Source organism: Manis pentadactyla, chromosome 10 (assembly GCF_030020395.1).
Source record: "Manis pentadactyla isolate mManPen7 chromosome 10, mManPen7.hap1, whole genome shotgun sequence".
Taxonomy (NCBI): domain Eukaryota; kingdom Metazoa; phylum Chordata; class Mammalia; order Pholidota; family Manidae; genus Manis; species Manis pentadactyla.
Genome location: NC_080028.1, coordinates 63563065 through 63635153, shown reverse-complemented (window position 1 = coordinate 63635153; position 72089 = coordinate 63563065). Strand labels below are relative to the sequence as shown.

The following is a 72089-nucleotide window of genomic DNA, read 5'->3' as shown; positions in this document are numbered from 1 at the left end:
GTCATTTAAGTTGATGGTATCTGTTAAATCTTTCAAAGAAAAATGCTTAAAGTGAAGTGTAGCTTTGTATAATGTAACTATTTAAGCAAGTGCCTTAAAACTTTTAACAGCTTCCCAAAATCAAATTCAAAAGATGCTTTTTACCTCTAGTTCACTCTGGTATTTTCCAGAGAGCCCCTGGAACATGTCAGAGGAATTTCTTCTCATTGAGGAAAACATTTGGCTAATTTGGCTTATTTACCTGCTTAATTACCTAGAAGGCACTGTCACAGGGAATGATGCTAAACTTTGTTACTGAATGTTTTGTGTTACAGAAATAGCCAAATTTCCTTATGACAACTGTCTTACAGTAAGCTCTCATCAGATCTTTAACCATTGTCACTTGTAAGTCTTTTGTCATCTATACTCACTGTTTTATTACTCCTAAACTAGTAAAAAACTAGATTTCAGCAGAACAGGTATTAGTTACATAAGATTAAGTAAACTAAGGAAGATAATTTTATGACTTTTTGTTTCAAATGTTGATAGTGTTTTAAGCTTTTTCTCTTAAGCTGACAAGTTTTGTAAATGACTGCCTTTGTAAGCAGAATTGAAACTTTATCTTTCTACCTGATCCCTCCAGAATTTAAAAACTCTCAGTGACTATTTTTATATTTCATGGCAGTATGTTTATTTGCACAAGTTCAATAAGATTCTGCTTTCCTTGTAAGAGGACCAATTAAAAAACACTGGTTATATTACCAAGGCTTTGACTGGAACGTCATACCTGAGAGACACGTGTGTAAACTCAGATATGAACAGACAGCTTTAAGGAACTAAGATTGACTTTATAAAGCCAACAAAGCCCCTTGGAAGAACTGGCCTGGTACCTTGCTTACAGAGTTCCCAGCAGCCTTACCAGGTGAGTAAGGAAGGTCACTTCCTGGCAACTGCAGGAACCTCAGGAATGTCCTGGGAACCTCAAGAAGAGAGGAATTCACCCAAATCTACAGGTACAGGCACAACCTGATGGCAAGTCTGGCTTAGCTTTCTGGCCTCAAGAAGCCCTTAAAAGTTCAATCTGAAATTCCTTACAAAAAGTTCCAGAAAAGCACATTTTAAAGACCCCATGTAATCAATTACTCTTCTTGCTGCACTTATGCAAATAATCAAGCCAATTGTTAATTATTTTCTTAATCTGGCTACTTCTAATAAAAATGAGGGTGATTTTAGAGAAAAGTATTGTTTCAGTAGTGCAGTCTTATCTATACTAAATCCTAATACTAGTCATTGAGATGTAAACTCGATCCAGAATTCTAGTTTCCCCATGATACCTGGCTATGATTCTCAATTAGACTCTTCATATTTCTAGTTCTCATATTCAGCCATGCATTCTTAATCTCATCAAGTTTGTCCTTCCAGAATGGAAAATCCAACTCTAGATGTTGCTACTTAACCGAATAACAATTTGTTCTATCTTGCCTAGAAGCCACAAAACTACAAATAGTAATAGAAATGAAACCCAGAATAGAAGCGCCAACCTTCCAAGGCCCTCTCAACTGACCAGTAATGGAGACCTAGCTGCACCCTTTACTGTGCCCTCTCTCAGCATGAAGCAGCCAGAGCGGTCATTGCCCCCTTTCCCTAGCAGCAGCTAGGGTCTCCATCTGTAGAGGGGGAATGAGACAGGGACCATAGGCTTAAAATAAGGTGAGAGCCTCTGAAAAAAGCAAGGCAGGATATTTGCAGTCAGAGCAATATAAAACTACATGCTAGGAACCCCCCCCACTAAAACTATGTTGAACATTAAGCTCTAGAATCATTCTTCAGTGAGATCAGTAAATGTACCCCAGATAAAAAAGAGTAGCATGTTTTATTATGCTAATCATTTGTAACCATGTATAAGATTCTTTTTACCATACTAAAAGGCACAGGCCTATGTGCTGTCTTTCCTCCTTCAGATCTGATGACGTAATTTTGCAAACTGAGCAACTAACTGCAGATCCAGCTGTAGACGGCATAGTAGAAGACAAGATTCTTTAGCAAATAGACAATATCTCAGCCCACCTTGGGAGCTGAGCAGGCAGCCTTTTGATATACCCAGACCAAAACGCCGGTATCCCACAGAAAAAGAGGATGATTCCTTATGTTAATTTTTAATATTCAGAGAACACTTAACAAGTCCTTCCCCAAGGCTTTAGAGATAGTCCCCACCTTTTTGGACAGGCTCTAGCACTAGACCCCAAACCTCTCACTCTCTCGAGCTCCACCCTTCTTCAGTATGTAGATGATCTCCTGTGTAGTCCCTCCCTACAAACCTCTCAACAGGATACTATTGTCCTTTTAAACTTTCTCTCAGAACACAGCTATTGGGTTTCACCCTCCAAAGTTCAGCTGTTTGCTGCTCAGGTCACATACTTGGGAGTTCAGCTCTCCCCGCGTTACGAAGCCATTACCATAGACAGGAAAAAACTTCTCCAAACCATGCCCCTTCCAAACAAAGACAGCATCTCTAACTCCCAAATGGCAAGGACCATACACAGTAATCCTTTCCATGCCAACTGCAGTTAAACTCCAGGGTCTTCCCCACTAGATCCCACCATAAGCCTTTTGTCTCCCATTATTCTCCTCCCACAGATTCCTACTCCACCCTGATGGGACCTCTTACTCTCCGAATTTCACGCTGCTTATCTCCGCTTCCACTCATCACTGAAGAAGTTTCTGCCAGCACAGAGTCCTAAGACCTCCCTTACAACCGCCCTGCATCATGCTTCAGGATTATTAACCCCAGTCTCAACACTTACTCTCTCACTAGACCTATCTTCCCAGCCCTTTCTTCTCTTTCAGACTGTCCAAAAGATTGCACCATCAAGGATTCCATTTGTGAGAAACACACTCACTGGTCCAAATTCAATAAGTGGACACGGAGACAAAGAGAACAGTGGAGTGAGGCTTTAATGATGGTCTTGCAAGATCGGGTGTCTGGTGGACAGGCAGACCTGGGGAGTTCGGCACCAATAATTTATCTCCTAGTGCGCAAGTCCCTCCCCTGGTTCCTCATTGGCTGAGTACTACAGGGTTCACAGTCTTCCCCGGATATTGCCAAAGCCCGTTATATCTTTCCTTTACATTTGTCTTATTCTTATTGGTAGGTTTAAAAAACTCAAACAGGTATAGCCAGGCCCTTATCAATTCCCCCACCCCCACTCTCAGCCCGAGCAGCTTCCACCACGTGGCCTTTTAATACCTTACTGTTAAAAATGTTTAAACATCCTAGTGGGAATAAATCACATTTAGGTTTTATACTCTTTCCTAACAGCTCCCCCCTCTTTTTATTTAAGAATTTCTGATTTTATTCCCAGTAATGTATTTTAATTTACGCTTGGTCCTTTCTCAACTTTCTCTAATAGCTTTCTACTCTCTTCCTTCTAGTTCAAATTTTCTTCTAATAAGATTATTTTAGGTGTAGGTCATAGGTATTTGCTTGTTTATGGCTGCCTTTATAAGCTTTTGAGTCAAGCCTCTCACACAAGGGATGATACAGCATCCTACAGCAGTTAAAAGTCTGGCAACTATAAGAAGGGATAAAACAGAGGCAACTAGACCTTTCTATTTTCCAAACCATCTTTCCAACCAGTCTATAAAAGGGTCCCTGGTGCCGGTTTTCAGCTAATTCATTAGCTAAAGTGGTGCCTTGTAACGATCTACAACTTCTATGAAAAAAATTTTTTCATTGGGTGTGGAGAGAAATGCTAGGGTAAATGGAATGGCCAATTGGACTAATGCACAAGTCCTAGTCCAGGTGGGTGGCAACAAGTAGCACAAGCTTCCCTTTCCACAGTACCACCAAACATCCACTCGGGGGATGTGTAATTTTGAGAAGTTGCCCTCTTTAGAGACATTTAGGACATGGGTACAAGTCAGTATGTTCTCCACAGGAGTTGTGAATCCTTCCCCTTGCCTAGAGAGGCATGAGGAGTGATTCATCTTCTCTATGGAAAAAGAGGGGATTGCCCTTGGGTCTGACTTCTTTAGTGCATGAAAGAGTAAAGACAAGCCCTTGCAAGTCTCATTTCCCCAAGCATCCTTGTCCTGGTACAGGGCCAACATGCAGTTCATCTCAGTGGGGTCTGTGTCCCAGCCAGAGGGATCGGGACTACCTGCACCTGTGGCCGTCCAGCAGTCATATGTAACAATCACTTTTATTCAAAGCGAATACTGAAATTTTAACCCACTCTACCCAGGCATTGCTGTCTCCATAACCTAACTCTATTTTAAGAGTCTGTTTTAGATCTTTTATCTCTGTTACAGTAACTAGTCTAGGGTCATTATGGGGAAGCTCTGGATTGTTATTTCTCTCAGGATTGGGGGTGGCCACTATGGGTGAAGTCTTGCCTTCGATTAAATTAAGACTAAACCTTCCCACGGGATCTACCCCAATGACACCTGCACCGAGTCCGTAAACATGAGGGGCAATTACAGGGTCTGAGTCTAAGTCTTGAGGTTAATGTATACTTAATAAAAGGGGGTTACACTGTCTGTCCTGGCAATTGTCAGGAGGAATTCCTTTAGCTAAGTGGAGCTTTCTTTTTAAAGATTTTTCTGCTACATGAGGGGCCATCCACCCTTGAAACTGGGTAGTCCACCAAACACTGCTCCACCTTGGACATGAGGGCCTACTTGCCTTTTTATTCTATTAATATTTGTCCATTCAGGACAGAGGTACTTATTATCTCATTTAGGTCACCACAAGAGAGAACCTGACAAGCATCAAACCTAATGATTTGGGGGCTTGATGTTTTAGAAATATTGATTACCAGTTTGACAGGATAACCAGGAGTTCCTTCCCATCTTAGGGATCTCTGCGACTTGCCTGTGAAATACAGAGTTAGGATAAAAGTTAACATTTTAGGTTCTTTTTAGTTTCAGCCTTAAGGGTTGGTTAGCCACCTGGGACACTTGCCAATTCTGTTTTGTCTTCAGATCCTCCAGTCAGTTTCTTTGGTGTAATGAGGCTGACACTTTTCAGCCGTCCTCACTGCAGTCTCCGTGATCAGGAGCACTTGGTAGGGGCGTTCCCAGCTGGCTGGAGTCCATCTTCTTTCCAGGATTTTACTAACACCAGGTCTCTAGGCTGGAAGCAGTGAGTGAAGAACTCAGGTGGGGGAGTCTGGGTGAGGAGTCCTTTCAGCTTGAGAGAAGATAGTAGACATGGCCAGCACATATTCTCTTAAAAATTGATCTCTTGTTTTCATAGTGGGCAAGTCTGTTGCCCTTCCCAGATATGGTAGCTCATATAATAATCATTATTCCCTGTAGTACTTTTGAAGTAAAATGACTCCCGTTATCTGAATCAACATTTTCTATTAACTCAAACCTAGGAATAACTTGCCCTAAAAGTACTTTTATCACTGATCCTGCCCTTGCAGTTGTTAATGAGTGGGCCTTCACTCATCCAGTGAGATGGTCAACAATCACTACTAAATATTTAAGCTTTCCCACTTTCAGCATCTCAGTAAAGTCAATCTGAATACTTTGGAATGGTCTTATTCCTGGGAGTCTCTTTCCAGATACTGGTTTTCTCATACACTTCTTAGTAGTTCTTTGGTACATTGTGCAGCTCCTACAAACCTGTTTAGCAGTGGTGTAAATGCTAATACACCCATAAACCTTTAGCAAAGCATCACACATCACCTCAGGACCCCAATGGCTCCCCCTGTGTAACATGTTCATCAAGTCATAATAGGCCGGCCGATCATTTCTCTCCCATCTGGTAAAGTCCACCACCCTTTCTCATCTCAAGATGCCCCCACCTCCTGTAGCTTAACCTCCTTCTTGGAAAATTTTGGGATCAATGAGATTTTAGGGATATTTGGGATAAGGTTCAAAAATCTAATTTCATCCTCAGATGCAGCCTCTTTAGCAGCTACGTCAGCAATCCTGTTACCCGTAGCTTCATAAGAACTTCCTTTCTGGTGACCATTCACATGTTATAGAAATCTCAACTGGAAGTACAAGATTTTCCAGGACCTCTTTAATTAATTTCCCATGAATCAATTCTTGTCCTTTACTATTTATAAGACCTCTTTCTAAATTTTTCCAAAGGTATGGACTACTCCGAAGGCATGTCTGTGTAAATGGTGCCTTCCTTATCTGAAAGTAGTTTTAAGGCCTGATTAAGAGCAAACAACTCACAGGTTTGAGCTGACCAATGATTGGGTAATCTCCCCTTTTTGCAGATGGATAACTGGTCTCCATCAATGATGGCATAGCCATTATGTTGTTTGCCCTTTATCATCCAGGAGGACCCATCTATAAACAGTTTCATGCCCCCACCTAGAGGAGTTTTCCTTAAATCAGGCCTGACTCTAGTCTGATACTCTATGAGGTCCATGCAACTATGGCTCAATTCTGATTGACCTTCAGCCTTCCCTGTCCATAGGATGCTGGTCGGATTGAGACAGGTGTCTGTGGTTAAGATCAGGTCATCTTTTTCAAGTAAACTTGCTTCATATTTTAAAATTTGAGAATCTATTAGCCAGTGCCCAGCCCACTGACGAAGTAAGCATGACCTGAACTTGGTGAGGAGTACTGACTGTGAGGGTTCCTTCAAGTTAATTTCCTGCTTTCTTCCACCAATAAGGTCATGGCTGCGATGGCCTGAACACATTCACTCCATCCTCAAGAGACAGGGTCCAATAGTTTAGACATAAAGGCTACTGGTTGTTTCTTTCCTCCCCAGGCTTGGGTCAAAACCCCTACAGGGAACCTTGTTCAACAGTAACAAACCAGTGAAATGGCTTCTCTAAAGATGGGAGTGCCAGAACTTGGGTGGTGACTAAAGATTGCTTTCAATTCCTCTAGAATTTGCAGTCCTGCTGGGTCCATTGGAGAGGGTCTGGCTCTCCCTCTAACAATTTGAAATACAAGCTTCTAGCCTATCTTCTAACACTTTTTGAGCTTCTCTCAGTAATTCTTCTCTAGGTTTTTCATTCCATCCATCTAAATTCTGTAATTTCTCAGATATATCTGGCCAATTTTCAGTTACAAAATTGACTTTTAAAAGATCCTGTCCTACCTGAGCTTCTGGGTCAAGTTCTGAATAGTTTCTCATCTGGTCCGAGTCTCTATGAAAATGCAGTTAGGGTTTCTTCCTTTTCCCATCGGACTTCAAACACCTTAGAAACATTTTGAGATCTTGGGGCCGATTCCCTAATTCCCTTTATAATTAGCCCTCGAAGATCCTGCATTTTAATTCTATCCCCTAGATTATTATTATCCCATCTAGGATCTACATTTGGGAACTTTTGTTCCACTGACTGGACATCCTTAACCCGGTACAGGTGTCGTCCCCCCAGTACCATAACCTTCACTCCAGTAGGCTATCTGGGGGGAATTCCAAGGGAGCTCATATGGGTTCCCTTTCTCTGCTTCCCTAGGCCTAGAATTTGTATTTCCCATTCTTCAAGAGGTCCCTGTGTCTGAGATCCCTGGGTGTTTTTGTTCCCAAATGGACACAGCAGCTCTCCTGATCACCCCCCTCTCACCACCAAGGAATGGGATATTCATGATGGACATCAGTTCAACTTAAGTATATATATTAGGTCCCAGGAATTGATCTAGTGGGTCCACTTGGCCAAGGGGATCTTCTAGCAATGCTTAAAATCTCTCACCTCTGTACCCATGAGGGGAGCATTAACAAATTTCCCCTTGTCCTAGTGGGACCTCTCTCAATGGAAACATCTTGGGATTCCTGATGGACTCCCCAGAAGGCAAGGGGAAACTCTAAGTCCTTCTTACATTAAGTCCAGGGAGAGGACATCCTGGGGCAAAATACCTCTAAAAACTGAAACAAAGGGAGAAATAAAGTTTTAAAATCTATTTACTACTCACAAGCTGCAGTCTGGGGCCATTTCTCTTTCAGGCTCTAGCATCAGCCAAAAACTGGCCCTCCCCCTCACCTCTCAGGTATAGATAAGCCCTCCATTGCCCAGGTAATTACCCATTGATATGGAGATGAACTTCTCTCCACCCCTGAGGAAAGATGCAAATGGCCTGAAGTCATACATCTTTCCACCTCTGAATGCCTGTTGACATGAGATATGAGTGGGGTAGAAAGAGAAAAAGGCCAGGAAAGTCCACTAAAAAGACCCAGAGTTAATTAATTAAAGCTCAAAAAGACAGGAGTAACTAGGCCTGGAATGTCTGAATATTCCTCAGATAAAGGAGAGGGTACCTCAGCATAGCCTGTCTTTATTATGTTAATCATACAGGCCCAGCCTCTTCTTTTCTTTTTTTAAACTTTACCTATATGCTATTTTTTTTTCTTTCTGACCCCAAATAGTCTGCAACCCAGGAAATCAATTTAGCATGCAGGTGCAGCCATAAACAACATAGCAAAAGGCAGGAAGTATTTCATCCCAAAGATTGCATTTTAATACCCAGGAGGTCAAGAAGCAAGATTCTCAACTTACTCATTAGCAAACAGACAGTAACTGTGCCCCCCTTGGAAGAAGGGCAGCCAGTCCTGATATGCTCCCAAACCAGGAAGCTGCCATCCTGGGAGGGGACTAAAAGCAATAAATTTCTTGTGTTAAGCTAATTTTGCAGAATTACCCAGAGGACTGATAAGAAATATAATGTCTCATCAAAGATACTTGAGACTACCTAACAAGTCTACACCTCCAGGTGCCGGCCACACTCCTAAAGAATCCTTAAAAAGGGAACCCCCAACCCCTGGGGCGCTCCTCTCTCCGAGGCCACCAGCACCCTGAAAGTGCACAACCTTTTAACTTAAAGCTTTCTCTCTCCAAATTCCCAGGGTGCCCCTCCCTCCTGAGGAGGACTCACTTTCCCTCTCCAGGAGTAACTCCAAACAAAACTCTCACTCCGCCTCCCCGCCTCTCAACTCTCCGCTGCAGCTGTGGCGGGGAAAGGGACCGAGGAAAACACACAACGCTCTTCCAACACCAGGGCCTGTCCTGGGCAGTCTCTTGTAGTTCCTCCTCCCTAGCTTTCCCTTCCCTGGTGTTGAGGGGAAATAGGGGAAGCACCCTTGGTAACCAACAGATTCCCCATCAAAAAATAACTCAAACCTGGCAAAGCCAGTTTTCATCTGATCTAACTTTAATCCAGACAAAACAGCAAAACTTGATCTTCTGTTTGTCCTTAACCCGGTACAGGAGGCATCCCCCCAGTACCATAACCTTTACCCCAGCAGGCTATCTGGGGGGAATTCCAAGGGAGCTCATATGGTTCCCTTTCTCTGCTTCCCTAGGCCTAGAATTTGTATTTCCCATCCTTCAAGAGGTCCCTGTGTCTGAGATCCCTGTATACTCAACCCCCCATAATGGAAGTTTCTTGCACACATCCCGAGATTACATGTCTCAGCCACACACACTCGACCTCTGAAAAATGCCCAACCACCAAGGCAGTACTTATAGCCCAATTTTCCCACTTTGGCTCGTGCACGAGGTTGCCTGGTTGCCACGGTGCCTGTGTTTTCTCCCCCTGCGTCAGTCATGCTGTCTCCGCACAACAGTCTCGGGTCTCCCCATGGCTTCCGTGCGAAGGTGAGATTCCCTGACACAGCGGGCTGCCCAAAGCCAGGCGGGACACGTCTTCCCACTCCGTTTGGGCCCCCATGGTCGCACAGGCAAGAGGATCCTGGACAAGCCCCCAAATTGTGAGAAACACACTCATTGGTCCAAATTCAATAAGTGGACACGGAGACAAAGAGAACAGCAGAGCGAGGCTTTAATGATGGTCTTGCAAGATCGGGTGTCTGGTGGGCAGACACATCTGGGGAGTTCGGCACCAATAATTTATCTCCTAGTGCGCGAGTCCCTCCCCTGATTCCTCATTGGCTGAGTACTACAGGGTTCACAGTCTTCCCCGGATATTGCCAAAGCCCGTTATATCTTTCCTTACATTTGTCTTATTCTTATTGGTAGGTTTAAAAAACTCAAACAGGTATAGCCAGGCCCTTATCAATTCCCCCACCCCCACTCTCAGCCCGAGCAGCTTCCACCAGGTGGCCTTTTAATACCTTACTGTTCAAATGTTTAAACATCCTAGAGGGAATAAATCATTTAGGTTTTATACTCTTTCCTAACACCTTTTCCCTACAGGTTGCTTTTCTGCCTACACATAGGTCCCCATCAATGCTATAATTCAGCCACCCTATGTAAACATAGCAATCAGCCCAAATGCAAAAAATTTCTAAGCAAAGCTTTAACCAGCTTATATTACAGGATTACCAACCCCTCTCCAAAGATGATGATGCTTATTGAACCTGGAAAATGCCATCGCCATTGCAGACCAAGGGCTTAATGAAGACCGCCCCCCATCAATACAAAAATGAACTTCATCGCCCCTAATCAGCAGGAAGCAGTTACTGAAGACTAACCTTCACCCCTTCTCAAATCCTCTACTACTTATAAAACAGAAAAGGGAGGAATGTAAAAATATAGTTGAAAGGGCAAGCTCCCAGATCCTATTTCAGCCAATCGGAGCTTAGTCCCTCTCCAGTCAGCAAGAAGTACATCCACCACCCCTAGACCCTGCCAACTGACCAAAGCAAAGACTCATCACCCCCCCCAACTACCCCCAGGCCCAGCCAATAAGCCAGAGCCATGGCCATCACCCCCCCCAAACCACCCTGGAAACCCATATTTTTGTTCTGGGGAAAACGCGCTCTCTTTCTCTGGCATCTTGCCACTGCGTTGGTGTAGATGAGAGATTGAGCTCGAGCTAGCTCGAATAAAGGCTCTTTGCTTTTGCGTCGGTGTTGGCTCCTTGGTGGTCTTCTGGGATTCGTGACTTTGAGCACAAGAATAGTAATTTATCCTCCATTTGCCCCATGGTCCCAAGCACATAAGCCGGTGAGAATTATGCCTAAATTTGCCTGGGCTTACCCCGCCTTATCTCCAAACATCCTGACCCTCCCCCAAAGCAACAGGCTGAGCAGATCCGCCACAGTAAAAGGCACCACGCTGCTGCCCTCTCTCTCTTTGTCTCTGTCTCTCTGTCCCCCTGCTCTCCCTTCTCTCTCTCTCTCTCTCTCTCTCTCTCTCCCCACCCCCATCGGTGGCAGCCACTCCCTCTTTCAGATAATAAAGTCTCTTGCTTGGGCCCGTGTCTCCTGAGTCATTCTGGTTAAGAAGGGTCGCGGCGAGATACCCTTTCAAAGACTTTTTCAAATGGTAAATTAAAAATTATATTCACTGTTTTGTAAATATTGTAATTTTATAGAGTGTACATATTTGGTAATTTATATTACCAAGCACAGGACATTTTTTTGTTTCATCTAAGGCTTTCACATTGTTACAGAATTGCTAGTAGTAGTCTCATAATTCTTTCAATGTTTGCTGAATACATTGCATGTCATCTTTCTCATGCCTAATTGTGTCTTAGTTTTGCTCTTTCACTTAATCAGACCGTTGAATTTATCTATTTGTTTTCAAAGAACCAATTTATGTATATGTGTATTTTCTCTTATTTTTGTTTTGTTGGATTCTCCCAGAGGAGGACGCCGCCCCAAATCACTCACGGAAGGCGTCTCTTGATGCAACAAGCAAGAGGAATTTATTCAGAGGCCAGCTAGCTGGGGTCCATGCATTAGCCCGACGCAGCGGGTCTCAGCGAGGACCCTGAACTCACAAAGCCAGAAGTTTTTATAGCATTTTCAAAGGGGCAGTATTTTCTACAGTCACAATACAGTTTTGTTTTTTTTTTTTCATAGACACATAAATTTTCGGCTGACGCCTCATCCTGGGGGTCTGATTAGATAAAATCACTTTCGGAATGTTTAGGGTGGTTCTAGCAAGATAAGCTTAACTGATTGAGGTTGGCTAACTAAAGGTCACTACAATTAACACCGGCTGACTAACTTGTTTTTCAAAGTTCTAGTAATTTTTCTCCTTCTAGGTTAGAAAATGGTGTTTGAGCCTTTAAGATGGCTGTGCTTATGCTAACTTTTGATTCTTCAGGTTCTACAGTTTCATTGATTTAAGCATTTAAGTTTTTTTTAATGCTAGTGGTGCAGTATACTGTTAATTTTATAATTTCTTAAGATGAAGACTTAGTTCCTTTATTTTCATTTTTCCTTATTTAATAATAAACTTTTTTAAGGTAAACATTTTCTTCTAGATTCAGCTTTGAAATGCCCCATAGGTTTTGGAGTTAAGTATTCTATTCATCGCTTCGTAAACAGTTCGTAACTTATCTTTGTTTTGCTCTTTGATCCAAAGGCTGTCTAGAAATGTATTTCTTAATTTCTGTGAAATTACTGCTTTTTTCACCTTTATGTGTATTTCCTCAATTTTTATTGGATTGTGCTTAGAGATAGTAGCTGGTAATTGAAAGGGCATCTCGTCGCGACCCTCCTTACCCAGAACGACTCAAGGGACACGGGCCCATGCAAGAGATTTTATTATCTGAAAGAGAAAGTGGCTGTCCCCAGAGGGAGGAGGGAGACAGAGAGAGAGAGAGAGAGGGAGGGAGGGAAGGAGGGAGGGAGGGAGAGGGAGAGAGAGCAGGGGGACAGAGAAACAGAGACAAAGAGAGAGAAGGCAGCAGGGTGGTGCAGAGAGTTGTGCCTTTTTTTGTGGCATATCCGCTCAGCCTGTTACCTTGGGGGAGGTTCGGGATGTTTAGAGATAAGGTGGGGTAAGCCAAGGCAAGCCCAGGCATAATTCTCACCAGTTTATGTGCTTGGGACCATGGGGTAAATGGAGGATAAATTACTATATTCTTACATTCTTCCCTTTTCTGTTTTATAAGTGATAGGGGATTTGGGAAGGGATGAAGGTTAGTCTTCAGTAACTGCTTCCTGCTGATTAGGGGTGATGAAGTTTATTTTTGTATTGATGGGGGTTGTCCTCAGATGAGCCCTTGGTCTGCAGTGGCAATGGCGTGTCCCAGGTTCAATAAAGATCATCGTCTTTGGAGAAGGATTGGTAATCTTGTAATATAAGCTGGTTAGAAATTTTTTGCATTTGGGCTGTTTGCTATGTTTACATAGGGTGGCTGAATTATAGCATTCTTTGGGGACATATGTGTAGGCAGAAAAGCAACCTGTAGGGCAAAGGGAATCTTTGATGGTGCAATCTTTTGGATAGTTTGAAACAGAAGAAAGGGCTGGTGTTGGGAAGATAGGTCTGGTGAGAGAATAGGTGTTGAGACCGGGGTTAACAATCCTGAGGCATGACGCGTGGCGGTTGTAAGGGAGGTCTTAGGACTCCGTGCTGGCAGAAACTTCTTCAGTGATGAGTGGAAGTGGAGATGAGTGCAGTGAAATGCGGAGAGTAAGAGGTCTGTCCCATCAGGGTGGAGGAGTAGGAACCTGTGGGAAATTTGGTGGGAGGGGAATAAGGGGGGAGAAACAGCTTAAGGTAGAAGTTGTGTATCCAATGGGGAAGACCTTGAAGTTTAACTGCAGTTGACATGGAAAGAATTACTGTGTATGGTCTTTGCCATTTGGTAGTTAGGGATGGTGTTGCTTGGTGTTTGGAATGGGCATGGTTTGGAGAAGTTTTTTCTTGTTTATGGTAATGGCTTTGTAGCCTGGGGACTGCTGAACTCCCAGGTATGTGACTTGAGCGGCAGACAGCAAATTTTGGAGGGTGAGACTGGATAGCCATGTTCTGAGAGAAAGTTTAAAAGGAGAATAGTATCCTGTTGAGAGGTTTGTAGGGAGGGACTGCACAGGAGATCATCTACATATTGAAGAAGGGTGGAGCTCAAGAGAGTAAGGGATTTGGGGTCTTGTGCTAGAGCCTATCCAAAAAGGTGGGGACTATCCCTAAAACCTTGGGGAAGGACTTAAGTGTTCTCTGAATGTTAAAAATTAACTTAATGTAAGGAATTTTCTGCCTTGATTTCTCTGGGATACCAGCGTCTTGGTCTGGGAGCATATCAAAAGGCTGCCTGAAAGAATCCTGCCTTTTACTACTGCTGTCTACAGCTGGGTATGCATGCTAAATTAGTTGCTCAGTTTGCAAAATTACCTCATCAGATCTGAAGGAGGAAAGAGAGCACATAGGCCTGGGCCTTTTAGTATGCTAATGTAAATCTTTTACTCGATTCCAAGTGATTAGCATAATAAAACGTGCTACTCTTTTTTATCTGGGGAACATTTACTGATCTCACTGAAGAATGATTCTAGAGCTTAATGTTCAACATAGTTTTAGTGGGGGGGGTTCCTAGCATGTAGTTTTATATTGCTCTGACTGCAAATATCCTGCCTTGCTTTTTTCAGAGGCTCTCACCTTATTTTAAGCCTATGGTCCCTGTCTCATTCCCCCTCTACAGATGGAGACCCTAGCTGCTGCTAGGGAAAGGGGGCGATGACCGCTCTGGCTGCTTCATGCTGAGAGAGGGCACAGTAAAGAGTGCAGCTAGGTCTCCATTACTGGTCAGTTGAGAGGGCCTTGGAAGGTTGGCGCTTCTATTCTGGGTTTCATTTCTATTACTATTTGTAGTTTTGTGGCTTCTAGGCAAGATAGAACAAATTGTTATTCGGTTAAGTAGCAACATCTAGAGTTGGATTTTCCATTCTGGAAGGACAAACTTGATGAGATTAAGAATGCATGGCTGAATATGAGAACTAGAAATATGAAGAGTCTAATTGAGAATCATAGCCAGGTATCATGGGGAAACTAGAATTCTGGATCGAGTTTACATCTCAATGACTAGTATTAGGATTTAGTATAGATAAGACTGCACTACTGAAACAATACTTTTCTCTAAAATCACCCTCATTTTTATTAGAAGTAGCCAGATTAAGAAAATAATTAACAATTGGCTTGATTATTTGCATAAGTGCAGCAAGAAGAGTAATTGATTACATGGGGTCTTTAAAATGTGCTTTTCTGGAACTTTTTGTAAGGAATTTCAGATTGAACTTTTAAGGGCTTCTTGAGGCCAGAAAGCTAAGCCAGACTTGCCATCAGGTTGTGCCTGTACCTGTAGATTTGGGTGAATTCCTCTCTTCTTGAGGTTCCCAGGACATTCCTGAGGTTCCTGCAGTTGCCAGGAAGTGACCTTCCTTACTCACCTGGTAAGGCTGCTGGGAACTCTGTAAGCAAGGTACCAGGCCAGTTCTTCCAAGGGGCTTTGTTGGCTTTATAAAGTCAATCTTAGTTCCTTAAAGCTGTCTGTTCATATCTGAGTTTACACACGTGTCTCTCAGGTATGACGTTCCAGTCAAAGCCTTGGTAATATAACCAGTGTTTTTTAATTGGTCCTCTTACAAGGAAAGCAGAATCTTATTGAACTTGTGCAAATAAACATACTGCCATGAAATATAAAAATAGTCACTGAGAGTTTTTAAATTCTGGAGGGATCAGGTAGAAAGATAAAGTTTCAATTCTGCTTACAAAGGCAGTCATTTACAAAACTTGTCAGCTTAAGAGAAAAAGCTTAAAACACTATCAACAACATTTGAAACAAAAAGTCATAAAATTATCTTCCTTAGTTTACTTAATCTTATGTAACTAATACCTGTTCTGCTGAAATCTAGTTTTTTACTAGTTTAGGAGTAATAAAACAGTGAGTATAGATGACAAAAGACTTACAAGTGACAATGGTTAAAGATCTGATGAGAGCTTACTGTAAGACAGTTGTCATAAGGAAATTTGGCTATTTCTGTAACACAAAACATTCAGTAACAAAGTTTAGCATCATTCCCTGTGACAGTGCCTTCTAGGTAATTAAGCAGGTAAATAAGCCAAATTAGCCAAATGTTTTCCTCAATGAGAAGAAATTCCTCTGACATGTTCCAGGGGCTCTCTGGAAAATACCAGAGTGAACTAGAGGTAAAAAGCATCTTTTGAATTTGATTTTGGGAAGCTGTTAAAAGTTTTAAGGCACTTGCTTAAATAGTTACATTATACAAAACTACACTTCACTTTAAGCATTTTTCTTTGAAAGATTTAACAGATACAATCAACTTAAATGACTTAGGTAAACTTAGGCAGCTGATAACCATAAGGACATGTCTATTCAGTTCAACTTAAATTAGCATTGATGCTTAATATCTTCTATTAGAATTTTCTGGAAGTTTTAGAATGTCCAATTTTAACTCGCTTGTCTCTAAATCAATTTTTATTGCCATCTGGAGGTAGAAAAATATTTTTTATTTACACACTTAGATACACAAACATACAGATTGAGACATAATGATACAGTGAGAGGACAGACAGAGCTCTTGGCATGAGCTAGGGGACAAGAGAGCCTGTGGTTGTGCATTGTCTAGGAGTTTTACAGGCAGTTGAGGATGCTTGGGAACATGTAAAAAGCTTAGGGGTGTGGACTTTAAGACAAGTAGTAGGTGTTTAGAATTGCAGGGGAGACAGAGAAAGAGAGCTTGGTTCAGAGGTAGGAGAAAGTCTGGATATATGGGATCTCTTTCCATTTGCCCATACACTCACAGAAGTTGTATAAGTCACGGAGAATTTTAGGATCTAAAGAGCCATTGGGGAGCCATTTAGACTGATTTTCTAAGGGATATTGTGGCCAGATCTCATTACAGTAGTGAACAGACGAGGTCTGGAGTGAGTTGGAGGTGTTTTAGATTATTGAGTAAGCACCCTATTGGTGAATCTGTGGGAACAGATGGGCCAGATCCCATGGGGAGAACGAGACCATTCAGAAATCTCTGAGGTATCCCTGAGCTATTGAGAAGGTCACGGAGAAGACCAGGCACAGTTAGGGGGTCGTCACCACCTCTAACTGCGGGGTCAAGACGAAAATGCTGAGGAGGCTCGGTACCTGGTACCAGGAGTTTACAAGTAGAGTAGATATGTAGATAAAGAGAAACCAGGCCTCAGTGGATGAGGATTCTTACCATGGGGAGGCAGACAAGGGTCAACTATGGGGACCAACCATGACTCTGAAAGTCGTGGTTGGGGGTGCCCCTGTCCCAGAGGAGCCGTTGGTGGTGTCAGACACTCAACGGTCACTTCCCAGGTTCCAAAGGGACATTTAAGTCGACCATGAAAGGGAGACTCACCAAATGGAAGGCCAGTGTTGGGCGAGAAGACGAGCGACTGGGGAAATGGATGGTGAGCCCATGGAGGAGGATTGGGCAGTGAGGGTTCCCAAAGCAGCTCAGATTCCCAGAGGAAGAGTAAAGTCAATGGGAGAGCCGCATCCGAGTCACGGCACCAATGAAAGGGTATCTCACCGCGACCCTCCTTACCCAGAATGACTCAGGAGACATGGGCCCATGCAAGAGATTTTATTATCTGAAAGAGAAAGTGGCTGTTCCCAGAGGGAGGGCGGAGAGAGGGAGACAGAGCAGGGAGAGCATTGGGAGAGAGATATATATATATAGAGAGAGGGCAGCAGCATGGTGTGGAGCGTTGTGCCTTTTATTGTGGCAGATCAGCTCAGCCTGTTGTCATGGGGGAGGGTCGGGATGTTTAGAGATAAGGCGGGGTAAGCCCAGGCAAACCCAGGCATAATTCTTACCAGCCTATGTGCTTGGGACCATGGAGTAAATGGAGGATAAATTACTATATTCTTACAGTAATATCTCTGCTTGTTAATTTGTTAATTTTTTCTTTTTGGGCAAGTACATGATAGACATAGATGTTCCCTGGACATACAAACAGAATTAATAGTGTCTGTTAGAGGAATACATATGAGTGTACAAAGAGCTATTTAGTCAAGTTAATTTATTTAGATTCCTTAGAACTGTTCCATTCTAAGAATGATATAATTCTTTCACTAAATATCTTTCTTTTTTTAATTTTTATTTCGGTATCATTAATCTACAATTACATAAGGAACATTATGTTTACTAGACTCCCCCCATCACCAAGTCCCCTGCATAAACCCCATTATAGTCACTGTCCATCAGCGTAGTGAGATGCTATAGAATCACTACTTCTCTTCTCTGTGTTGCACAGTCCTCCCCATGCCCCTCCACATTAAAATGCTAATTGTAATGCCCCCTTTCTCCCCACCATCCCTCCCTTCCCACCCATCTCCCCCAAGTCCCTTTCCCTTTGGTAACTGTTAGTCCATTCTTGGGTTCTGTGATTCTGCTGCTGTTTTGTTCCTTCAGTTTTTTCTTTGTTCTTATACTCCACAGATGAGTGAAATCACTTGGTACTTGTCTTTCTCCACCTGGCTTATTTCACTGAGCATAATACCCTCTAGCTCTATCCATGTTTTTGCAAATGGTAGGATTTGTTTTCTTCTTATGGCTGAATAATATTCCATTGTGTATATGTACCACATCTTCTTTATCCATTCATCTACTTATGGACACGTAGGTTGCTTCCATTTCTTGGCTATTATAAACAGTGCTGTGATAAACATTAGGGGTGCAGCTGTCTTTTTCAGACTGGGCTGCTGCATTCTTAGGGTAAATTCCTAGGAGTGGAATTCCTGAATCTAATGGTATTTCTATTTTGAGCTTTTTGAGGAACCTCCATACTGTTTTCCACAGCAATTGCAGCAGTTTACATTCCCACCAGTGTAGGAGGGTTCTCCTTTCTCCACATCCTCACCAGCATTTTTTATTTCTTGTCTTCGGATAGTGGCCATCCTGACTGGTGTGAGGTGATACCTCAATATGGTTTTAATTTACATTTCCCCTATGATTAGCTATGTGGATCTTTGCATGCAACTGTTGGTCCTTTGTATTTCTTCTTTGGAGAAGTTTCTGTTCATGTCCTTTCCCCAGTTATTAATTGGGTTTTTTGGGTGTTGAGGCATATGAATTCTTCATATATTTTGGATGTTAACACTTTATCAGATGGGTCATTTACAAATATATTCTCCCCTACTGTAGGATAAGGCCTTTCATTTTTAATCCCTCCTAAATTAGACCCATTTCTTTAAACTATATCATCAGAGAATCCAGAGGGCGTATTTTCATGGTTTTGCTTTAAACAATCTTAGTTGGTAATCTTGCCAGTTACTTGTGAAAATTTCCACTAAAGACCCTAAAAGAAGCTATTAAAAAGGAATCCTTAACTAAGGCTCTATGGATGGACATTTTGAGTCCACTTGATGTATTTTAGAAGAATATAGTTTTTGCTTATTGGCTGTAATTTTGGTTGGCATTTTCCTGGGCTTCTATGTTTGTTTGGAAGCATGCTCTGTAGATGACTGCAGAACACACATAGAGATGAAGGCCAGAATAGAAAGGCTTCGATTTGGATAGACTGAGGCAAGGGAATGGTTAGTTATTCCTAAGGAATTATTTTAAAATTATAATCTCTTTTTGACAAATATTTATAAAATATTAAATATTGAAATGTATTAGACTTAATTTCTTGGACAACACTGTTGGAATTAATTTTGTTAAGTATTTACATTTTCTTTTTAACAAATTTTTTATTCTGAAATAATTTGACTTAGAGAAAGGTTCCAAAAACAGTATAGGCTTCCTATTTTGTAGGGGCTGGCCTACGGTCAAGGCTGAGTCCCACTATGGCTGAACACCGCCCTTCCACTGTAGCTGACCAATGCCCTAAGATGGTGCCCGCTTCCTGGGCGCGCCACCCTTCCTGGTTTGGTGGCATTAGCATAAGGAAGTTGCTCCTATAGGCTTGCCCCATGCTTCCACACTCGTGCTCAACTCATGCAGAAGGCATGCTAACAATCAGCTTAAAGGTCACGCATGATCTTGATCACCATAGGCCAGCTTCCTTTATATAAGGTGTAAGCAGGAAAGAGAAGCACTCTCTCTCTCACTCTCACACTCTCTCTGTCTCTCTCTCTCCTCTCATTCTTCCTCTCACTCGCTCCCTCCGGCTGTTGCTTCTTCTCACTCACCTTCTCCCGACCTTCCGAGCAACAATAAAGAACTGAAGTGAACCAGGTCTGTGTACGTATCGCTGTCGTCACCGCCACAAGGAGCAAACGCGATATCTGGTGCCGAAACCCGGGAATTTTTCTCCAACCACCCGGAGGAGAAACTGACGGATGCGGACGCCATAGAGCTTCTTACCCTGAAGCAGTACCTGTGGACCCCATTCGGAAGGATTGCTCGGGAAGGCGCCTCAGAGGAGAAGGGTGAGTGGACCAACGAGCAAAGCGAAAGTAGAAGTAGGAAAGGAGATAGCAAGCGGCTGTGGTGGGGATTTCTGTTTTGTCTGTCCGTCATAGTGTTCTTTGTTGTACTGTTTTGTTTTGACAAAAATGTTATGAAAAGTTAGGGCGCCAGTGAAAGTTCGCGGGGTAGCGACGAAGCAAGAAAAGTTCGCGGTATAGCGACGAATGCAGGTTAGCGATAAGAGTACCCTTTACCCATAAACTTAGGAGAAGCCTTTTATCCTTTAATCGCTAACATGGGATCTGAAGTGTCTAGAATTAGAGTAGAAGAGCCTTTGAGAGCACTCCTGAGGGCCAACGGAACATCATTAAAAACAAAAACCGCAAGGGCTTTCCTCCACACGGTGGAGAAGCATGCTCCGTGGTTCCTAGATGAAGGGAGAATCACTACCCCCATGTGGGAAAAGTTAGGCGAGGATCTGCGAAACGCAGATCACAGGGAGCCGCTCCCGGCTGGGACGCTCCCCATATGGGGGCTGGTTAAGAGCTGCCTAAAGGAGAATAAACCTAGTTGTAGAGAAGCCATAAGGGAGGGAGAGGATATTCTTGAGGAAGTGAAAGAGGAAAGAGCCTCTGTGAGAGCATCTGAAAAAGGATCTACACGGGGGGGGGGGGTCCTCTGATGAGGAAGAGGACCAAGAATTATCAGGAGAAGAGTTAGAGGCTAGGGCTGCTCAGAGAGGACATCGGACCACATTGTACCCCTCACTGAGCCAACTGAGAATAAGCAGAGAGGAAGGAGAGACTAGTTAGGCCCCTCTCCCCAATAAGAGCAGTAAGGTAGAAGAGATTGTGCCAACCGCCCCAAATTATCCATTTTGCTCTCCAACCTATAGAGCAGAGCCACCCATTTACCAGAGTTACTCATGTTGTGATGGCCAGGGGTGCCAAGAACAATTGGGCAAGAATAGATGGAGGGAATGGCTAACCATGGAGGGGAATGCAGCCTTCCCAGTAATAGAAGATCCAAACACCCAGCAAAGATACCATCAAGCCCTAGATTTTAAGCTTGTTAAAAGCCTAAAGAAAGCTGCCACCACCTATGGAGTGCAAGCAGCGTTCACTGTGGCCATAGTGGAGTCATTAGCCACTCAGAATCTAACACCAGATGATTGGGCTAATGTAGCCAGAGCATGCCTTACTGGAGGTCAGTACCTGCTATTCAAAACTGCGTGGGCAGAGCTTTCACAAGACACTGCCCGGCGCAACGCTGCTGCAGGGAACAATCAGTGCAACCTAGAGATGCTAATGGGCACAGGACCTTACTTAGGACAGCATAATCAGATAAATTACCCGCCTGCAGTGTATATGCAAATAGCTACAGCAGCTGTCAAGGCCTGGAAGACACTCCAGGGCACTGGTGATTTACAGGGTCAATTATCTAAAGTACTCCAAGGACCAAATGAGCCTTATGCAGACTTCTTGGCGAGACTGATGCAAACCTGCAAACCGCAGGCCGTATATTTGGAGATGCTGACACAGCCATGCCCCTAGTAAAACAGTTGGCCTACGAGCAAGCAAATAAATGGTGTAAAGAGGCTATCAGACCTTGGAAAAATAAAGACTTAAATATTTACCTCAAAGTTTGCAGGGACGTCAATGACACTGTAGTGCAAGGGCAGGTAATGGCTGCAGCCATAACTCAGGGACTGCAAAATGCGCGCAGCAGGGCTACCCTTCCTGGGGCATGCTTCCATTGCAAGCAGATGGGTCATTTAAAGCGAGATTGCCCAAAATTATGGCGATCAGAGGAGCCCATGTGGGTTCCTCAGTGGCCCCTTACTAAAGAGAAAAGGGAAGCAGCCCACACATTAGTGCAAGAGCAAATTGCCGCAGGGCATCTTCAAAGTTCTACTTCCCCATGGAATACACCCATATTTGTCATAAGAAAGAAATCAGGAAAATGGAGATTGCTGCATGATCTAAGAGCTGTAAATAAACAGATGATTCTCATGGGATCAGTACAATTAGGTTTACCATTGCCTATGGCCCTGCCAAAAGATTGGAAGACCATTGTAATATATATCAAAGATTGTTTCTTTTCCATCCCTCTTCATTCTGAGGACTGTAAAAAGTTTGCCTTCACTGTACCAGCCATCAACCATGATTGCCCAGATGAGCGGTATGAGTGGAAAGTGTTGCCACAAGGCATGGCAAATAGCTCTACTATGTGCCAGTTGTATGTGCATGAGGCCCTGGCAGAAGTTAGAAAAAAGTTCCCTGATGTAATTATCTATCATTATATGGATGATAGTCTCTTATGTCATGAAAAGAATAGTAAAGTAGAAGAAGCCCTCTGCTTCTTGCAAGCACACTTTAAGATATGGGGCCTGGAACTAGCACCAGAGAAAATACAGGCAACTTGCACCAAACAGTATTTAGGAATTAAATTGGAAGAAACTATTGCTAGGCCATTAAAAATAACCATAAGAACAGATCAATTAAAAACCCTTAATGATTTTCAAAAACTACTTGGAGATATAAATTGGGTAAGGCCATTCCTAAAGCTTACAGATGAAGAGCTCCGTCCATTATATGAGACACTGAAGGGCGATTCTGATTTATCATCTCCGCACTCTCTCAGTAAGCAAGCCAAGGAAGCCTTGAGCCTAGTCCAATCCTGCTTGCAGCTTGCCCAGGTAGATGGAATAGACTATGGCAAATTGCTATTCCTTATAGTGATACCCAGTAATAGTAGCCCAACAGGGGTACTTTGGCAGGAAGGGCCAATTCTCTGGGTATATCTGGCCCACTCTCCAGGAAAAACATTAAGATGGTATCCTCAGAGTATAGCTGATTTGATCATCAAGGGAATCAGGACAGCTATAAAAACATTTGGGATTCCCCCAAACATAATAATAACACCTTATACTGCTGAGCAGATTGAATGTCTCACTGCATGCTGTGATGCATGGGCTGTTGCTTACACCATTACCAATGCTTCCTTTGACAACCACTACCCAAAACATCCTTGGCTACAGTTCTGCCTCTCTAATCCCGTCATCTTTCCTAAAAACACAAGATGTAATCCCATACCCAAGGCTAAGGTGGTGTTCACTGATGGGTCAAAGAATGGCATCGGAACTGTGGTCACTGGTGACCAATCTTGGACATTCAGTTTTCCAACCGCTTCAGCCCAACAAACAGACTGTTGGCTGTAGCACAAGCCTTTTTGTTTTTTTCACAGGAACCTTTTAACCTTTTAGCAGATAGTCAGTATGTAGTGAATGCTGTGTCCATCTTAGAGAATGTAAGTTATATTAGCCAGTCTTCCCCCGTTGCCAATATTTTCAGAAAGCTACAACAACTGATCCGGGATCGATCAACACCTTTCTTTATTGGACATGTAAGAGCCCACACTTCACTCCCAGGACCCCTTGCCGAGGGAAACAGGCAGGCGGATGCCCTGACCCGTGAGTTTAACTTCTTAGCTCTATTTGACCCTGTAGGACAAGCTGCTCAATTTCACAAACAATTCCATGTCAATGCACATACTCTTCGCCTAAAATATAATATTACTAGAGACCAAGAAAGAGCCATAGTAGTTAGTTGCAAATGGTGTGTCACACTCCTACCCTCCATCTCAGAAGGAGTTAATCCAAAGGGGCTACTCCCCAATCATATTTGGCAAATGGATGTTACCCATATTCCAGAATTCGGTAAGATGAAATATGTCTATGTGTCTGTAGACACCTGCTCAGGCATCAATTTTGCCTCTTGCCATACAGGAGAAAAAACTAGAGATGTCATAACTCACTGCCTTCAGGCATTTTCGGCCTGGGGAAGCCCAAGCATGTAAAAACTGATAATGGACCAGCATATACATCCCAATCCTTTCTTAGATTTTTAAGGGTAATGGATATCACCCATACCACAGGTATTCCCTACAACCCTCAAGGGCAAGGCGTGGTAGAGCGCACCAACCTGACCCTTAAAAATGCTCTCTATAAACAAAAAGGGGGAATAGGGACAGACTTCAGATCCCCCAGAGACAAACTTAACATCATATTATTCATTTTAAATTTTTTGACATTGGACAAAGATGGCCACAGTGCAGCAGAGTGGCATAATCGCCGTTCCAGGCCTAAAGACATGCCCGCAGTTATGTGGAAGGATGTATTGGAAGGATCATGGAAAGGCCCGGATCCAGTGTTAATCTGGAACTGAGGCTCTGTTTGTGTTTTCCCACAGGACCGAAACAATCCCATCTGGGTGCCTGAACGCCTGACATGGAGAGTGGCAAGACCAGAACCAGAAGTGCGAGATGCCGACCCCACTGATGCTGATCCTGCTACTGATCCTTCAGCAGGCGATAGCGGAACCCAGAGAACTATGGGGTCTGGTGAAGGCTTGGCCTCTACCACACCTGGTGACTGAAACTGCACATACTTTTCCCGCCTTTTTCTCTCCCATATCTGCCCTTTGACAGCTCTATGTGTTACTGGCATTCCTTTTCATAACCTCTCTAAAGCTGCCAATCTGTCCAGGGATTTAGGCAAGATGTTATCCACCAATTGGTCCAGTGAGTTTGACGTGCTCACCACTCAGCTACGGCTAGAAATATTGAATGTTAGTCCCCAAAAGGTAGAGGCGCTGTTTGTAGCTCAGTTTGCTGAAGCCGTGCTAAATGCCACCAAAGCCTGGTCAGGCATGGGTGTTCTGTTCCATGCAACAGCAACATCGGAAAGTGCGGATGGCTCTGGTGCAGGCCATGGCAGCTATAGAAGAAGGCATCTCCCCTAGGGTGTAGCACAATATGTTGGACCAGTAGTCAAAGATGGGTAAGATCAGGAGGTACGCATACCAACCTAAGACAGGGCGCAGACCTTAGCTGTCTGTTGCCCTATGACGGGTAAGGATACTGCGCCTCCCTGACAACCTAAGACAAGCATGGTCCCCGAGCCTCATTGTGTTAAAAAACAAAAAAGGGGGAGATGTAGAGGCCGGCCTACGGCCGAGGCTGAGTCCCACTATGGCTGAACACTGCCCTTCCACTGTAGCTGACCAATGCCCTAAGATGGTGCCCGCTTCCTGGGCGCCACCCTTCCTGGTTTGGTGGCATTAGCATAAGGAAGTTGCTCCTATAGGCTTGCCCCATGCTTCCACACTCGTGCTCAACTCATGCAGAAGGCATGCTAACAATCAGCTTAAAGGTCACGCACGATCTTGATCACCATAGGCCAGCTTCCTTTATATAAGGCATAAGCAGGAAAGAGAAGCACTCTCTCGCTCTCTCTCTCTCTCACACTCTCTCTGTCTCTCTCTCTCCTCTCATTCTTCCTCTCACTCGCTCCCTCCAGCTGTTGCTTCTTCTCACTCACCTTCTCCCGACCTTCCGAGCAACAATAAAGAACTGAAGTGAACCAGATCTGTGTACGTATCGCTGTCGTCACCGCCACAAGGAGCGAACGCGATACTATTTGTCTTTCATTCAGCATACCTTAATGTTAACATTAAATAACTATAGTGCAGTCATCAAAACTAGGAAGTTTACATTGGTGCAATACTGTTAACTAAACTATGTAGATCTGACTTGAATTTCACCAGTTTCTCCACCAATGTAGTTTTTCTATTCCAGAAGTACACACTTCATTAAGTTGTTAAGTCTTCTTATTCTCCTCTAAATTGAGACATTTCCTAAGTCTTGTTTTTCACAATCATCATGATTTGAAGAGTGCTATTCAGTGGCTTTATATGTTCTTCCACTGGGTTTGAGTGATGTTTCTTACAAATAAATTGAGTTTATAGATTTTGGGCAAAATATCACCAAAGATATGTTGTCCTCTTATCAGAGCATTCAGTCAGGGGTACATAATGTCAGTATTTGGCATGTTTTGTTGATTACTGGTTATATTAGTCATGATTACTTGGTTAAGGTGATGTCTGCCAGGATTCTCCAATGTAAAGTTATTTTTTCCCTGTTATCCTGGGGAAGATAATATGAGACTATGTAAATGTCTTTTCCACAGAAATTTTCCATGATTGTGCCATCTACCCAGTGGTACCTTTACTTTAAAATAGCTGTTTTCTGGAGTTGAAATTCCCTGCAAGGGCTTTAAGTTTCCTTAACTTCATTGAATAATTTGTGAGTAATTAAGTGTTTGCTTCTTTTTTCCTCAAATGTTTTCAGGTATTCAACTGGAATGGTTGACAAAAGGACACTTGAGAAATATGAAAGAGAAGCTGAAGAGTAAAACAGAGAGACTTGGTATAGTAAAGTTTTATGACAATGATAAATAACTTTTAGGGAAATGCTGCCTGCTTAATGCTCTTGCAGCCTACTAAGATGTAAGTTCATGAAGTCTAAAATTGTGTCATAACAAAGGAAAAGCTTCCCTTCCCCTCATAGCACACAGCAGATCAGTTCGTCGTGACTTTATAACTTACACAGAGAAAATTTGGAAACATCCAAACATCCTGTTCAGTAATAGACTTGTTCAGTAAATTATAAAGCATTCATTTAATTGGGTCATTACCTGACAACTAAATGCATTTATAGAATTTATAATAAGCAGTAGTAGAACTTAGATTGTAGTGGAATTCAGGGAGAAAGCAGGTGACGTAATAGTACTTCAAATATGATCATTAACTATGTAAATACTGGGAAGAAGAAAAGCATATGGACAGAATTGTTGACAGTGGTTGCCTCTGAGTGGTGAGAGAGAAGGTCAGCTTTATTCTTTCTAACCTTACTTAGTTTTCAAAAGTTAATAAGCTTTATCTGTTTGGGACATTGATAGTCTTTCCCCCCCCCAGTCATATTCCTCTGTATTAAGAGAAAAAATCATCAATGTTATACTTAAAAATGGATTATACACTATGAACTACAGGTAAAGGTATAATCTCAGTTAACACCCACTGGTAGAGATGGTTTGAACTTAATAATAATTTTACATGGCAAAGAAGTACTGAAACAGTGTTTAGAAAGTAACCAGTCTCCAAATGGCATTTCAGTGGCCTTAACTTCTGTGATGGCTCACTGAAACACAAATGCCAAGCGTTATTTTCCCCTTTCATCTTTCTTAAAAGCAGAAGTCTTCTTTGGATTTATTTTAGTTAGTACTAATCTAGGTCTCCTGTGAAAGCGAGGTGGCATAACACGAACTTTAAGAAAACGGGATTGACTGTGGGTACATGTAACAGGTCCAAGGGTTTGAATCACAGTGATAGAAGTTTTATTCTCTTAATTTGCATTTCTACCCAGTCTTGTTAAGTGTTAGAGCAGGACATAAAGCTGGATATCATCAATTACACCTTTAGTGGTAGAAGAATGTCTTAAAAACTCTTGTATTCTTATCAATATTACTTTTAAATTATTTCAGGTACTTGTCTTGGGACTTAGACACAAATCAGGAAGAAAGAGACAAGGGTAAAACAGTAGAAGTGGGCTGTGCCTATTTTGAAACAGAAAAGAAGCATTTTACAATTCTAGATGCCCCTGGCCACAAGAGTTTTGTCCCAAATATGATTGGTGGTGCTTCTCAAGCTGATTTGGCTGTACTGGTAAGAAAGACATTTCCAATTCACATGAGTATTTGTTAGCAGACCCACTTAAACTTTAAATATTTGAATTCACCTTCTAAAAACTGGAATTTATGTTGTGGTAAACTGTACTATACATAGTCACAATTTTCACTTTGGTTTCACTAATGTGCTCAAAGAATCTTTATAATTTGACTTACCTATGAAATAATGTTTCATCTTTTCTCTACCATTGCTATTATCTATTCCTGTGTCAGAACAGAGTATATACTATATGCCAAGCTCACTCCATTTTGTACCCATTTACTGTTCTGTGGGTATAAATTAAAAAAAAATGCTCTGTTTAAGGCCTGCCATTTTGTTGGTGGTGGTGTCCCTCCCATTTTGTCATTCTCACACCATCTTTTGGATCTGCCTTGCTTCCTCCCCTTGAGCCTCTTTGTGCAAATTTGTGTTTATCATTTTCCCCATGAGTATCTAAGCAAAACCCACAGTGGGGCCAAAACTCTGATGTGAATGATAGGATGGCCTCAAGGTTATTAGTGACAAGATCGTCCATAAAAGTGTGTATGTTCCAAAATCGGGAAGGTCCCAGTGACCCATATCTTTTGCTTATCAGTTTGTGTTGAACCCCAAAAGGGGCTGGTCTAAGGGGGTCAGTGGTCTCTGGGCAGAGACTGAGTGTTCTGCTGCCCTCCTTTCTCCCCTTCTGCTCATGTCTGTCATACCTACTCTAACAAAACTAGAGTTCAGTTGCTTTATAGTATAATTGAGTTTTTATAAATATTCATAGATATGAAGAATGTAAAGAGAAACGAGTGCCATTTTTTGAAAAAAGTTGGCTTCAAACCCAAAAAGGGCATTCACTTTATGCCCTGCTCAGGACTGATTGGAGCGAATCTTAAGGAGCAATCAAATTTCTGTCCTTGGTACATGTGAGTAAACTTTTCATCATTTTTAAAAACATATCTTAATAAGTAAAATATTGACTGTAACTTTGGCTTTAAAAATACTGCGACCTTTATCCATATTTAATTGGGTTATCTATTTGTTACTGACTTGGAATACAAGTCCTTTATCATGTGCAAAGATTTCCTTCCATTCTAAGATGTCTTCTCACTTTCTTGGTGGAATCCTTTGAATCACAAAATGTTTTAATTTTAATGAAGTCCAGTTTATATTTTTTCTTTCATTAATGGTGCATTTGGTGTCATACCTTGGAAAACATTGCTTAATCTGGTCATGGAGAGTTAGGCCTACTGTTTTCTTCTGTTACAGTTTTAGGTTTTACATGTAGGTTTGTGTTTCATTTTTGTAAGGTAAAATGAAGTCTTAATTCCTTTAAGTTTGTACATTTTCATATTGGGAAATGTGAATCTTTGAATTTTGTGGTTTTTTTCCCTCCAAGATTGTCTTGGCTACTAAGTGCCTTGAATTTCTGTGTGGACATTAGGATCAGCTTGTCAATTTCTGCAAAAAGGCAGCTGGAATTTTTATAGGGATTGCATAGAATCTGTGGATCAGTTGGGAAGCATTGCTATCTTGCCACTATTGTCTTCCAACTCATAATATTGTAGTTTTAAAGGAGAAATTATTTTATGGAATCCTAATTTCAGAGCAGGAAAAGTCCATGAAATTTAATACGGTGATTTTATTATAACACATGGCTATTTACTATAAAATATTTTTCTAAATCTTAAAGTAAGTTTATGTGGAAGTCTTTTCATTATATTGAGCTATTTTATGTTTTTAGTTTCTGAGCAGTACATGAAATGGACTGGATGATGAATTGGAAAGAGTACCTGGGTAGGACATTCTTATAACAATGTTTTTTAAATTAAGTTGCAGTAGTGTAACTTCTTACTTTTTGATATTTATGTTGACTATATGTAATGGTTATTATTACATTCTCAGTGGATTACCATTTATTCCATATCTGGATAATCTGCCAAACTTCAATAGATCAGTTGATGGACCAATCAGGCTGCCTATTGTGGAGAAGTATAAGGTAACCAAAATGTTCAAGAAATTGGGTTTTAATGTAAGAACTTGTTCGTTATGCTTCAGAAGATTGAAGACTGATGAAAATTAGGCTTGGAGTGGATTAATGATTGTGCATTGAGCATTGACTCCCCTATACAGAATTTTATTGTTGTTAAAAAAAAAAAAAAAGAAATTGGGTTTTATGGAAGGTGAAGTAATTGTTTTATGTTTTGTTTTAAACTTTGTGAAACAACATTAATAACAATGTAACATAGATGTCTCTTTTTTATCAACTATATATTATTTAGTGGTCTAGGTAGACTCTAATTTAATCAACCAGCTTAGTTTATTTCAACAGTTTCTCTGAGCCAATGATTGTTATTTTAGAGAAACTCAAAAAAGTGAAACTGCTGGTCTCCAAGGATTTGCACACTGAAGTTGCTGGATATTGACAAATGGCCTTCCAAAACACCTCACCAACACGCATTCCTGCCAGCAGCGCGTGAGTGCTGCTTCCACCAGAGCCGCACCAACACTGCATGTTCCTCTTTAAAAAAAATAAGCCTCATAATTTTTAACTAGATTTTCAGCCTGACTTTTTAAGTTTTGCAATATCAATATGTAATTTTTTTTGCCTTCCTCAAATACTTCACTTTCATTACCTCCTCATGCAAAATTTCTTGATTATGTATGGTTTTTATAATTTTATACATGAGAAACCTAGGCTGAGAGATTGAGAGAATCTGAATTTGAGCAAATAAGATCAGATATAAAATTTTGTGCTGTCTCGCACCTTTTCTTTTAAAATTTTAGGCATAACTACTTATTGGAATTATAATTTTACATATGCTTATGATACAAATATTATGGAATATTTGCTACCTATTCTGTGTTTAAGATTAATCCTAAGCATTCTACAACTTGAGCTAAAGATTTTCATTGTGCATAAGCTCTGCAAGATTTCACATTGGGTTGTTGTATAATAAAGGTCTGAAACTTGATTTTTTATTTTAAAGTAAACTGAATATGGGCACTGTGGTCCTGGGAAAGCTGGAATCAGGATCTATTTGTAAAGGCTTGTGATGATGCCAAACAAGGTAAGAGTAAATAATACTCTTTCTCATTTAGATTTTCTCTTCAAAATATTAGCAAGGAGCCAGAACTTTTCAAGGTCTTAGGGATTTCCATTAAAAACATGACATTAATAAAATGTAATCCTGGATTTTAACAGTTAAGTATAGAATTTAATACAGAATATATGTGATGGTATAGTTATTCAGTGACAAATGGGGAAGGGTCAGTATTAGCAATAGATTCGAGCTAAGATGCTTCATCAAGAGATTTTTAGCTCCATTCTCTTACAGGAAGCAAGTAGAGACCTGGAGCGGTTAAGTGACTTGCTTCTGTTAACACACTGGATTAAGTGAGCCAGGGCTGAAAACTCAGGTTTAATCATGATATAATTGGCTTTTATTTTATTTATTTATTTTTAGTATGTAGCTATGCTGGGTACTATTGTGTTCAAGTAATGCTCCTAATTTGTTTTGAGAAGAGGATTTGGCTATATCATGAGTGGGTCTTTTCTTAACTCTTCCTATCTTATTGTAATTTCTCCATTATTGGAGAGGGTTTCATTAAAATACCCAGATCCCCACAAATGTTTCTTTTGTGTTATTTCTAACTGCTCAATCAGTGATAATTGCAGCTGACCTGTTACCAAGAAACTGTTACTGTTTTCCAGAGAGGGCTTCTCTAACAAGTCAAGGATGTTTAGGTAGGAAGACAGATCTGAATCATCAGAGTCTGCAAACAGAGATTTTGTTAGACCTAAGAGAATCTCTTACCATGCTCATTCCAGGCACAGCGAATTAAAAAAGGTATCCATTGTCAATGTTATGCTTAGGTGTAATTAGCAACTTGCAGATTATACTACATTTTAGGTTTCTTGATGCCTTATACATTGGAGGATGGAGTCTACTATCATAGTCTCTTACTTTCTAAGGCAATTATCTCTGCTACTTGAAGGTCAGTGAGAACTGAAGGAAAATAATGGTCAGGTAAAATCCTTGCTCAATTTTGTCTGTAGAGCAGTCACAGAAGTGGAGTTTGCTCATGGAGATAGAAGGTGGACTGGTGGTTGCAAGGAAGAATAGGAAGGAACTGCTTAATGGACACAGGGTTGTGGGGGTGGTGATGTTTGGGAGCTAGGTACCAGGTATAGTTGTACAACACTGTGAATGGAATAGATGCCACTGAACTGTACAATGTAAATTGGATTCAAAAGTAAATTTTTTTTATGAGTATATACTACAACAGAATGAAAAGTACAATTCACTGTGTGCTCGTATCCTTAGTGCCAGGCTATTGCTGTAGGTGAGGGGCCTTAATACATGAGTTACAGGTTCTCTGTGGAAGTGATCACCTTATGCTAATTACTGGGCAGGTCCATGTAACATATCCCAGAGTTGCTAGACAAACATTAAAAACTCACTGCACTTTAGTCATCTTGACTCTCAGTGGAAAAAAAAAAGTTAAATATTTTAAAAGACACAGATGCCAGACTATTTTATATTAAAAACAGCTAATGGGTAGGCAACCTATGGAATGGCAAAATACAATTACATACCATAAATCTGATAAGAGGTTAATATCCAAAATACGTCAAAAAGTCCTGCAACTCAAAAACAAAACAAAAAAATAACCTGACTGGAAAGTGAGCAAAGGGCTTGATTTCTCCAAAGAGGATGTACATATGGCCAATAAGCACAAGGAAAAACATTCAACATCACTGGTCATTGGGGAAATGCAGATCAGGACCACAGTAAGATATCACCTCACAGGCATCAGGATAGCTATGATCAAAAAACAGAAAATAAAAAATGTTGTCAAGGATGTGGAGAAATTGGAATGCTTGTGCACTCTCAGTGGGAATGTAAAATTGTGCAGCTGCTAAGGAATATGTAATGGTATTTCCTCAAACAAAGAATAAAATCCTATGATCCAGCATTTCCACTTCTGCATATATACCCAAAATCATTGAATACCAAGCTTCAGGAACCTTTGTTCACAGCAGCATTATTTGCAGTAGCTAAGACATGGAAGCAACCTTTCATGTTCATTGATGGATGAGTGGGTGAACAAAATGTCATGTACACATAACAGTGGGATTATTTGGCTTAAAGGGGAAAGAAATTCTGACACACTACAACAAGGATGAACCTTGAAGGCATTATGCTAAGTGAAATAAGCTAGTCACAAAAAGATAAATAATGTATGGTTCAACTTCTATGAGGTACTTAGAGCAGGTAAAATCCTTAATACCTTTCATAAACTAAGAATTTTGCTGGCCTCAATCTTAATTTTTTGTGACTATGGATTAATTTAAAGGTTAAACTAGCTGTATTGTGTTTAACTATAAAAGACCATATTTGTGGAGAGGGATTGTTACACTGGATTATTTGGGCAAAAACTAGTAAACAAGTAAACTTGTTAAGTAGATGGTGGAACTGCTAGTTTCTACCCTTTTACCCTGTTACTGTAAAGAATTTAGCTAACAAACATGGTTGTATTACAGTACTAGGAATGAATTTCAAGGGTCATATCCATAACGTATAAACTGCCTTTGGGAAAGAAAAAAATTATGTAGGTGCAGAGAGAAAGAATGCTGCTAGAGCTTAGCAAGTGACTAGAATTCTGGAGGGAGTGTCATTCTGGATTCTCCATTGCTTATCTACCATCATGAGATAGTTTATTTCCTCTTGAAGGGTGGTATTTTCTGGTTTGTGTTTCACAAATAGGAATTATGTCCAAGGGCAGAAATGGAGTAAAAATATGGAAATAATTGTGAGTATTGATGTTAACATTTTTTCTCATCTGTATATTCTTTCTTAAAAACTATTGTGGTAAAAGACAGGTAAATTTTATCATTAGTGACATTTAGTTCATTCACAGGATTGTGTGACCATCACCCCTCTCTGGCTCCAGAACATTTCCATCAGCCCAAAGGCAAGCCCTATGCCCATGAAACAGCTGAAGTTTTTATTATTATTATTATTAATTATTATTATTTTGGGTATGGTTAATATACAATCACTTGAACAACATTATGGTCAGTAGACTCCCCCCATTATCAAGTTCCCCCCACATACTGCATTACAGTCACTGTCCATCCTCTCCAGCCCCTTTCCCTGTGGTAGCTCTCAGTCCATTACTGGGTTCTGTGAGTTTGCTGTTTTGTTCCTTCAGTTTTTTCTTTATTCTTATGCTCTACAGATGAGTGAAATCATTTGGTACTTGTCTTTCTCTGACTCGCTTATTTCACTGAGCATAATACCCTCTAGCTCCATCCGTGTTGTTGCAAATGGTAGGATTTGTTTTCTTCTTATGGCTGAATAGTATTCTATTGTATATATGTATCACATCTTCTTTATCCATTCTTCGACTCATGGACACTTACATTGCTTCCATTTCTTGGCTATTGTAAATAGTGCTGCAATAAACACAGGGGTGCGTATGTCTTTCTCAGACTGGGCTGCTCCATTCTTAGGGTAAATTCCTAGGAGTGGAATTCCTGGGTCAAGTGGTATTTCTATTTTGAGTTTTTGAGGACCCTCCATAGTGCTTTCCACAATGGTTGAACTAATTTACATTCCCACCAGCAGTGTAGGAGGGTTCCCCTTTCTCCACAACCTCACCAACATTTGTTGTTGTTTGTCTTTTGGATGGTGGCCATCCTTACTGGTGTGAGGTGATATCTCATTGTGGTTTTAATTTGCATTTCTCTGATTAGGGATGTGCAGCAGCTTTTCATATTTCTGTTGGCCATCTGAATTTCTTCTTCGGAGAACTGTCTGTTCAGATCCTGTGCCCATTTTTTAATTGGATTATTTGCTTTTTGTTTGTTGAGGTGCGTGAGCTCTTTATATATTTTGGATGTCAACCCCTTATCAGATCTGTCATTTGTGAATATATTCTCCCATACTGTAGGATGCCTTTTGGTTCTATTGATGGTGTCCTTTGCTGTACAGAAGCTTTACAGCTTGATATAGTTCCACTTGTTCATTTTTGCTTTTGTTTCCCTTGCCAGGGAGATATGTTCATGAAGAAGTTGCTCATGTTTATGTCCAAGAGATATTTGCCTATGTTTTTTTCTAAGAATATTATGGTTTCATGACTTACATTCAGGTCTTTGACCCATTTTGAATTTACTTTTGTGTATGGGGTTAGACAGCGATCCAGTTTCATTCTATTATATGTAGCTGTCCAATTTTGCCAACACCAGCTGTTGTAGAGGCTGTCATTTCCCCATTGTATGTCCATGGCTCCTTTATCATATATATTAATTGACCGTATATGTTTGGGTTAATATCTGGACTCTCTATTCTGTTCCAGTGGTCTGTGGGTCTGTTCTTGTGCCAGCACCAAATTGTCTTGATGACTGTGGCTTTGTAGTAGAGCTTGAAGTTATCTGGAAAGCTTTTATTTCTTTGTGTTGTCTGATTGCCGTAGCTAGGACCTCCAGAACTATGTTGAATATAAGTGGGGAGAGTGGGCATGCTTGTTTTGTTCCCTATCTTAAAGGAAAAGCTTTCAGCTTCTCATTGTTAAGTATAATGTTGGCTGTGGGTTTGTCTTATATATCCTTTATTATGTTGAGCTACTTGCCCTCTATACCCATTTTGTTGAGTTTTTATCATGAATGGATGTTGAATTTTGTCAAATGCTTTTTCAGCCATTTATGGAGGTGATCATGTGGTTTTTGTCCTTTTTATTGATGTAGTGGATGATGTTGATGGAATTTTTCAAATGTTGTACCATCCTTGCATCCCTGGGATGAATCCCACTTGATCCTGATGGGTGATCTTTTTGATGTATTTTTGAATTCAGTTTGCAAATATTTTGTTGAGTATTTTTGCATCTATGTTCATCAGGGATATTGGTCTGTAATTTTCTTTTTTAGTGGTGTCTTTGCCTGGTTTTGGTATTAGAGTGATGTTGGCCTCATAGAATGAGTTTGGGAGTATTCACTTCTTTTCTACTTTTTGGAAAACTAAGGAGGTTGGGTATTAGGTCTTCACTAAATGTTTGATAACATTCAGAGGTAAAGGCATCTGGTACAGGGGTTTTGTTCTTAGGTAGTTTTTTTATTACTGATTTAATTTTATTGCTCGTAATTGGTCTGTTCAGATTTTCTGTTTCTCTCTGGGTCAGCCTTGGAAAATTGTATTTTTCTAGAAAGCTGTCCGTTTCCTCTAGCTTATCCAGTTTGTTTGTATATAATTTTTCATAGTATTCTCTAATAATTCTTTGTATTTCTGTGGTATCCATAGTGATTTTTCCTCTCTCATTTCTTATTCTGTTTAGGTGTATAGACCCTCTTTATGCAAATATTGTTCCATTTGGATTGGTCACACAGTTCCCTCAATATTCTTTCATTCTTAGAGATCCTTTTTTCTCTCTGTGCCTCAGCTTCTTTGTATTCCTCTTTAATTTGTATTTCATTTAGCATCTCCTCCTCCATATCTAACCTGCTTTTAAAACTTCCCATTGTATGTTTCATTTCTGATACTGTGTTCCGTAATGATTGGATCTCTAACTGGAATTCCTCCCTGAGTTCTTGAATACTTTTCTGTTCCTCCATGAGCATGTTAATGATTTTTATTTTGAAATCCCTTTCAGGCAGATTCATGAGGTCGATTTCATTTGAATCTTTCTCAGGGGTTGTATTCATACTCATAATTTTACTCTGAACCAGGTTCCTTTGGTGTTTCATATTTGTACATGGCTCCCTCTAGTGCTCAGAAGCTCTACTCTCTGGAGCAGCTCAGCCCATGAAGCAATGTCGGGGGTTGTAGAGGAGTGGTATTGGTGCCTGGGGGGAGGAAAGAGCCGTTTCCTGCTTCCTGGCTGCTGTGCCTGTCTCCAGTGCCAGAACCAGTGGGCCGGGCACACAGGTATAAGCCTCTATGCTTTGCGTTTGTAGTTGCTATAGACAGGGCTTCCCTCTGGCTGGCCTAATGCCAGGGTTGGGTTTGCCGGTTTGGAAGCCAGGTGGGGCTGGCTGGGAGAAAGGCGCAGTAGGCTGCTTATCATGGAGGTGGTCCTTGGAGCTGTGTAGCCAGCCAGGGAGCTGGAGTTCCTGAAGATCGTAAAACTTCCCAACCTTCTGGGCAGAGTGCACACGGACAATTTTGTCTGCCTCTCCTTTCTCCTGAGCAATAAGTTCTGTGCAATCCTTGGCCCTTTAGCAGCCCTCTTGCTGTTAGGAAGTCTCTCAGACTGCCCACCTTTCTTTTGTCCCAGAGCAGCTGAATATGGATCCCTGCTTCCCACAAGTGGCTGGAATCTCAGTCTCTCCAGGTATTCTGCCTGTCTTAGCTTTCCAACCCCCTAATCATGAGAGTGCCATGAAAACACCATGAAATGTACATTTGTGCTCCCAGATCAGATATCCGGAGGTAGGTATTCAGCAGTCCCAGGCCTCCACTCCCTCCCTGCTCTGTTTCTCTTCCTTCCTCCGGAGAGCTGGGCTGGGGGAAAGGCTTGGGTCCTGCTGGGCCACGGCTTTGGTATGTTACACTGTTCCATGAGGTTTATTCTTTTCTCCAGGTGTATATGTAGTTTGGCACAGTCCTCTTTCCTGTTGCTCTTTCAGGATTAGTTGTATTAGTTATATGTTCATATTATCTGTGGCTTTAGGAGGAAGTCTCTGTCTCACCTCTCACATCACCATGTTTTCAGCTGGTGGTCCAGATGTTTCTTCATTCTGTCCAGCCTCACCAGTGGAACCATTCAAGTAAAGAAAGCCTTCTGCTCTGCCACATCCTGCCTCCCCTCCTGCAAAAAGCCTGAGGCTCTGCTTCCTCCAGGAGAGGGCAATGGCCTCCAGGGCTGCCCCTCCCTCCATGCAGGCTGAAGCCAGAGATCTGCTGCAGTCAGTTTGCTTTACAGAACAGGTCAGAGGCCCTTCCCAGCAGGAACCAAAGTCTACATATCCAGGTAAGGGGTCCAGGGTGGGGGTAAGAGATGTAGGCTACTTCTTACCGATGTGCTTATCGCTTGTGTTTTCTGTTGGAATTCTTTTGTCCCTGATCCTGCACCAATGGAAAAGGACCTCATCAGGGAGGCTACTACCAGAGACTGCTTCTCTGGGTGCCATACCCTGTGGAGGGCCAGGCCAACAGAACCCTGGGTGCTTCAACAGGACTTCCCAGGCTGGGTTCCTTGGGAGGCAAGAGGCCACCTGGCTTTCCAGTGGCTTGGGAGCAGTTCTGCCAGAAATGGCTCCTCAGCGGCACCTGACTGCCAGCTAGGTCACATCTTTCTTGTGCTTATTAGCCTGTTTTTTTCCCAGAGGGGAAGGGACCACACCATGTTAGGCAGGAAAATAGATATGAGTGGGATGGAAAGAGAATAAGTCCAGGAAAAAGCCCACTAAAAATCACCCAGAGTGGATCAGTTAAAGCTCAAAAAGCCTGGAGCAACTTGGCCTGGAATGTTTTAATATTCCCCAGAGAAAGGAGGGTACCTCAGCATAGCCCATGGCTTTGTTGTGTTAATCATGCAGGCCCAGCTTATTTTTTGACTTAACCTACATGCTGTTTTTTTTTTCTCCTTTGGCCCTAATCAAGTAGTTTGCAATCTGGGTGATTAATAATGGCAAGCAAGCCCAGCATAAACAATATAGTCACAGGCAGGAAGGATTTCATCTTAAAAATAAGATTGTGTTTTAATACCCAGGAAGTTAAGAAGTAAGATTCTTAACTTACTCTTTAGCAAACAGACAATAACTCAGCACACCCTGGGGGCCGGGCAGGCAGTCTTGTTTGATATGCTCCCAGGGAGAAATCACAGCAGGAAGTTGCTTGTGTTAAGTTAGTTCTAAGTATTATTCAAAGACCACTAACAGGTCTGCAACCCCGGTCCTTAGTCACATTCCTGAAGAATCCTTAAAAGGGGGAACCCCCAAGCTCTTAGGGCGCTCCTCTCCCTGAGGTCATCTGCACTTTCTAAGTGCATAACCTTTTCACTTTAAACTTTCTTTTCAACCTTTCAGGGTGCTGTGTCTCTCTGAAGTTGCATGCACTTTTTCTGTAAGTAACTTTAAATAAAACTTTTCCTCTGCTTCACTACTGTGTCTCTGCCTTTTGATTCTTTTTTGCGGTGGGGACAAGGACCAAGGAAAATAGACAGTGCTACCCCAACAACCCCACCCCATCTTCAAGGAATATGCAGGTCACCCTGACTAGAGAGACTTGCGGCTTACCAAAGGTTCCAGGTCCAGCAAAGCCCTGGGCAGGTGCTGAGGACACCACAGAGGAATGGCTGCTGCCCGATGCACCTACCCCAGGGGTGTTCTGACCAAAGGTGGGTGTGGATGTGCCTAGAATGGAGAGACTGCAAAGAACTGTGAAAACTAGGCCCACAAGCAGAAGGTGTCAAAGCAGGCGGTAATGAACTGGGGAGAGGTCTGCTTGCAAACGCATCCCCACAGGATCCCTTAGCCCACACCTCAATCCAGCTCACCCCTTGGTAAGGAAGCACACGGGGTGACTGGGTCCTAACCCCTGTGCTCCAGGTAAGCCGGCCCAACCCCCTACCCACCACTGCAGCAGAGCCCGAGCTGTCCTTTGGCCACCTGAAGAGAACCTTTGCACTCCCTTGGGCACCACAACGCAGTTGAGGGGGACACTGAGTGGACCTCTCCTGTCAGGACTAATGTTATGTCTCCTCCCCGTTTGCCTGCCACCTCTCCTCTACTTCACTGCAGCCCCACCCCACAGTCAGCCCCCAACCTCCCACAGGCCCACTCGAACTTGGTCTCCTGCATATGCTTGCCCTCATTGAGCCTCCTGCCCAGTGCTGGGCTACTCTCTCCACAGCGGCTCTCTGGGAAGATCCTCTCACATGTAACTGTATCTGTCTAGGCCTGAGGTGGGGAGGGTGCCCCCTGAGGTGCTGACCTTCACGTAATCTTCCCCCACACCCAACCTTGGGGTCACACCTTATCACAACCAGGAACTGCTCTTGCCCCCAGATCTCGGCTGCGAGCACAGTGCTGTCCCTGCTCCCGTGCCAACCGCACCCACTCCAGGTCCTCTGCCTCATCAGGGCCTGTAGTCAGCTCCTTGCCCCTGCTCCCTGTGCCATTTAACCAGGTTGGGTTTACTCTCTATCCACTGATTTTAGGTCCACAACTCAAGACTGAATGTTGCTGGGCAGACACAACTGTGCTGACTGGTCTTGCTTCAAATTCCTAACCACAATTTCCCAGACTTCAGAACTGCCTGGCACAGCTCTCATATGTTTTCTCCCCCTTTCCAAAATGACTACTGAGAGAGGCCCTCCTTGGTACACATCTCCCCCTAACCCGCGCCAAGGAGCACTTATATTCAGTGAGGAAAACGGAATCTACCAGGGCCCAAACTACTTATCATGCATCTTCCACATGGCAAATAAAATCACTTCCTTCTGCCTGAAATTCTATAGTGACTTCCATTAGTACTTTAACAAAAACATTTTAAAAGGCCATGAAAGATCTTCCTTTCTGCTGTCTCTTAATGTCATTTTATCCCACTTTCCTTTTTAAACCTCTGGCCACAGCTGGCTCTTCTCTGCTCATGAAAACATTAGGCTCGTATCTGCCTTTGGGCCTTTGCTCCTGTGCCTGCAACGTCCTCACCCCCAGGCGCTGTCCCTGCTCCCAACTCTGGAACTATGGCCATGGCCTCCATTTTCTATTGTCTCAGAAAGGCTGCCGCTGACTACCTAAATAGCTCCTCCGGTCATGAGTTACACTGCTACCTGACACTGTTTACAGATAACTTCTGTGATAACATCTCTCTCTTCACCACAGTGTACAGCTCCTAAGAGTGGAGACCGTGTGGGCTGCACAGACCAAGCTGGTGCAGGATATGCTGCTCATGCTGTTTGACAAGGTCCAGGCACGAGGAGGAATCCTGAAAAGAGGAAACCTCATAGCTGGCCCCTGCTAATTCCCGCACTTATTTTTGCAGTTATGATGTTGGTGATTGGGCTCATATATGGGAAATCTTATGTACTTAAGATTTATTCATCTTTAGTAAATAACATAACCCCAAATACTGATCAAAGCAGCAATTCTGGAGATGAAAGCAGTGTTATGGGACCAACTGTTCCAGGCGTACTGCCACAAATAAGTGAGGCAGAACAGCCCAGGCCTCTCTTAAAACTAGATGCAGTTTGTCCTCCCCTTTGTAACAATTCAAACATGACTAACCGGGATTTCTTTAGAATATTGGCAGAGAAGGAGTTATGGGAACCTAGGCCATGGAAAAACCCATTCTCCCAAGAAACTAATATGAAACAGCAAAGTAATAATGATTAATAGTCCCCACTGCCCAGGGCCCCCCTTATGTTGCTTATAATTAGAAGACACCTCCGGTAACCCCCTCATAGAAAGAATTTATGAGCAAAATAAAATTGATATTGACAAATATCCCATTTATAAAAGTTTATGATAAATTTATAAAATATTACTATATTAATAGTAAGGTAGTAAGAGCAGATTTAGTGTTATTATATAAAGGATAAAGAGGACTGCAAGGCCCTGGTGCCTGTAGATGCAGGAGGAAAGGTGTAAACATCTGAAATTGTGGAATGAATATTATAAAAGAATAAGGTGTTTTTATTGTATTCATAGGAATGTTAAGGAATGGGTGATAGGAGTACCAGCCCTAGATTTCAGATGTAAGCCTCAACCACATGTGTAGGATAGGATTTAATTAATAATATAGTTACACTTAATAACCAAAAGACATATAGCTTGCATTTCATATAACCTGCTTAAACTTTATATATCCTTAGACACATACCTTAGACACATATCTAAAAGTCTATATAATCTTACACGCTTAAAGTAAAAATCATAGCCCACATGCTTAACTCACATGCTGCCTTACACCATTTTCTGTATAGAACCTACCACGTAGCTTATATGAATTTCTAATCACAATAGACTAGGGGAAAGTTAAAAATTAAATGTTAAATGGCTACTATTAGAAGAAATAATGATATTTTCTTAAGGGTAATAAGCTGAAATTATGTAAACTGACAGAAAAAGGATTGTATTATTCATAATTTTTAAAAATGTTCAACATTATGTAAACCGTAAAAAGATACAAAAATAAAGACCCTGCCACTTGATGTCAGGAGATGTTACAACTTTAATTGGGTGTTTTGTCTCCTCATTCATCTCACTCGCCGACGCTGCCCATTCCTTCATGACCCATATCTCAGCTGGAGCTGGACTCTGGCACCAAGCCGATTCCAAATCTGATGTGCAAACACAGACGTGTTCTGAGGCATGCTGGCCATGTGGAAGGCAAAGGGTGTGCTCTGGCCAGCTGCACCCAGTCAGTTCTTACTCAAGCCACCCCAGAAAGGGGCTGTGCCACCACTGCTCCCACTCTGTCCTCCCCAAAGCTGAACGCCCCACTGGTGGAGCTGCTGTGGGGGGCAGCCATGCTCATCCCAAAGCCCCAACTGTGAGCAGGGCCTGCTGAGACCCCAGACATGAAGGGTGATGAGGTGCTGCTGCCAAACACTGAGCTACTGGTCCCACTGTTCGTGGTCTGGGTTGTAGCTCCAAAGCCCGAGGTGGTGGCTGCAAAAAAGGAGGAAACAATATCACCTTACTAGAGTAAGAACTGCTACCATCCAAAAGACAAACAACAACGAATGTTGGCGAGTTTGCAGACAAAGGGGAACCCTCCTACACTGCTGGTGGAAATGTAAATTAGATCAACCATTGTGGAAAGCAATATGGAGGTTCCTCAAAAAGCTCAAAATAGAAATACGATTTGACCCAGGAATTCCACTTCTAGAAATTTACCCTAAGAATATATCAGCCCACTGTGAAAAAGACAGATGCACCCCTATGTTTATGGCAGTACTATTTACAATAGCTAAGAAATGGAGGCAACCTAAGTGTCCATCAGTAGATGAATGGATAAGGAAGATGTGGTACATATACACAATGGAATATTATTCACCCAAAAGAAGAAAACAAATCCTACCGTTTGAAACAACATGGATGGAGCTAGAGGGTACTATGCTCAGGGAAATAGGCCAGGTGGAGAAAGACAAGTAACAAATGATTTCACTCATATGTAGAGTATAAGAACAAAGAAAAACTGAAGGAAGAAAAGAGCAGCAGAATTACAAAAATGAACAAACAGTTACCAAAGGGAAAGGGACTGAGGAGGATGGGTGGGAAGGGAGGGATAAGGGTTGGGAAAAAGAAAGGGGGCCTTATGATTAGCATGTATAATGTGAGAGGGGGCACAGGAAGGGCTGAGCAACACAGAGAGGATAAGTAGTGATTCTACAGTACCTTACTACACTGATGGACAGTGACAGTAATGGGGTATGGGGGTGCATTTGGTGAAGGGGGAAGCCTAGTAAACATAATGTTCTGCATGTAACTGTAGACTGATACCAAAAAAAAAATACATTTTAAAAGGCCATGAATGATCTTCCTTTCAGCCTATCAATGTCATTTTATCCCACTTTCCTTTTTAAACCTCTAGACACACCTGGCTCTTCTCTACTCATGAAAACATGAGCTCATCTCTGCCTTCGGACCTTTACTCCTGTGCCTGCAACACCCTCACCCCCAGCCGCTGTCCCTGCTGCTCCCAACACTGGAACTGCGGCCATGACCTCAGTTTCCGATTGTGTCAGAAAGGCTGCCGCTGACTACCTAAATAGCTCCTCCAGTCATGATACACTGCTACCTGATGCTGTTCACAGATAACATCTGTGATAACATCTGTCTCTTCACCACAGTGTACAGCTCTGAGAGCAGAGACTGTGTCGGTGCTTAAAACAGCACCTGGCACTAGAGACCGAGCCGATTCCAAATCTCACCTGCAAACACAGATGTGTCCTGAGGCGTGCTGGCCACGTGGCAGACAGAGGGTGTGCGCTAGCCAGCAGCACCCAGGGAGTTCTAAATCAAGCCTCCTCTGAAAGGGGCTGTACCACCAGTTTTCCCACTCCGTCTTGCCACAAAGTAAAACGTCCTGGTGGTGGAGCTGCAGTGGGGGGCAGCCACACTCATCCCAAAGCCCCCACTGCCAGCGGGGCCTGCTGGTACCCCGGACGTGAAGGACAATGCAGCGGTACTGCCATACACTAAGCAACTGGTCCTGCTGCTGTTGTTCTGGGTCGTAGCTATGAAGCCCAAGGTGGTGGCTGCAAAAGAGGAGGAAACATGGATCATTGTCTAACCCCATACGAAAGTAAATTCGAAGTGGATCACAGACCAGAAGTCATGAAACCATAACAGTCTTAGACAAAAACAGGCAAAAATCTCTTGGACATTAACATGAGCAATTTCTTCATGAACGTATCTCCCCAGGCAAGGGAAAGAAAAGCAAAAATGAACAAATGGGACTATATCAAGCTTAAAAGCTTCTGTACAGTAAATAACACCATCAACAGAAGAAAAGGACATCCTACAGTATGGGAGAATATATTCATAAATGACAGATCTGATAAAAGGTTGACATCAAATATATATAAGGAGCTAACACAGCTCAACAAACAGAAAGCAAATAAGCCAATTAAAAAATGGGCAGGGGAGCTAAACAGACAGTTCTCCAAAGAAGACATTCAGATGGCCAATAGACACATGAAAAGATGCGCCACATCGCTTGTCATCAGAGAAATGCAAATTAAACCCACAATGAGATATCACCTCACACCAGTAAGGATCAACGCCATCCAAAACACAAACAACAAAAAATGTTGGCGAGGCTGTGAAGAAAGGGGAACCCTCCTACAATGTTCATGGGAATGTAAAATAGTTCAACCATTGTGGAAAGCAATATGGAAGTTCCTCAAAAAGCTCAAAATAGAAATACCATTTGACCCAGAAATTCCACTCCTAGGGATTTATTCTAAGAATACAGCATCCCAGTGTGAAAAAGAAAGATGTACCCCTATGTTTATCGCAGCACTATTTACAACAGCCAAGAAATGGAAACAACCTACATGTCCATCAGTAGATGAATGGATAAAAAAGATGTGATACATATGCACAATGGAATATAATTCAGCCATAAAATACCACCATTTGCAACAACATGGGTGGAGCTAGAGGGTATTATGCTCAGTGAAATAAGCCAGGCAGAGAAAGACAAGTACCAAATGATTTCACTCATCTCTCGAGTATAAGAGCAAAGGAAAAACTGAAGGAACAAAACAGCAGCAGAATCACAGAACCCAAGAATGGACTAACAGTCACCAAAGGAAAAGGGACTGAGGAGGATGGGTGGGAAGGGAGGGATAAGAGCACGAAAAAAGAAAGCGGGCATTATGATTGGCACGTATAATGTGCGGGGACACAGGGAGGGCTAGGCTACACAGAGAAGACAAGCAGTGATTTTAGAGAATCTTACTATGCTGATGGACAGTGATTGTAATGGGGTATGTGTGCGGTACGTGGTGAAGGAGGGAGCCTAGTGAAAATAATGTTCTTCAGGTAATTGTAGATAGAAACAAAAAAAAAAATTTTTTTTAAGGCCATGAATAATCTCCTTTCTGCGTGTCTCTTAATGACATTTTATACCACCTTCCTTTTTAAACCTCTAGGCGCACTGGCTCTTCTCTGCTCATGAAAACATAAGCTCGTCTCTGCCTTCGGGCCTTTGCTCCTGTGCCTGCCACCCCAGCTGCTGTCCCTGCTCCCAACTCTGGAATTGCGGCGATCGCCTCAATTTTCTACTGTCTCTGAAAGGCTGCCGCTGACTACCTAAATAGCTCCTCCGGTCATGAGTTACACTGGCAACTGATGCTGTTTACAGATAACTTCTGTGATAACATCTAAATCTTCAACACAGTGTACAGCTCCAAAAGCAGAGACTGTGACAGCACTTAAAACAGTGCCTTGCACTGCAGACCAAGTCCATTCCAAATTGTACCTGCAATCCCAGAAGTGCTCTGATGAATGCTGGCCATGTGGAAGGTAGAGGGTGTGCTCAGGCCAGCTACACCCAGGGTGTTCTGATTCAACTCTCCACAGAAAAGGTTCTTGAGACCAGTTCCCTCACTCTGTCTTGACCCAAAGCTGAATGTCCCAGTGGTGGAGCTGTTGTGGGGGGCAGCTATGCTCATTCCAAAGCCCGCACTGCCAGCGAGACCTGCTCACATTCTGGACGTGAAAGGCGATGAGGTGTTGCCGCCAAAGTCTGAGCTACTGGTCCTGCTGCTGGTGGTCAGGGTCATAGCTCCAAAGGCTGAGGTGATGGCTGCAAAAAAGGAGGAAACATGGATCACTGTCTAAACCCCTGACACAAAACTAAATTCAAAATGGATCAAAGACCTGAATGTAAGTCATGAAACCATAAAAGTCTTGAACCAAAAAGGCAAAAATCTCTTGGACATAAACATGAGTGACTTCTTCATGAACGTATCTCCCCAGGCAAGGGAAACAAAAGGAAAAATGAACAAATGGGACTATATCAAGCTTAAAAGCTTATGTACAGTAAAGAACACCATCAACAGAAGAAAAGGACATCCTACAGTATGGGAGAATATATTCATAAATGACAGATCTGATAAAAGGTTGACATCAAATATATATAAGGAGCTAACACAGCTCAACAAACAAAAAGCAAATAAGCCAATTAAAAAATGGGCAGGGGAGCTAAACAGACAGTTCTCCAAAGAAGACATTCAGATGGCCAATAGACACATGAAAAGATGCGCCACATCACTTGTCATCAGAGAAATGCAAATTAAACCCACAATGAGATATCCCCTCACAACACTAAGGATCGCTGCCATCCTAAACACAAACCACAACAAATGTTGGCGAGGTTGTGCAGAAAGGGGAACCCTCCTACGATGTTCGTGGGAATGTAAAATGGTTCAACCATTGTGGAAAGCAATATGGAAGTTACTCAAAAAGCTCAAAATAGAAATACCATTTGACCCAGGAATTCCACTCCTAGAAATTTACTCCAAGAAACAGCAGCCAGTTTGAAAATGACATATGCACCCCTATGTTTATGGCAGCACTATTTACAACAGTCAAGAAATGGAAACAAAATACATGTTCATCAGTAGATGAATGGATAAAAAAGATGTGATACATATGTACAATGGAATATAATTCAGCCACAAGAAGAAAGCAAATCCTACAATTTGCACCAACATGGATGGAGCTAGAGGGAACTATGCTCACTGAAATAAGTCAGGTGGAGACAGACACGAACCAAATGATTTCACTCATATGTGGAGCATAAGAACAAGAAAAAACTGAAGGAAGAAAACAGCAGCAGAATTACAGAACCCAAAAAAGAACTAACAGTTACCAAAGGGAAAGGGACTGAGCAGAATGGGTGGGAAATGAGGGATAAGGGTTGGGGAAAAGAAAGGGGGCCTTATGATTAGCATGTATAATATGGGGGGGGGGCACGGGAAGGGCTGAGCAACACAGAGAGGACAAGTAGTGATTCTACAGTACCTTACTACACTGATAGACAGTGACTGTAATGGGGTATGGGTGGGGATTTGGGGAAGGGGCAAGCCTAGTAAAGGTAATGTTCTGCATGTAATGGTAGACTGCTACCAAAAAAACTTAATTTTAAGAGGCCATGAATGATCTTTCTGCCTGTCTCTTAATGTCATTTTATCCCACAATCCTTTTCAAACGGCTAGCCACACCTGGCTCTTCTCTGCTCATGAAAACATGAGCTCATATCTACCTTCGGGCCTTTACTCCTGTGCCTGCAACACACTCACAAACAGCCGCTGTCCCTGCCCCCAACTCTGGAACTGTGGCCACGGCCTCAGTTTGCTATTGTCTCAGAAAGGCTGAGGCTGACTATCAAAATAGCTCTTCCGGTCATATGTTACACTGCTACTTCACGCTGTTTATAGATAACTTCTGCGATAACTTCTAAATTTTCACCACAGTGTATAGCAAAAAAAGCAGAGACTGTGTCAGCACTTAAAACAGTGCCTTGCACCACAGACTGACTCCATTCCAAACCTTCCCTGCAATCCCAGATGTGTCCTGAGGTGTGCTGGCATTGTGGAAGCAAGAGGGTGTGCTCCGGCCAGCTGCACCCAGGGAGTTTGGATTCAACCCTCCCCAGAAAGGGTTTTTGCCAGCAGTTCTCCCACGGTGCCCTGCTGCAGAGCCGAACACCCCAGTGGCGGAGCTGCTGTGGGGGGCAGCCACCCTCATCCCAAAGCCCGCACTGCCAGCGGGGCCTGCTGACACCCCGGACGTGAAGGGCGATGAGATGGTGCTGCCAAACACCGATGTACTGGTCCCACAGCTGGTGGTCTGGGTCACAGCTCCAAAAGCTGAGGTGATGCCTGCAAAAAAGGAGGAAACATGGATCACTGCATAACCCCATACACAAAAGTAAATTAGAAATGGATCAAACCCCTGAATGTAAGCCATGAAACCATAAAACTCTTAGAGTAGGACAGGCAAAAATCTCTTGGAGACAAACATGAGCGACTTCTCCATGAATACATCTCCCCAGGCAAGGGAAAGAAAAGCAAAAATGAACAAATGGGACTATATCAAGCTTAAAAGCTTCTGTACAGTAAAGGGCATCATCAGCAGAACAACAGGGCATCCTACAGTATGGGAGAGAATATATTCATAAATGACAGATCTGATAAAGGGTTGACATCCAAAATATATAAAGTGCTAACACACCTCAACAAACAAAAAGCAAATATTCCCATAAAAAAATGGGCAGGGAAGCTGAACAGGCAGTTCTCCAAAGAAGAAATTCAGATGGCCAATAGACAGATGAAAAGATGCGCCACATCGCTTGTCATCAGAGAAATGCAAATTAAAACCACAATGAGATATCACCTCACACCAGTAAGGATCGCCACCATCCAAAAGACAAACCACAACAAATGTTGGCGAGGTTGTGGAGAAAGGGGAACCCACCTACACTGTTGGTGGGAATGTAAATTCGTTCAACCATTGTGGAAAGCAATATGGAGGTTCCTCCAATAGCTCAAAATAGAAATAACATTTGACCCAGGAATACCACTCCTAGGAATATACCCTAAGAATACAGCAGCCCATTTTGAGAAAGAAAGATGTACCCTTTTGTTTATCGCAGCACTATTTACAACAGCCAAGAAATGGAAACAACCTATGTGTCCATCAGCAGATGAATGTATGCACAATGGAATATAATTCAGCCACAAGAAGAAAACAAATCCTACCATTTGCAACAACACGGATGGAGCTAGAGGGTATTATGCTCAGTGAAATAAGCGAGGCAGAGAAAGACAAGTACCAAATGATTTCACTCATCTCTCGAGTATAAGAGCAAAGGAAAAACTGAAGGAACAAAACAGCAGCAGAATCACAGAACCCAAGAATAGACTAACAGTTACCAAAGGGAAAGGGACTGAGGAGGATGGGTGGTGGGAAGGGAGGGATAAGGGCAGGGAAAAAGAAAGGGGGCATTATGATTAGCATGTATAATGTGGGGGGGCACAGGGAGGGCTACGCTACACACAGAAGACAAGTAGTGATTCTACAGCATGTTACTACGTTGATGGACAGTGACTCTAACGGGGTTTGTGCGGGGCACTTGGTGAAGGGAAGAGCCAAATAAACATAATGTTCTTAAGGTAATTGTAGATTGATACCAAAAAAAAATACATTTTAAAAGGCTGTGAAGGATGTTCCTTTCTGCCTGTCTCTTAGTGTCATTTTATCCCACTTTCCTTTATAACCTCTAGCCACACCTGGCTCTTCTCTGCTCATGAAAACATGAGCTCATTTCTGCCTTCGGGCCTTTACTCCTGTACCTGCAACACACTCACAAACAGCCGCTGTCCCTGCTCCCAACTCTGGAACTGCAGCCATGGCCTCAGTTTGCTATTGTCTCAGAAAGGCTGCTGCTGACTACCTAAATAGCTCCTCCAGTTATGAGTTACACTGCTATCTGACACCGCTTACAGATAACTTCTGTGATAACATCTAAATCTTCACAACAGCATACAGCTCCAAAGCGGAGACTGTGTCAGCACTTAAAACAGTGCCTGGCCCTGCAGACTGAGCCCATTCCAAATCTCACCTACAAACCCAGATGTCTTCTGATGCGTGCTGGCCACATGGAAGGGAGAGGGTGTGCTCCGGCCAGCTGCACCCAGGGAGTTTGGATTCAACCCTCCCCAGAAAGGGTTCTTGCCAGCAGTTCTCCCACGGTGCCCTGCCGCAGAGCCGAACACCCCAGTGGCGGAGCTGCTGTGGGGGGCAGCCACCCTCATCCCAAAGCCCGCACTGCCAGCGGGGCCTGCTGACACCCCGGACGTGAAGGGCGATGAGATGGTGCTGCCAAACACCGATGTACTGGTCCCACAGCTGGTGGTCTGGGTCACAGCTCCAAAAGCTGAGGTGATGCCTGCAAAAAAGGAGGAAACATGGATCACTGCATAACCCCATACACAAAAGTAAATTAGAAATGGATCAAACCCCTGAATGTAAGCCATGAAACCATAAAACTCTTAGAGTAGGACAGGCAAAAATCTCTTGGAGACAAACATGAGCGACTTCTCCATGAATACATCTCCCCAGGCAAGGGAAAGAAAAGCAAAAATGAACAAATGGGACTATATCAAGCTTAAAAGCTTCTATACAGTAAAGGGCACCATCAACAGAACAAAAGGGCATCCTACAGTATGGTAGAATATATTCATAAATGACAGATCTGTTAAAGGGTTGACATCCAAAATATATAAAGTGCTAACACACCACAACAAATAAAAAGCAAATAATCCAATTAAAAAGCATAGAGGACACAAAAAGAGCCTCAGTAAATTCAAGACAATTGAAATTCTACCAATCAAATCCTCAGATCCCAAAGGTATAAAACTAGGACTAAATTGTACAATGAAAGCAAAGAGGCGTACAAACACATGGAGGCTAAACAACATGCTCCTAAATAGTCAATGATTCAATGACCAAATTAAAACAGAGATCGAGAAGTATATGGAAACCAATGAAAACAACAATATAAAGCCCCAACTTTTGTAGGACGCAGAGAAAGCAGTCTTAAGTTGAAAGTATATAGTAATCCAGGCATACTTAAGAAGGAAGAACAATCGCAAATGTATAGTCTAATGTCACAATTATTCAAATTGGAAAAAGAAATGATGCCTAAAGTCTCCAGAAGGTGGGGCATAATAAAGATCAGAGAAGAAATAAATAAAATTGAGAAGAATACAACAATAGAAAAAAATCAATGAAACCAAAAGCTGGTTCTCTGAGAAAATAAAGAAAATAGATAAGCCTCTAGCCCAATTTATTAAGAGAAAAAGAGAATCAACACACATCAACAGAATCAGAAAAGAGAAAGGAAAAATCATGACGGACCCCACAGCAATACAAGGAATTATTAGAGTATACTATGAAAACCTATATGCTAACAAGCTGGAAAACTTAGAAGAAATGGACAACTTTCTAGAAAAATACAACCTTCCAAGACTGACCGAGGAAGAAACAGAAAATTTAAACGAACCAATTATGAGGAAAAAAATTGACGTGGTAATCAAAAAACTACCCAAGAACAAAACCCCTGCACCAGATGGATTTACCTCAGAATTTTATCAGACATACAGAGAAGACAATACCCATTCTCCTTAAAGTTTTCCAAAAAATAGAAGAGGATGCAATACTCCCAAACTCATTCTATGAAGCCAACATCACCCTAATACCAAAACTACGCAAAGACCCCACCAAAAAAGAAAATTACAGACCAATATCCCTGATGAACGTAGATGCAAAAACACTCAACAAAATATTAACAAACAGAATTCAGAAATACATCAAAAGGATCATACACCATGACAAAGTAGGATTCATCCCAGGAATGCAAGGATGGTACAACATTCGAAAATCTATCAATTATCATCCACCACATGAAGAAAAAGGACAAAAACCACATTTTCATCTCCATAGATGCTAAAAAAGCATTCGACAAAATTCAACATCCATTCATGATAAAAACTCTCAAAATAATGGGTATAGAGGGCAAGCACCTCAACATAACAAAGGTCATATGTGATAAACCCACAGCTATCATCATACTGAACAGCGAGAAGCTGAAAGCTTTTCCTCTGAGATCGGGAACAAGAAAGGGATGCCCACTCTCCCTACTGTTATTTAACGTAGTACTGGAGGTCCTAGCTATGGCAATTAGACAAAACAAAGAAATACAAGTAATCCAGATTGGTAAAGAAGAATTCAAACTGTCACTATTTGCAGATGACATGATACTGTACATAAAAAACCCTAAAGACTCCACTCCAAAACTACTAGAAATGATATCGGAATAAAGCAAAGTTGAAGGATACAAAATTAACATACAGAGAACAGTTCCCAGGAATGTGTTGTTTTAACTTGTCTGATTTTTCTCAAACTATTCAAATTCAGTTAGATAATATCCATCATATCATTGATAAGTTTTCACAAATGCCTAGGGTACCTAACCGGTTTTTCTGGTTTCACTGGATATGGCTGGTAATTGCAGGTCTTTTTTGTTACATAGCTGTATTCCTGTTATGTTAATGTGTGTATGCAATTTAATTAGTAGTTTGTTAAAACCTATACATGCTTATGTTACTTTACAAGAAGATATGTCAAAGAAATAATCAATTTTCCCATGTTTTCTTCCATCTGCTACTTCTATAGCTTTTCGTCTTTCTTCGTAATTACAACCCCTTAGTAGAATTCGTGCCTCATATAGAAAATTACCGAGTATCATAATTCTTCCAAGTGGTAAAGATACCTCAAGACAAATGCTGGGCATAGAAGCCACAGGGCATAAATATGCAAAGAAGTAAAAAGCTAACCTTTTCAAAGAATATTGCTTCTCTCTCACTTTCCAACTTTACATCTCCCTGTATGGCCCTGGAAGATGACTGGTCAGCCAGAGACAGGTAAGATTCCTCAAGGGAGGAACAACCTAAGACAGGCACAGTCACAGGGGGGCCATCAGGTGAGAAATTGGGGATCAACAGAGGTGAGGCTTAGAACCTCACCCCCCTGTTTTGAGAGAAATCTTCTGCATCCTTGGATGTTTTATTGCCCTTGTCTAGCTTGGATTAATAATTACTCTATAGGCACACACCTGATCATCTACATTTGCCCTCTTACAGCACTAAATTATGTTTTCTACCTTTATCTTACATCTATCTACCACTTCAGCATTTTATTAAAATAATAATAATAATAATAATAATAAGGGAGAAATGTGGGATTCACATATAAATCAAGTATAAAAATCAAACGAATAATCATATCTGACTTGATTGTTTATAGTTCATGATGCGTGATCAAAACTGAAAGTTTCTGTGATATGACTCCCCTTGCACTGTTCACCATGTAAGAACTTATTCACTATGTAAGAACTTGTTCACCATGTAAGAACTTGTTCATTATGCTTCAGAAGATTGGAGACTGTTGAGAATTAGGCTTGGGGTTGATTAATGATTGTGCATTGAGTCTCCTATACAGAATTTTATTATTGTTAACAACTTTTTGATCAATAAATATGAGAGATGCCCTCTCAAAATAAGTAAATAAATAAACATCTATAACTTGATTTTACTATGGTAAAAAAAAAAATTAACACACAGAAATCTGTGACTTTCCTATACACTAACAATGAACCAATAGAAAGAGAAATCAGGAAAACAATTCTATTCACAATTGCATCAAAAAGAATAAAATACACAGGAATAAACCTAAGCAAGGAAGTGAAAAACCGATACCCTGAAAACTACAAGACACTCTTAAGAGAAATTAAAGAGGACACTAACAAATGGAAAATCATCCCACATTCTTGGTTAGGATGAACTAATATCGTCAAAATGGCCATCCTACCCAAAGTAATATACATATTTGATGCAATCCCTATCAAATTACCAATAGCATTCTTCAACAAACTGGAACAAATAGTTCAAAAATTCATATGGAAACACTAAAGACCCGGAATAGCCAAAGCAATCCTGAGAAGGAAGAATAAAGTGGGGGGATCTCGCTCCCCAACATCAAGCTCTACTACAAAGCCGCAGTAATCAAGAAAATTTGGTACTGGCACAAGAATAGAGCCACATACCAGTGGAACAGCATTGAGACTCTAGACATTAACCCAAACATATATGGTCAATTAATATAAGATAAAGGAGCCATGGACATACAATGGGGAAATTACAGTCTCTTCAACAGATGGTGCTGGCAAAATTGGACAGGTACATGTAAGAGAATGAACTGGGTCACTGTCTAACCCCATACACAAAAGTAAATTCGAAATGGATCAAAGACCTGAATGTAAGTCATGAAACCATAAAACTCTTAGAAAAAAACATAGGCAAAAATCTCTTGGACATAAACATGAGTGACTTCTTCATGAATGTATCTCCCCAGGCAAGGGAAACAAAAGCAAAAATAAACAAGAGGGACTATATCCAGCTGAAAAGCTTCTGTAAAGCAAAGGACACCGTCAATAGAACAAAAAGGTACCCTATAGTATAGCATATATTCATAAATGACAGACCCAATAAAGGCTTGACATCTAAAATGTATATAGAGCTCACAGAACTCAATAAACAAAAAGCAAAAAATCCAATTAAAAAATGTGCGGAGGAGCTGAACAGACAGTTCTCCAAAGAAGAAATTCAGACAGCTAACAGACACATGAAAAGATGCTCCATATCGCTAGCTATTAGAGAAATGCAAATTAAAACCACAATGAGATATCACCTCACACGAATAAGGATGGTGACTGTCCAAAAGACAAACAAAAACAAATGTTGGCAAGGTTCTGGAGAAATGGGAAACCTCTTACACTGCTGGTGGGAATGCAAATTAGTTCAACCATTATGGAAAGCAGTATGGAGGTTCCTCAGAAAGATCAAAATAGAAATGCCATTTGACCCAGGAATTCCACTTTTACCCTAAGAATGTAGCAGCCCAGTTTGAAAAAGACAGATGTACCCCAATGTTTATCGCAGCACTATTTAGAACAGCTAAGAAATTGAAGCAACCTAACTGTCCATAAGTAGATGAACGGATAAAGAAGATGTGGTACATATACAAAATGGAATATTATTCAGCCATAAGAAGAAAACAAATCCTACCATTTGCAACAACATGGATGGAGCTAGAGGGTATTATGCTCAGTGAAATAAACCAGGCAGAGAAAGACAAATACCAAATGATTTTACCCATATGTGGAATATAAGAACAAAGAAAAACTGGAGGAACAAAACAGCACCGGAATCACAGAACCCAAGTATGGACTAACAGCTACCAAAGGGAAAGGGACTGGGGAAAATGGGAGGGAAGGGATGACTAAGGGTGGGGAAAAAGAAAGGGGTTGTTATGATTAGCACATATAATGTACGGGGGGCCATGGGTAGGTCTGTGCAACACAGAGAAGACAAGTAGTGATTCTATAACATCTTACTATGCTGATGTACAGTGAGTGTAATGGGGTGTGTGGTGTGGACTTGGTGAAGGGGGGAGCTTAGTAAACATAATGTTCTTCATGTAATTGTAAATTAATGATAACAAAATTTAAAAAATACAAAAAAGAAACATATAGTTCTTCATTTTGTTAAATAGAAATTAATACCTAAAAAAAAAAAAAATGGGCAGAGTAGTTGAACAGTTCTCCAAAGAGGAAATTCAGATGGCCAACAGACACAAGAAAAGATGCTCCACATCACTAGTCATCAGAGAAATGCAAATTAAAACCACAATCAGATATCCATTCACACCAGTAAGGATCGCCACCATCCAAAAGAGAAACAACAGCCAATGTTGGCCAGGTTGTGGAGAAAGCAGAACCCTCCTACACTGCTGGTGGGAATGTAAATTAGTCCAACCGTTGTGGAAAACAGTATGGAGCTTTCTTAAAAAGGCCAAAATAGAAATCCCATTTGACCCAGGAATCCTACTTCTAGGAATTTACCCTAAGGGATGCAGCAGCCCAATTTGAAAAAGACAGATGCACCCCTATGTTTATCTCAGCACTATTTACAATAGCCAAGAAATGGAAGCAACCTAAATGTCCATCAGTAGATGAATGGATAAGGAAGATATGGTATATATACACAATGGAACATTATTCAGCCAAAAGAAGAAAAAAAATCCTACCATTTGCAACAACATGGATGGAGCTGGTGGGTATTATGCTCAGTGAAGTAAGCCAGACAGAGAAAGACAAGTACCAAATGATTTCACTCATATGTGGAGTATAAGAACAAAGAAAAACTGAAGGAACAAAACAGCAGCAGAATCACAGAACCCAAGAATGGACTACCTATTGAAACGGACTAAAGGGAAAGGGACTGAGCAGGATGGGTGAGAAGGGAGGGATAAGGGCAGGAAAAAGAAAGGGGGCATTACAAATTGCATATATAATGTGGGGTGGGGGCAAAGGGAGGGCTGGGCAACACAGAGAAGACAAGTGGTGATTCTACAGCATCTTACTACACTGATGTACAGCAACTATAATAGGGTTCGTGGGGGGGACTTGTTGAAGAGGGGAGCCTAGTAAACATAATGTTCTTCATGTAATTGTAGATTGATACCAAAAAATAAAAAACATTTTAAAAGGCCATGAATGATCTTCCTTACTACCTGTCTCTTAACGTCATTTTATCCTACTTTCCTTTTTAAACCTCTAGCCACACCTGGCTCTTCTCTGCTCATGAAAACATAAGCTCGTCTCTGACTTTGGGCCTTTGCTCCTGTGCCTGGAACGCCCTCACCCCCAGCCGCTGTCCCTGTTCCCAACTCTGGAACTACAGCCATGGCCTCAGTTTGCTATTGTCTCAGAAAGGCTCCCACTGCCTACCTAAATAGCTCCTCTGGTCATGAGTTACACAGCTACCTGATGCTGTTTACAGATAACATCTGTCTCTTCACCACAGCGTAGAGCTCCAAGAGTGTAGACTGTGTTGGCACTTAAAACAGCACCTGGCTCTGCAGACCGAGCCCATTCCAAATCTCACCTACAAGCACAGACGTGTTCTGAGGTGTGCTGGCCACGTAGACGGCAAACAGTGTGCTCTGGCCAGGTACACCAAGGGAGTTCTGACTCAAGCATCCCCAGAAAGGGGCCGTGCCACCAGTTCTCCCACTCCATCCTGCCACAAAGTTGAATGCCCCTCTGGTGGAGCTGCTGTGGGGGGCTGACACGCTCATCCCAAAGTCCCCACTGGCAGCGGGGCCTGGTGACACCCTGGATGTGAACTGGGATGATGTTGTGCTGGCACACTCTGAGCTACTGCTACCGCTGCTGGTGGTCTGGGTCGTAGCTCCAAAGCCTGAGGTGGTAGCTGCAAAAGAGGAGGAAACGAGGATCATTGTCTAACCCTATACACAAAAGTACATTAGAAATGGATCAAAGACCTGAATGTAAGCCATCAAACCATAAAACTCTTAGAAAAAACATAAGAATCTCTTGGACATAAACATGAGTGACTTCTTCATGAACATATCTCCCCCGGCAAGGGAAATAAAAGTAAAAATGAACAAATAGGACTATATCGAGCTGAAAAGCTTCTGTACAGGGAAGGACACCATCAATAGAACAAAAAGGCTTCCTACAGTATGGGAGAATATATTCATAAATGACAGATCTAATAAAGGGTTGACATCAACAATGTATAAAGAGCACACACACCTCAACAAACAAAAAGCAAATAATCCAATAAAAAAATGATCAGAGTTGCTGAACAGACAGTTCTCCAAAGAAGAAATTCAGATGGCCAACAGACACATGAAAAGATGTGCCACATCGCTAGTCATCGGAGAAGTGCAAATGAAAACCACAATGAGTTATCACCTCATACCAGTAAGGATCGCCACCATCAAAAAGACAAACTACAACAAATGCTGGCAAGGATGCGGAGAAAGGGGAACCCTCCACCCCTGCTGGTGGGAATGTAATTTAGTTCGCTCACTGTGGAAAGCAGTATGGAGGTTCCTCAAAAAATTCAAAATAGAAAAACCACTGGACCCAGGTATACCACCTCTAGGAAATTACCCTAAGAATGCAGCAGCCCAATTTTTGTTGTTGTTTTTTTTTTGTTTTAGCCATGTTTTCATTTTGTCTTGTTTTCTCTTGGTAACAGTAATATTCTTTTTTTTTTTGTAGATAATTATTTTTTTATTGAAGGGTAGTTGACACACAGTATTACATTACATTAGTTTCAGGTGTACAACACAGTGATTCAACATTTATATACATGACAATTCTAGGTACCAGCTATCACCATACCAAGCTGTTATAATATCTTGACTATATTCATTACATTCCGGTTACTTATTATTTTACCATTGGAAGTGTATACTTTTTTTTTTTTTTTTTTGGTGAGGGCATCTCTCATATTTATTGATCAAATGGTTGTTAACAACAATAAAATTCTGTATAAGGGAGTCAATGCTCAATGCACAATCATTAATCCACCCCAAGCCTAATTTTCATTAGTCTCCAATCTTCTGAGGCATAACAAACAAGTTCTTACATGGAGAACAAATTCTTACATAGTGAATAAGTTTTTACATGGTGAACAGTACAAGGGCAGCCATCACAGAAACCTTCGGTTTTGCTCATGCATTATGAACTATAAACAGTCAGTTCAAATATGAATACTCTTTGATTTTTATACTTGATTTATATGTGGATACCACATTTCTCTCTTTATTATTATTATTTTTAATAAAATGCTGAAGTGGTAGGTAGATACAAGATAAAGGTAGAAAACATAGTTTAGTGTTGTAAGAGAGCAAATGTAGATGATCAGGTGTGTGCCTGTAGACTACGTGTTAATCCAAGCTAGACAAGGGCAATAAAACATCCACGTATGCAGAAGATTCCTCTCAGAATGGGGGGGTGAGGTTCTAAGTCTCACCTCTGTTGATCCCCAATTTCTCACCTGATGACCCCCCTGCGACTGTGCCTATCTTAGGTTGTTCCTCCCTTGAGGAATCTTACCCGTCTCTGGCTAACCAGTCATCTTCCGGGGCCATACAGGGAAATGTAAAGTTGGTAAGTGAGAGAGAAGCCTTATTGTTTGAAATGGTTAGCTTTTTATTTCTTTGCATATTTATGCCCTGTAGCTTCTATGCCCAGCATTTGTCTTGAGGTATCTTTACCACTTGGAAGAATTATGATACTCGGTAAATTTGATATGAGGCACAAATTCTATTTAAGGGTTGTAATTAGGAAGGAAGAAGAAAAGCTATAGAAGTAGCAGGCGGCAGAAAACCTGGGAAGATTGATTATTTCTTTGACATATCTTCTTGTAGAGTAACTTCAGCATGTATAGGTTTTAAGCTACTACTTAAATTGCGCACACACATTAACATAATAGGGGTATAGTTACATAACCAAAGCATACCTGTAATTACCAGCCATCTCCAGTGAAACCAAGAAAACCAGTTAGGCACCTTAGGCATTTGTGAAAACTTATCTATGATATGGTGGATATTGTCCAACTGAACTTGAACAGTCTGAGAGAAATCAGACAAATTAAAACAACCCATTCCTGGGGAATGTTCACATCCCTTATGTTCTTTTAACAGTAAATAGTCTGTAGTTGTAAGATTTTGGAACGCTACAATTTGCACTTCTCCTAATTATTGATTGAGTTCGAACAGTATAGATCCAGTCAAATTTGTTGTTTTACTGTATGCACAGGCCAGCTTAGATATCTCCTTCCTCATTCCCATGGCAAGTCCAGGAACTGGTGGGATGAGTGCATCTACAGCTGTAGCAGTGCGTGGATCTTTGTTGGGGTTTTTTGATGATCATCTTCTGGCATGAGTCTTCCAGAGAGTGCTGATGTTGGAAGTTCTTTTTCATATCGTATCTTAGTTCATTTTCGGGGTAGCCCAATTAGGCTTTGATCCTCTGTATAAACACAAACAGACCCTTTGCCTACACTTTTATATGCCCTTTATACTCTTGTGTAGAACGCATTGGAGGTTACCACACAGGAACTGCCCCCCTTTTTTTTTTGGTATCACTAATCTACACTTACATGATGAATATTATGTTTACTAGGCTCTCCCCTATACCAGGTCCCCCCTATAAACCCCTTTACAGTCACTGTCCATCAGCATAGCAAAATGTTGTAGAATCACTACTTGCCTTCTCTGTGTTGTACAGCCCTCCTTTTTCTCCTACCCCCCCATGCATGCTAATCTTAATACCCCCCTAATTCTCCCCCACCCTTATTCCTCCCTACCCACCCATCCTCCCCAGTCCCTTTCCCTTTGGTACCTGTTAGTCCATTCTTGAGTTCTGTGATTCTGCTGCTGTTTTGTTCCTTCAGTTTTTCCTTTGTTCTTATATTCCACAGATAAGTGAAATCATTTGGTATTTCTCTTTCTCTGCTTGGCTTGTTTCACTGAGCATAATACCCTCCAGCTCCATCCATGTTGCTGCAGCAGCCCAATTTTTAAAAGACAGATGCACCCCTATGTTTATTGCAGCACTATTTACAATAGGCAAGAAATGTAAGCAAGCTAAGTGTCCATCAGTAGATGAATGGATAAAGAAGATGTGATACATATACACAATGGAATATTAATCAGCCATAAGAAGAAAACAAATCCTACCATTTGCAACAACATGGATGGAGCTAGAGGGTATTATGGTCAGTGAAATAAGCCAGGTGGAGAAAGACAAGCACGAAATGATTTCACTCATCTCTGGAGTATAAGAACAAAGGAAAAATAGAAAGAACAAAACAGCAGCAGAATCACAGAACCCAAGAATGGACTAACAGTTACCAAACAGAAAGTGACTGGGGAAGATAAGTGGAAAGGGAGGGAGAAGGGGATGGAAGAAGAAAGGGGGCCTTATGATTAACATGTATAATGTGGGGGGGTGGCATGGGGAGTGCTATACAACACATAGTAGACAAGTAGTGATTTTGCAGCATCTTACTACGCTGATGAACAGTGACTAATGGGGTATGTGGGGGGGACTTGGTGAAGGGGGGAGTCTAGTGAACATAATGTTCCTTAAGTAATTGTAGATTAATGATATCACAAAATAAAAAAATTGGAGGAAACAGCTGTGGTGCTGTCAAAGGCTGGCTGTGTGCTGGAGATGGTGCCAAAAAGAGAGGCTGCGGGTTTCAACCGACGAAAACCTGACCACACAGTGCTGCCAAAGGCTGGCTGGCATGGGACCAGGGCTGCTGAGCTTCCAAAAGGAGAGGAGCTGGTGAAGCTGGGGGCCAGTGCTGGCTGGCAGTCCCCATCTGCTGTCTGTCAGTGGCCCCGAATGTGTGCTGTGGGGTGACTCCGGGATAGGATGGGACGGAGGGCCTGGTGCCAGAATCAAAGGGAATGTTGAAGGCTAGGGTGGTAGTGCTGCTAAATGTCAGTGCAGGCTGGCTTGGGGAGATGGGGGCGGAGGTTGCAAGGGTGCCACTGAAGCCACCGAAACTGGTGGTGCTGCTGCCAGCAGCTGTCTGGATGGAGCTGGGCAGGGACTGGCTGAAGGTGATGGCTGTTGTTGGAGCAGGCGTGGCCAGAGCCTGCCAAACTGGAGTATGGAGCCCATGGCTGGGCAGAGCTGGCAGCAGAGGCAAGGGGAGACCCAAAGAGGACAGGCTGCGCAGTGGAAGCAGTGGGGCTGGTCATGCTTCTCACAGTGCTGGTCACAATGCTCACACCAACGCCAAAGACAGGCTTCTGGGTGGAGTCTGCGGCTGTGCTGGTGGTGGTCCCCCAAGCCGTTGCTGAGAGGACACTGACACTGGCCGGGCCAGGGAACAGAGGGGTATTTATGCTAGTGCCTGAAGTAGTTGTCTGACTGAAGGAAGGAGTTGACAAGGGCAAAGATGTAGGTAGCCCTGTGCTGCTAAAAACAGAACTGAAAGTGAGGGGCAGTCTGCTGGTAGTCGGGGTGTGGGCAGAGCTGGAAGATGCTGCCGTTGTGACATGGGGAACGGCTGATGGCACAGGACCCTCCTTCCCACTTTTAGGTGGAGCCACAATGATGGGCTTGAATATGGGATGTGCTGAAGACGCAGCAGTAACTGCCGAGGCAGAAGGGTTAGCAGGTGGTCTGCTCAGCGTTCCAAAGAGAACACTGGGCTTCAGGGTGGGGCCTGGAGCAGGCGGGGCCTGGGGTTTGGCAGATGTCTCAGCCTGAGAGGCTGAAGGGAGTTGGTGGCGTCACTGGCTGGTATTGCAGGAGAGGCAGGGGTCAGCCCCAAGAAAGGGGCTGTGTATCTGGAGTCTGGGGAGGGGCCAAGGAGGGGCCCTGGCTGTGAAGAGCCAAGAGGGCCCAGAAGGCCAGGTGTCTGCAGGGGCGAACGGGCTATGGGCGTGGCTGTTAGGCAGGGAAATACATATGAGTGGGGTGGAAAGAGTACAGGGTCAGCAAAGCCCCCTAGAAAGGACTTGGTTAACCAGTTAAATCTAGAAATCCAGAAAAGATTCAGAGTTAGTGACTTAATCAGTTAAAGCTCAAAAGGTCAAGAGAAACTTGGCCTTGAAGGTTTGAATATTCCCCAGATAAAAGTATCTGAGCAAAGCCCATGTCTTCATTGTGTCCATTAGATCATTGTATGATTTACTCTAGCCTGCTAAAAGGCCCACCTATAAACAGCAAAGTAAAGACAGGGAGATCCCACCTTAAAGGCAAAATTGTATTTAAAAAAAAAACTAGGAAGTTTCAGAAGATAGATTCTTAACATACTCTTTAGCAAACAAATAACTCTGCCCACCTTGAAGGAAAGGCAGACAGTCTTGATAAGCTAATTTTGCAGAATTACCTAGAGGACTGATGAGTAACTTAATGTCTTATCAAAGATACTTGAGACCACTTAACAAGCCCACACCCTAGCTCTCTGTCACATTCCTGAAAAGTCCTTAAAAGGGGGAACCCCCAACCTTTCACTGTGCTCCTATGTGAGGTCACCCACACTTTCTAAGTGCGTAACCTTTTAACTTTAAACTCCCTCTTTTCAACCTTTCAGGGTGCTGCACTCCTCTCTCTGAGGTCACCTGCACTTCCTAAGTGCATAACTTCAACTCTTCCCAACCTTTCAGGGCACTCCTCTCTCTGAAGTCACCCACACTTTCTAAGTGTGTGACCTTTTAATCTTAAACTCTTTCTCTCCAACCTTTCAGGGCACTCCTCCCTCTCTGAGGTCACCTGCACTTCTTTCTGGCTAAGTAACTTTAAATAAAACTTTTACCCTGCTTCACTACTGTGTCTCTGCCCTTCAATTCTTTGTCACGGTGGGGACAAGAACGGAGTAAAATACACAATGCCTCCCACCCAACACTGCCACTGCAGCAGATTCTAGGAAGAAGAACAGAAAATGTCAACTATGGTATCTCAAACATGATGGTATTTGGTGCTCTAGAAACCTTGCTGGGCCAGGGATTCAGGAGTCAACAAATATGACTCTGGGAACCATCTCTGGAGTGTGAAATTAACCCATACTCCTTACCAGTCTTATCCTCGAAGATCCTCTTCAGCCACTATGACTGAGCTTGCTTCTCCTGGTAATACTCTTCGACCGTGATTGAGCGGCCGATCCAGGGAGCTGGAGGCTACCAAGAGAAAAAGGAGAAGCCAAGCCAGTCAGAAGGAAGGAAAGAAACTTGTACTGACCCTTCCATTCCTGAGACGCCGGGGAGCCAGACTGGCGTGGGCAGGGGTGGGTGGACAGACCATACCAAGATCAGCAGGACCCCTCACCTGGAGGGCACCAGGGGAATCCTGCGTCTGCGTGGCTGGGAGCTGCTGGGTGTTACTGGAGAATCCCAGGAGTTCTGCTCCCTACATGTGGTTGTATCTGCAAATAAAGTATCAGACTTACTTTCTTCCTGCTCTCTTCCAGAAATGGAGAGGTTTGTCTATCCAGCCTAGTTTTTAATACTGAACTTTCATTAGGTGTCTCTGAGATTCTATCTTCTATAGTTTGGGCTCTTGGATGGTGTTGGCAAAATTATTTCTAACAGTCAAGATGACGTGAAGTGGTCATTGCTCCAAATGCGTGCACATGGTTGCTTACTGGACAGAAATTGCCTGGTCTGCTCAGATTCCCCCACCTAGGCTTACCTTACCCCCAACCCCCCAGGTGGCCTGGGTTATGCTATACAAGTCTGGGCAACCTTTCTCCCTTACCAGACCATAAACCCCGAAGGACAGGAACGTCTCTCTCCGTGACTACCAAGCCCCACACAAATCAAGGCTTAGTACGTGTTTCCAGTGGGTTGTGGTCCATGCGCCCCTCCATACACTACCGCCAACACATGCCATGCATTCATCAACTTATCCTGTTCTCCCTGGGACTCCTTGTCTACCGGCGGAGTGGAAGAGCCAGATCCCTGAGGACCGTCCTCTTCTCTGTAGGAGGAAGAGGCACAATTAAGTTTAGAAAAGCACTGGATAACTTCTTACACCCTCCTAACTACCAACTGACCAAAGTCTAGAACAACCATGACTAAGATCTCAGTGTGTCAAGACAACAAAAAGAAGCAAAGAAAATTCCTAAAGAAATGAAGGGAGGCAGTTCACAGAAGCCATAGAGACACCTTTGTCTTAAAACAAGCAGAAAACAATCTTCAGAACCTTACATACAACCTGCCAAGTTTCTGAGAGTCCTAGTCACACCTCTATCTCTAAGAAAGCAGCATTCTAGTAGGGCACCTAGGGGGTCAGCTGGGGTCTAGAATGTTAAGCCTGCTGCCCACCCCAATCAGTCACTCTGTTCACTCTGTCCCGTGCAAGCCCTTCCCCTTATGCCCCAGCCCCTCACGCTGCAGCATGAGGGGGAGCAGAGGCTGGTGTGGTCACACTGTGTGACGACTGCAAGAGACGAGAGCGATTCAGGGTGGCACCGTCTCTGCCCTTTAGATGTGAACCGTTTTGATTCTCCAAATCAGAGTCTCAGAAAGCCTAAGAGCCAAGTAAATTTCCTTCCTTTCCCACCCTCTCATTAATCCACACAACAAATCACCAATTACCTTATTTTCTTTTCTGGCCTCTCTGGTGTCTGTGAGCAGGACGAGGCTGGGCTGGAGAAGGGCGAGGCACTGGGACGCCACTTCCAGAGCTAAAAGCCAAACACAAGTCACGTGACTGACCCTTGGGAATAACATAGGATCTGACCTTCAACATAATTCTGTGGCTCTAATCCATCACTGTATATAAAGTCTCCTTTTCAAGTGACTAAAAAAACATTTCTTTGTGAAGCGGGGCTTCTGAAAAGTGAGTCAATTGCCAGTATTTGAAAGGGCTGTCATTGGCCAAAGTTGGCAAAGTTGCATCAGAAAGAGCAGCTACACTATACTGAGGATCATGAAATGTTTATAAAATATCATCAGTTCATAAAGATAACACAGCAAGAATCATACTGGTCACCTTTGGAGTTAACTACGGCATCAGTACCTGCTTATTATCCTGCCACTCCTATAGATAGGGCTTGTTCTTCTATGTAGAATTACACAGACCTTCAGTTAACAAATGCAGAAGGAAGGACAGAATTAGAACATCACCATTTTGCCACAATGGACATAGACAAAGGTGATAAATGGCCGCTAAAATCAGCAGGTGAAAAGCTCATAGGAACAATAAAGTGTAGGATCAGACTGACACCTGAGCCCAGTGGGAGGCAACCACACAGCACGTGCTCCCGATGTGATGCGATCAGAAGTGCACAGCAGCACCTCTGCCTAAATCACTGAACTTGAAACTCATCAAGCCTCAGGAGCCAACTGCCCATTTACAGGGAAAACAGGGATAGAGTACTTGTCAAAATGGCACCATGACGAAAACAAATTCGAGAATGTAGTAAATTCTATAGAACATAATGACTCAGACTTTTCAAAAGTAAGAAAAAGCGTAGTAGTAGTACTGTTAATTGAGTCTAAGAGAGGCCTGACGTCCCCGCAGTGGGGGAGGGCGCGCGCGGCCGCCGCCCCAGCCCGTGTGCTCCGCGCCTGCGGCGCTGGAGTAGGCAGCGGCCGCGGGGACAGCGTTCCCTGGGCTCCCGTGGGGTGAGCCTGACAACTGGAGGCCGCCAGGGGGGCTCTGGCCGCGCGGGGCCCGGAGCGCCCGGGGAGGCGGCGCTGTGAGGCCGGCGACCTGCCGGCTGTGGCTTCTCGGGCAGGCCGAGGCGCTGGGAGCTGGGGCCCGGCACCCGGGGAAGCCGACATCCTGGCGGGGCCCGCGCACCCCGGGGCTGTGTCTGGCGCGCCTCAGGGCCGCGGAGGGGTTCTGCCACCGCGGGGAGGCCGCCGGGGCGGCCGGCCGGCCTAAGCAGCGCTCCCGGGAAGGCGGAGGCCCCGGTGCACGCACGCCTCCCGTGGTCGACCCCGCAGCTGCCCGTGACGCGGGGGCGACTTCCCGCGCGGCTGCGTGGCGGGCCGTTGGAACGCGGGCTCCGCCCCCGGGGGACCGACGGGCGGTGGAGGGCGCGTCCCTCGCCCCGCCCACCATCGGCACCCTGGCGCCCCGCCCCCGGCCCGGCGCTCTGAGCATCCTAGATCGGCCCAGGCCTGTTAAAAAGTTGATTATTTTTACCCTGCGTGCTTGTTAGGCCATCAGATACAACCTTGTATAATGTTAAGTCTGAAGCTCTGAGTGTGAATTAAGTCCCCTGAAATGTAAATTTCGGTATTTATTTTGGTGGCACTTCTTGAATGCTTACTATGAACAGTGTAGACGCATGAACACTTTACATGTACTGCCTCACAACTATCTTATGAAGTAGGCAAAAATCATTATTTCCATAAGTGTACAACCTTACCTTTAGATTTTTTGTTACATATATTAATTAAATACCTTTAATGCTCAAAAAAAAGAGTCTAAGAGACATGTGAACCAAACACAATGAATTGATTTTTGGTCCCTGATTCAAAGTAACTGTAATAAAACAGGGAGGGTAAGAAGGGCAAATTGGAGTGGTAATAACTAACATTAAGTCATTATTATTCAGAGGAATAGAGGCATTATGTTTATTAATGTTCAAAAAGTTTTAAAAATACACTTAAGTACCTACAGGTGAAACAACGTGTTTGTACTTTAAAACACAAGAGGAAAACCAATTTGGGGTGGGGGTGTTGATGAATCAGGACTGACAAAACACTGTCAACTGCTGGAGCCACATGGAGGTTCATTATGATATTTTTCCTTCCTTTTGTATATGTATGACATTTGACGTAAAATTGTAAGAAGGGGCAATGACTATGTATGTCAGGTCTGTTGTGATCACTGATTGAGGAAATGTGTGTACAGTGCTCAGCAGAGGGCCTAGTGGAGAATAGATCCAGGTAAAGCTTCGTACTATTATGCTCTGCATTGTCATAACTGCTTGGCCAGGGCCTTCATCTCCTATATTTGTCATTTATCATTAATGTGTCATTTATATTACTCTAAGAGCCTTCTGTATGGATGAAAACTTATGTCAAATTCTTTCTCCTCTCAAAAACCACCTTCACGCATGTGCTACTTTTTTTCCAGCTCCTATATATTGGGTGCCTGCTTACTGACAAGCACTGTAATGGGTGCTTTTCAAACATTACCCTCAATCTTTACAACAATCCTTTAGAGATGAGAAAAAGAGAGTTTAAGTCATTTACCTGCCCAAGAGTCTATAGCTACTAAGTGCCAAAGCCAAGATTTGAACCCAAGTCATTCTGGTAGCAAAACTTGATCTGTTCTCCAGTCTACACTACATCCTTTCTAAAAAATAATTATAACCACTTATTTTTAAAACTTTCATTAAATTCCCAGTGCCTAGAGGATGAATTTACAACCCAATGCAATTCAGACTCAATTTACCTTTTTAATCAAATTAGTACCATTTTTTGAATTATTCTTCCTCTGTCTATTTATCTATAATAATGGCTCTGTCTTGTATCAGGTTTCCACATAGGCATTCTGGGCTTTCTAGTTTGTTCCACTGTTCCATAGTGATCATTCAAGGGTTGGTAACTGCTGTTAGCTTAGAGGTGATCTCAGCATCTGACAGAAGGTGGCTAGTAAACACTGCGTAATCAACTAATAAATACAAAGAACCCACTTCTGCCAACCACCAGGTGTGTGTACCTGAGAGATGCCTCCAGTAGAAGTGTAGGAACTGGTAATGGCATTGCAGCTGGACATACGGATGCCACATGCGCACGTGCCCTTCGAGCAGCTCACAGCAGAGGTGCAGGGTCTCTTATGTAGCTCGCCATCTGAGCTCTGGGAACTGAGGCCTCTCTTCAGAGGCCCAGGCCTAACAGGGAAATAAAAGGGGAAAACACAGATGTGCTACTGAAAGGCACCAACATTGTTTTAAGGCTTCATCCACAGTCACAAATCGTTCTGACACAATTAAAAAGGATAATGTTGTTAATTTTACTGTTAATTCAGCTAAACATGTCTCACAAAGTCAGAAAGGGAAAGCTCAGTATTTAAAAAATTGAAAGTATGATTCTACTTATATATACTCTAGGAAATGCACACAAATCCATAGTGACAGAATGGGGACCAATGGATGCCTGGCAACAGGGACAGGATGAGAGGGAGATTCTAAGGCTTCACCAAGGGGCATGGGGAAACTTCTGGCAGTGATGGTGATGTTCATTATCTTGACTGTGGTGATGGTTTCGTGGGTGTGAATTTCGGTTTGTGTCTGCCTCCTCTTGCAGGGCAGCACAGCCAACCAGCAGCACTCCGTGGACAGCAGGACTAAGGCATTCAGGACCACCACTGACCTGCCTCCTCCTAGTCTTTGTTCTGCTATTAGCCCAGAGTAGGAGCATGTTAAGCTTTTTTGGCAGCCAAATCATAGTGCTGACTCAATTAAAAAATGTAACTTACCCCAAGCCTTTTCACACACATTTCCAGCCTCTTTCCCTCCCAGCCAATTCTTCTTCAAATATAATTAAGCTAAAAGGCAGAAATCTCACATTTTTCTTAAATTTTGTACTGCTGCATTCTATCCATTGCACAAACCTTGTGATCTTTTTGTTACATACTTAGTTATTCAGTATATCTACAAACCCTCTTAGCCTTTGTATATTTTATGCATATTAAAGAAAAATAGTAAAAGGAATTAGACAAAATAGTTATTGTGGCAAGTTACTCAAAATGTTCCTCTCTGATTTCAAAGAGGAAAACTTACAGGTCAATAAGTCTGATAATGACCCTTTCCCAAACAGGAAACCTCACCCAGATGGATTCTCACTTACTCAGGCACAAAAGCAGCAGGGACTCCGTTGGCCACCTCGGGCTTAAAAGCTGAATGGCCACTCCCACTGCTGTCATGGCACCTGTGACAAATCGCAAACCCTCAGTTAGAGGATACGACTTCTCCCTTAAAGCATACTCTCATATTCCTGGGATCTTATACTCTTTCTACAGAACAAAGGTTCATGCTAGACAAGAAAAGGTTGCCTCAGATCTCAAAGATTCAGGAAGGTCAATTTATTCTAGGACTGTCCTAATCTAATAAGAAAAGTATAAAAATGCATCAAGACCTTTTGAACTATTCAGGTGTACTGATTATTTGCTAACTTCTCACCAAAGCACTGCAATCACAAATTTAATATCGTACCATCTGTAAACTAAAGACAAAAAAACACTTTAGCAACCCACTTACACACATCCCCCAGTGCTCTCACTTAGTTCAGTCTGTAAGAGAAGAACTCCACAGGTCACAGATAAGGGCCTGCGCATGGTGCACATAATCACTGCTTATTCCAATTATGGGAAAGACAACACAGAGACTTCAGTTATAGGCTCACTGGGGTCTAGACAAATTACCAACCTGGAGAACATGAGAAACCTGTTTTGACCATAAGAATAGTTATTTTCTCTCTGACCTCCAACACACCATCTCCCTCTGCCACTCCTGCTTAGTTGGCTGACATGAGCTCAGACTGCTCCCTTGTAAAGCATATCCCTAGTATTCATTACCTGATCTTCCAACGTTAGTTCCAATCAATCTTCCAATGAACACACTTGCATTTATTAGTATTTCCTTACCTAATGTTGCCATCTACAGTATCAAAGATGGCCAGCTGTGAACCTGCAGGTTATGGCTAACCTGGTGTAACTGATGAGGACAATGGTTCTATTTCTCAAATGTAGGGCCCACTATCTCCTCAGAGCATGTTTCCTTGACCACCTTATATACAGAGCTCCCCCTTTCTCATGACCCTTTTATAGCACTGCTTTTTAAAAATCTTTATATACTTACAATCTATAATTACCCTGTTTCATTGATTACCCAAGACCCAGGAGACCTTTGCTTGCTCACTGCTCTATCCACAGTACCTGGAGTAGGCTCTGGTATACGGTCGGTCTTGGAATTTGTTGAATTACAAGGAAATCCTTAACTGACTCCTTGGAAAGCCACAAGCAGTTCTGCAGCTTACTCAGCACCTTCAACTTCCTCTCTTTCCATCAAGGAAACAGACTGCTTACTCTATTTTCATTACATTTTCAAAAACCAAATAATGAGACTGGTTTTACTGTCATTACTCATAAAGCTACCATACTCCAGTCTTCGCTGTTCTTTGCTAAGTATTTCCTTCAGCACAAACATGACACCTAAGCTGATGGTGTAAGACCCAGTGGCCTTATTCCGGTCTGCGCTTCCCCCCGAGTGAGGAGACGAAGGCCACAGCAGATCGATGCAACAAGCAAGAGGTTTATTGTTATTCCAGCTAGCTGGGGTCCAAGTGTCTGCCCTACACAGCGGGTTTCAACAAGGACCCCGAGCACCCAAAACCAAGGGTTTATATAGCATTTTCAAAACACTTAACTCTTAGTAATTTTCTACAGCTGCACATTATCTTTGCAAGACATACATCCTGGGGTTAAGCAAGAGCAAGATAAGACTACTCCTCAATTGTTAGGGAGGTTCTGCACGATAAGCTTGGTATGTAGGATTAACTGACCAAGGTTAGCTGACCGAAGGCCACAGCTGCCCCCATCCCGGTGTTCATGATTAACTTGTTTTCCAAGGCCTTACCCAGTTCCAGTTTTTTTTCTTTTAAGTCACAACTTCAGAAAACTGCTTCTAGGCCCTTAAGATGGCTACTCTTATGCTAACTTATTCTCATTCTTACATTCCCCTCTTCTTCTTGTAACTATTTCAATCATGAAATTAGAGGTCATCTGTTTGGTAGTGCAATAGGGGAAAGGCATAATATGAATGGCGCAGTCTTAGCTTTTGAGGGTTGTCTTTGTCCAGCTGACGTGGTTATCTTGGAATAGAGATTTTGAGAACGGTGCGTGGGTCAGCTAAACGGCATTGGTGTCTCTGGACGTGCACCTGGTCACTTTAGGGGTCTTCTGGTGATTTTTAAGCTGCAGAGGATTCTCAGTAGGTTGGGCTCTCCACGTGAGATGGTCGTCAGCTGTCTCGGCTGAGACAACGGGTTTCACATTAGATGCGTGGATCTAGGCGGCAATCCTATCAACTTTGACTGCTGTTGGGGTTGTCAGTAACACTAAGTAGGGTCTTTTCTACCGTGGCTCAAGGGTCTGCGCTCGGTGTCGCCTTACAAACACAAAGTCTTTAACTTGGAATGGGTGGGCTGCTTCTGAAGTGCCGGGCTCATAGACTGCTTTTAGTTGGGTCTACACTTCTCTTTGGACTGCCTGGAGAGCTTTTAACTTACTATATAAATCGCGGTTGTCAGTCTGGGTAACGGGGAAGGGGTCTTTGAATATTAAAGATAATTTCTATCCTTGATTTCTCTCTGGGACACTGGCGCCTTGGTTCGGGTGCACATCAAAAGACTGCATGCCCAGCCTCTAAGGTGGGCTGAGATATTGTCTATTTGCTAAAGAATCTTGCTTTTTACTATGCCGTCTACAGCTGGGTCTGCATGCTAAGTCAATTGCTCAGCTTGCAAAATTACTTAGTCAGATCTGAAGGAGGAAAGACAGCGCACAGGCCTGGGCCCTCCAGTGTGCTAAAGCGAATCCCATACACGATTACAAATGACTAGCATAACAAAACATGTGCTACTCCTCTCTATCTGGGGAACATTAACTGATCTCACTGAAGAATGATTCTAGAGTTCCATGTTCAACATAGTTCCAGTAGGGGGGGAGTTCCAGCATGTAGTTACATTGCTCTGATTGCAAATATCCCGCCCCACCTCTTCCAGAGGCTCTCACTTTATTCTGTCTAAGCCTATGGTCCCTGTCTCATTCTCTCCTCTACAGGTAGAGACTCTAGCTGCTGCTAGGGAAAAGGGGCAATGACCGCTCTGGCTGCTTCGTGCTGAGAAGGGGGCACAGTAAAGGGTGCAGCTAGGTCTCTATCACTGGTCAGTTGAGAGGGCCTCAGAAGGCTGGCGTTTCTATTCTGGGTTTCGTTTCTATTACTATTTGCAGTTTTGTGGCTTCTAGGCAAGATAAAACAAATTGTGTTATTAGGTTATGTAGCAACATCTGGAGTTGGATTTTCTATTCTGGAAGGAGGCTGCGTTATTGAAACAATATTTTAAAATCACTTTCATTTTTATTAGAAGT

At 42.6% G+C, this 72089-nt stretch overlaps 1 protein-coding gene, 1 long non-coding RNA gene and 1 pseudogene across 5 annotated transcripts; 1 reads left to right on the top strand and 2 right to left on the bottom strand.

Annotated features, from left to right (window-relative positions):
- The first annotated feature begins 28331 nt into the window (after window positions 1-28331).
- On the top strand, window positions 28332-30748 carry LOC118934892 (uncharacterized). The gene is made up of 3 exons (XR_008999522.1): window positions 28332-28469; window positions 29449-29535; window positions 30534-30748. It is a non-coding gene; the product is annotated as an uncharacterized LOC118934892 (long non-coding RNA).
- Window positions 30749-41775: 11027 nt separating this feature from the next.
- On the bottom strand, window positions 41776-69275 carry LOC118934882 (nuclear envelope pore membrane protein POM 121-like; annotated as a pseudogene).
- Window positions 42028-63770, bottom strand: LOC130679105 (putative nuclear envelope pore membrane protein POM 121B). Of its 4 annotated transcripts, XM_057486878.1 has the most exons (8): window positions 63732-63770; window positions 63303-63399; window positions 63052-63154; window positions 56578-56904; window positions 49632-49958; window positions 45483-47889; window positions 43426-43752; window positions 42028-42160 (listed from the first exon to the last, which is right to left on the bottom strand). In XM_057486878.1, the coding sequence occupies exons 4-6, from the start codon at window positions 56768-56770 to the stop codon at window positions 47516-47518; spliced, it is 894 nt and encodes a 297-aa protein (XP_057342861.1). In that variant the 5' UTR covers window positions 56771-56904; window positions 63052-63154; window positions 63303-63399; window positions 63732-63770; the 3' UTR covers window positions 42028-42160; window positions 43426-43752; window positions 45483-47515. The 4 variants fall into 4 exon arrangements, with proteins under 4 accessions (XP_057342861.1, XP_057342860.1, XP_057342863.1 ...); XM_057486877.1 differs by lacking the exon at window positions 63732-63770 and having other exon boundaries at window positions 63303-63724; XM_057486880.1 differs by lacking the exon at window positions 63732-63770 and having other exon boundaries at window positions 45483-45809; window positions 63303-63722.
- Window positions 69276-72089: the final 2814 nt, after the last annotated feature.

Bases quoted from the DNA above. Each gene is read 5' to 3' on its own strand.
- LOC130679105 (XM_057486878.1), bottom strand. From the start codon at position 56,770: ATGAGCGTGTCAGCCCCCCACAGCAGCTCCACCAGAGGGGCATTCAAC. The intron at 49,959-56,577 runs GTGAGATTTGGA...CCTTTTTTGCAG, and splicing joins GAACACGTCTGTGCTTGTAG to GCATCACCTCAGCTTTTGGA. The intron at 47,890-49,631 runs GTGAGATTTGGA...CCTTTTTTGCAG, and splicing joins GAAGACATCTGGGTTTGTAG to GCATCACCTCAGCTTTTGGA.